Here is a 72,089-nt window from a genome sequence, read left to right as displayed (position 1 = left end):
TAATTGAATTATCTTTCCAACCATAGGTCGTGAGTCCACAGTCGACGTCGGTATAAGGAGATATGGACGTTTTAAGGCAGCAAGGTCAATGGGCTAGGCCCAATCCGGGCCCAACCGGGTTAGGCCCATGACCCATGTGTATTTAAGTGATATATCAGCCTTTTCTCCTAATTTTTCAGAACAAAACACCCAGAAAATTCTGGAGAAAAAGAGAGAAGAGAGCTTACAGAGAAAAGATCAATTTTGACCAAAATCTGAGCCCCGAATCCCGAAGCCCGTGAAGAGAAAAGTGTTCTATGTTGCGTTGCCTCCAATTTGAGCTAAAAATCAACCAAAACGAAGGGGGTGGACGTGGTGGCTGCACACTTGAGGTAAGATTAAGGTTCCTTTTCATTGCTAATAAGTTTATTTAGAGTTCTACCGAACTAGAGCGGAGAAAATAGTGTGATAAATTCGTTTGTTGGCGTTGTGAATTAGGGAATGAGATTTGAAGAGAATTTTGAATGAAAATAAATGTATTCAACTTGTAGAATGTGGAGTATGTCGTTATTGATGTTGTTAGTATTAATTTCGACTCCCTTACGGAAATAAAATTATTAAATAGTTATATCGCAAATTTGGTTGGTTGAGGAATTTAGAAAATTTGGTTGGTTTACGATTCTTATTCACTTCTTGATATGAGTATATTCCATATGATCGATCTTATTATAGGATTGAACAACGAGATGAGCATGAAGAGTTTTGTTCCTAAAAGAGTTTTGTATGTGTTAATGTCCGAAGTTCTGTTTGATATATTTCCCTATGGTATTCGAGAGATATTGGTATGACTAATGTATGGATTTTGATAGCACGTTTGATTATTTCGTTGAGTCTTTGAATTATTTTGATACGTACATATGGTTCCAAAAGCTTTATTTGATTCGATCCATAACGATATTCAAAAGGTACCTAATATGATTGTTGCTTTGATTTTCCAAAAATAGCTTCTGGAACGTTCAAAAAGGTTTTTGTAGTAAAATGTCCCTAACTTTCGTAAAAGATCTCGGATTTGCTTTGAAATGTTCGTAAAAGTTCTGTGGTAAAAATGTCTATAACTTTCATATACTAACTCCGATTGACTTGAAACGTGTTTATGATCCTTCGAACCTCAGTAAGTGTATGTATCTATCGAGTCTGGATTTGTGTGCATATGGTTTCGCACTACTCTGTTCGTGCAAGTCTCAGTATGTTATTCACTGCGTCCCGGGCCAGGTTCTGTTATCGTGCGCCTTCCTCTGCATTGTTCACCGCGTCCCTCTCCCTTGCGGGCCAGGTTCTGTTATATGTATATATGTATATGATGATATGGGGATGGCGGCCAGGATGGCACATGATGATTCTGTTCACCGCGTTCCGCAATAGAGGGTCGGGATCTGTTATCTGCACATATGGTATATGATTCTGACATGCATTGATAATTCTGTTCACCGCGTCCCTCACTAAAGGGTCGGGATCTGTTACATGCATATATGATATATGATTTTGGCATTTGATGATTCTGTTCACCACGTCCCTTACCAGAGGGTTGGGATCTGTTATATGATTCTGTTCACCGCGTCCCTCACGAGAGGGCCGGGATCTGTTATATGCACACATACGATATAAGATTCTGATATACATAATCTGTGTCTGGAAAACAAACATTCTGACACTCTGGATCCGTACTTCTTCTGACATATGACTTCGGCATATATGATCTGTGCTTGGGAAACAATCATTCTGATATTCTGGATCTGTACTTTTTCTGACATATGACATCTGCATACACGATTTGTGATTGGAAAATAAGCGCTTTGGTAATATGGATAATATACTCACTCTTGTACTGTTCGTTTCGATTATGGTTCTGTTTTCTGTATTTCATGCTTTACATGCTCAGTACATATTCCGTACTGACCCTCTTTCTTCGGGGGCTGCATTTCACGCCGCGTAGGTACACCCAGGTGAGTAGAAGTCAATATAGAAGATGTTCTAGCGGCGTTGGCAAACTCCACTTGCTCCTGGAGTGCTGCCGAGTCAGAGTATATGTGTTATGATTTCTGATAAATGTTAGAGACTTTGCAGACAGAGTCGTGGGTATTGGAAGTCAGTCTGTAAGCGGCTCCATCAGCCGGTGTGTCATTTTGTGTTATGTTATAAAGTCCATGTGGTTACAGATTTTATTTGATTAAAGAAAGATGAAAAGAATATTCTGAAAGCATTTACTATGAATTTCATTTGTATTTGATTTAAAAGTCCAAAGAGATCATGTGTGTAATAAGAGTCTGCGGGTTCGCTCGGCCCTAACTAAGGGTCGGGTGCCCATCGCACCCTGGTAAGGTTAGGTTGTGACAAAGTGGTATCAGAGCAGGTTGTCCTAGGGGTTGTCTGCAAAGTCGTGTCCAGCAGAGTCTTGCTTATGGGTGTGAAGCCGGCTACATTTATAAACAGGAGGCTGCAGGGCATCTAGGGATTGTTGACCTTCTTTCTGTCTCAGATCGTGCGATAGAGCCAAGTCGTAGGTAATGAGATTCCTTATATGTAAGCCTTACATACGACGGAAGAAGTTGAGTGATGATATGGAAGGTCATAAAGGTAAGTTGGAACATATTTGTTTTGTTACCTGAAATTGGGAGCCCTGGGTGGCAGGAATATGTCGTACACAAATATATGCCCTGTGAGGCATTGTTGGTATTTGCTGTGTGCAGATTCTAAATAGTAAGAATGGTAAAGAAGATTCTGTTAGAATTTTTCAAAATCAGGCTATTTAGTTAGGTACATCTAACAGGAAAGAAGCGTGGAAAGTAAATATTGTAAATGGACGATAAGTGGGGTGAGTTATAAGGAGGGTTTTCATTTAGTTAATTATTTAAAAACTATCAAATTTTTGCAAATATTTCATTCTCTTTTAATCTTTGAAAGTTTGAGTAATTTAAATAATTTAAATAATTAACCATTTAACCCTTTAAATTTCTGATTGTTATATAATCTGCAGGATTTATCAAAAATATGCATAATTGCCCATAAATGTTTCAATTAGGTTAATTAATTAATTAAGTGGTGATTACTACAAAATTGATCCTTTTTATAAATATATTTTGCCTTGGCCATAATTAAATTAGCCAGCTCATGATTTACAGAAATTAGAGTTATTTTGCAAAATAAGTCTATTAATGTTTTATTTCAAATAACTAGTTTAATTTAATTTCAAAATTTCTAATTATATAGCTTAATGTTTTAATTATGCTGGTTAATTAATTAAGGCCATTTTAGGCCCATAAGTAATTTGATCGACTTTTCTTTAATTGTTTTAATAAAATAATTACGGCCTAATTTTTCCATAATTAATACTTTTTTCAATTTTAATGTTTTCTCTAATTACTTGTTTTATGTATTGGATATGCATACGTATACACCAAGTGTACATATACATATACACAAGGTATATATATATATGTATACACTTGGTATAACATAAGGCCCCATTTAATATTAAGCTCAAATTTGGACCAAGTCCAACCCAAACCAGGTTGTGACCCGGCCCAAATCCCTTTTAATTCAAAATATCAAAACACCCCACCCCACCCCTCATTTTCATTTTTTCTTTTTCTACCCGCCCCTACCCCGCTTCTCTCTCTCTCTCTTCCTTTCTTACCACTTCCACGAAACCCTAGCCGCCGCCTCTAATCTCATCACCTCTCTCATGCCAAAAATGGCATGTTCGCAGACTTGGGCTGACATGCACAGTAGTTGCGTGCCTATGATGGTGAAAGTATTAAAGTTTGCTCCATTTTCAACTCAATGTTACCCGAATATGGTAAAATCTTCACTTTACTATATTGTTTTCAATGTTTTTTTGTCAAAATCGTCTTTATTTGTTGCTTTTAAGATTATTTCGCTGGTATTTTGCTATTGGTCCATTTTCATTAGGCCAGATCGACCCAAGAGGGCCAGATCTGACCATGTATTCGCTTATTTCTGATCTAGATCGTTGATTTGTTGGTTAATCTGTTAGACTGTCAGGAAAAGGATTTTGTCCCACACCGTTGGTTGTTGATTTCATTTTGAACTTTGGAGTTCTATAAATAGAACCCTATCCTTTGCACAAAAGAAGTCTTTTTTTTTTTTTTTGGAAGAAAAAATTCAAAAAACTGGAAAAATAGCAAGGACATATATATATAGAGAAGAATTTTAGAAAAGGAAGGGAAAAACTTAGATTTTTCAAAAAGATCAAAAAGACTTCCTAGTAAAAAAAAAGAATTTTGAAAACCTAAACCAAGGAGTTGGTTTTTTTTTTTAGTCGAAATATTTGGTTCTCATTGTTTGCTTTCTCCGTGTTTGGCTGAGTTTGCTGATTTGGAAGCACAGAGGCTCTCAAATCCATTCTTCTCTTGGCTGCGCATTTAAAAGGTAAATCTTGATTTTGTTTATTTCATTTTTTATTTTGTACTTAATATTCTACCTAGTTTGAATATGTTTGTAGGTTGATTATGCTTATATGTTCATGTCTTGTTGGGTTCTGTGCTTCATGTGTTATCTATTTGGTAAAAACATAATAAGAATAGATGAAAATGTCATGGTGAAGTTCATTTAAAAGGAAGGAAGACTGTTGAATTGTTTTATGGTCTTGTTTGTTCATGTTGGTCTTGAGACTGTGTGTCCATCATATAGAGTTGTAATTGCGGTTGTTACACCCCGTAGTTTTGTACGTGAAAATTCGTAGGTGTTGGTTATTTTAAGTATGGACATTGGAGTTACCTGTTATATCCCGTGTTTTCGCATAATCGGAAATCGTGAAAATAATTAAGACTTGCATGTTATAAGGAAATAATTGATTTTAGTTAAAATGTCTATGTTGTTTATGATAATATTGGTGTGGAAATGTGAAGGAAGTCCAAGGGCAAAATTGGAATTTCGGAAATTAGTTTCGGGAATTACAAAACGAGATTTCAACGAATTGGGCTCAAGAAATATTTGAGAAAAGTTTAGGCCCAAGACCAAGGGGTGGCCGGCCAAGAGGCCTTGGCCCAAGCCCCATATAATGGTCATGTGATTTCCATGTGCTCATTAAATCAAGCATGTTATAAGTCATCCTTAGCTATTAGAATGTTCAAGAAACAAAAATTAAAACCATTGAGCTCCAAAAATAAGCTCTCGGCCGAACCCTTGGAGAAAAAGAAAAATAATTTTCCTAGCCTTGATTTGATCCTAAAAATCTTGTTCTTTTTGTATTAGTAGTAAGTTCAAGACGCTCTCCGACGTGATACAATTAGTTTGGCGAAAGAGCGACGTTTGCGGCAAATCGGAATTTCAAGAAAAAGGTGAGAAATCTATGTTTTTATGTTATGAAATGGGTTTATATGTTATAGTGATTGATGTTGCATGAAGATTATGGAATGGTGTTGTGTTTGTGCATGGCGTGTGTGTGTGAGAAGGGTGTGTTTGGCCGTGAGCCATAATGTGGTGGAGGGGAGGTGAATTTAATTTTGTTTAGTTTGTTAGTTGTGTCGTTGTGGCACTTATGATGTAAATGAATGTTAAACGAGTTGAATTGGCATTGAAGTTGGTCTTATGTCGATATGGGAGATTATGTAAGTTTCATGTGATTTTTATATAATTATAGAAGTAAGATTTTAAATGTGAATTATGGTCGTTGTTAATGAATTTGGATGAAAACAATGCGAGTTGATAGTTTGTCGCATTTGTTGATGTTTTGGATAGAATATGGAAAGTGGCGGCATACTTGAATTCATGTATATCGCTTGGAATATTATTGGAATGTGTTTGAATAACTTTGAATGAGTAAATGAATATGATAATGTGGATGTTAGTTTGATGTTGTGAAGTTTGGATGAAAGTTGTTGAATTATGTAGAAAGAAAGAATATTGACGTTAGACTTATTTTGTTGCGACATATGATGTTTGTGATATTGTGGGCTGTTGTGTTGTTGTATATGGAGCCGAGCTAAGTCTCGGGGTGTTATATATATAGGGGAAATGCTGCCGAAATTTCGGTAGGCAAATATGGGATTAAGTGCATTCTTAAGTATTGAAATTCCTAATTAGGTAACTCTGACCATTTGCAGATTCTGAGCGAAACGAGACTTGAGTTTTGGGCGAGCGTAAGACGTATATAAGGTATGTAAGGCTACCCACTCCTTCTTTTGGCATGTCTTAGGTATGCTAGGTTGATATTGGAACCCCGGGAGCAATCCTGCTCCTCGAAATCCGAATTATAAAATGTCTATTATTCATTCAATTGAATTGAAGCTTAAAGACCTTATTTTGGCTAGAAAGGAACCAAATGTCTGAAACTTATGCAAACGTCGTCGGATCACTTCGAAACCTTTATGTATGATCCCATAGACCCCAAATGTCCGTAATTCATGTTCGCCACCTCGACTTGACCCGAGGTGGGCCCGCTAACCCCGAGCTGTCTTATTTGTTCTATTAGGCTCTCTTTTAGGAAAAGTTTTGATAAGGGATCTTCAGTTATGAAATTGTCTTCTATGAAAGAATGTTTTGATTACTATAAAATACTAAACTATATTTTGAGCCACAAGTACCACCTTGAGAACACTTCTGTGAAATGAACTTCCGTACTAATTGATTATTCGACTACTTTAATTAATGAATTGACTTATGAAGTAATTAAGTTTTGAAAAGCTATTTTGATATACAAATTGCATTGTTTGCTCACGACTCCGCTCGTGCCCTTATTATGATTCGTTCACCGGTTCCCGGGCCGGTTATGATTCGTGCGCATTATGATAAATTCGGCCATATGCTGTGTTACGGTTCCCGAGACCTCGCCATAGGGTCGGGTTCCGTTTGGTGTTATGCTGTGATATGGCTGGTGATATGATATGCTGATATGTGTGTGCTCGGGGATGTACGGAGATTTGAACCTTCTGGTGTTATGCTGTGTGTGGCACCAGCGTCGGAGTGGTGACCACGTTCCTGAGCTTTGCATGATTTCGTTTGCATTATGTATATATGATTTTGATACACATTTTGATATACTGTTCGGCATTTCTCTCTTTTGTATCCTGTTCGCTTTTAGTTGTGGCCTATATTTCTGTACTCCATGCTTTACATACTCAGTACATCTTTCGTACTGACCCCCTTTCTTCGGGGGCTGCGTTTCATGCCCGCAGGTACAGACGCCGGTGATCCACCTTTGTAGGCTCCACTTCTGCTATTTCGGAGTACTCCCTTTGATTCGGAGTCCACTTTTGGTATATATATCTTTTGCCATGTATATATTTCTGTACATCTGACTATTTGGGTACGGCAGGGCCCTGTCCCATCATATGGTTCTGTCGGTCAGTTTAGAGGTCTGTCGACATGTCTGTGGGTTAGGGTCTTTCTGTATGTTTATGTGTATTTATTGTTTGGGCGATCCCATACGCCGAGGCGGCCGGTCCGCATATGTTTATACGTTGCTTTGTTAGCCCTGTGTGGCCTTTGTTGGTGTTTGCTGTGTACAGGGTTATTCTGGATAGTCCGAAAAACAAAGGAGACTCTGCCGAATTGTTTTTCTGGAAATTATCTAAATTTTGAAAATAGCCTTGTCGGCTTCTGCTATTTACTTGAATGCATTTGATAGAGGGGTTTGGGTGCCCAGATCGGGCACTAGTCACGGCCTACGGGGTTGGGTCGTGACAAAAGTGGTATCAGAGCGGTTTGTCCTCGGAATGTCTACTGGCCGTGTCTCGTAGAGTCTTGTTTATCGGTGTGTTGTGCACCACATCTATAAACAGGAGGCTACAGGACATTTAGGGTGTTACTTTTCTTTAGAATCTTAGATCGTGTGTTAGAGCCGTGCTATTAGGATGATTTTGATCTGATTCGTTATTGTGTTTGCAGTGACGCCTCCGAAGAAGGCAACAGCGGCCCAGAAGGGCAAGGCAGGGATGGCAGGGACTAGTCAGGCACAGCGAGTTACCCGGGCTCGTGTTTATGATTTGCCCGAGGTTGTGCCCCATTCAGAGGGATCCGCTACACCACCACAGGCGGAGCCTGGAGCAGGTCCATCAGCAGCTCCAGGGGCCCGAGTACCTGCACCCGAGCCTCCAGCTCCTCACCCAGGGGCGGAGGACAGGACACTGAGAGAGGCTGTGCAGTTATTGACCACTCTGGTAGCGGGACAGGCTCGCAGACGCGGGCGGAGAGATGATGATGATGACGACAGGCGTGACAGCCTGAGGGTTCGAGAGTTTCTATTTTGTGGCCCTCCAGAGTTTTACGGGTCTAAGCCCGACGAGGACCCCCATGACTTTATTCGGGGGATGTGGCGCTCACTAGACTTGGTCAGGGCTTCAGAGACTGAGTCTGTTGAGTTGGCTTCGCATAGACTACGGGATGTTGCTGCTCACTGGCATGAGTCCTGGGAGCTATCCAGGGGTGAGGTGCTACCCCAGCTACTTGGGATGAGTTCGTGACTGCTTTCACTCACCACTTTTTGCCCCCAGAGTTACGGCGGGCGCGGGTTGACCGATTTTTGCATCTGCAGCAGAGGGGTCGGAGCGTCCGTGAGTATAATATGGAGTTTGATTCTTTGGCCCGGTATGCACCTGCCATAGTAGCTGATATGGCCGATCGGATGCACAGATACGTGATGGGGTTAGACCGCTATTTGATTGATGGCTGTATGGCGGTGGCATTGCAGGCAGACATGGATATTGCCCGACTACAGGCTTATGCCCTGGGTATGGAGGACCGACATAGAGCTGATTATTCTAGCAGAGATCAGGACAGGAGGTCGCCCAAGAGGGCCAGATCCGCAGGTTATTCTGGAGATTCTCGAGGCGGACAGCCTCAGTAGCAGCAGTCAGGCAGACATCCTCCTCCGTCAGGCCGGGGTACACAGCCGGCCGGTAGGAGATTTGACAGTGCAGGACCGTCTGGGTCCGGTCAGAGTTCCAGAGCGTCAGGTTCACACGCACCCGAGAGAGTGTTATCGACTTACTGGAGCCTGTTTTTCATGCGGCGGTCAGGGCCATATTATGCGAGATTGTCCGTTGGCGAGCGGTTCTGGTAGTGTAGCTCAGCCAATGGGGTCAGCCGCTGGTTCATCATCTGCTCCATCAGTTGCACGCCCTGCAGGGCGAGGTATGCCAGCACCGGCGGGACACGGTCGAGGCCGCGGCAGTGCTTCAGGTTCTAGCGGTCCCTCGAACCGCATATACGCATTTGCCAGCCGCCAGGATCAGGAGGCTTCGCCGAATGTCATCACAGGTACATTACTGGTTTTCTCCAGATCTGTATATGCACTGATTGATCCTGGTTCTACTTTGTCATATATTTCCCCGCTCGTTGCTAGTAAAATTGGGATAGTGTCTGAGCCTATAGAGCCATTTGAGGTAGCTACACCGGTTGGGGCCTATATTATAGCGAGGCAGATATATAGGGATTGTTCTATGACTATATGTGATCGTTGCACTAAAGCTGACTTGATAGAATTGGATATGCTGGAATTCGATGTCATTATGGGTATGGACTGGTTAGCTTCCTGTTATGCTAATGTTGACTGCCAGAAAAAGGTAGTCCGTTTTCAGTTTCCAGGGGAACCGGTTATAGAGTGGTTCGGGTCCACGGCATCGCCGAGGGGTAAGTTTATTTCGTACCTCAAGGCTAAGAAGATGATTCAGAAAGGCTATACCTATCACTTAGTTCGTGTGCACGACACTACAGCTGAGACACCTACTATTCAGTCTGTTCCGGTCGTAAATGAATTCCCAGATGTATTTCCTGATGAGCTTCCGGGTCTTCCGCCCGAGCGAGAGATAGATTTTACTATAGAGTTGTTGTCGGATACGCAGCCTATATCTATTCCTCCGTACAGAATGGCACCGGCTGAATTGAAGGAGTTGAAAGAGCAGCTGAAAGCTTTGTTGGATAAGGGTTTTTATCAGACCCAGCACATCACCCTGGGGAGTGCCGGTATTATTTGTAAGAAAGAAAGACGGGTCACTGCGCATGTGTATCGATTATCGGCAATTGAATAAGGTGACTATAAAGAATAAATATCCCCTCCCCCGGATTGATGATTTGTTTGATCAGTTGCAGGGTGCTAAATATTTTTCAAAGGTGGATCTGCGCTCAGGTTATCATCAGGTGCTAGTGCGAGAATCTGATATCCCAAAGACTGCTTTCAGGACCCGGTACGGGCATTATGAATTCAAAGTTATGTCTTTCGGGTTGACTAATGCTCCAGCAGTATTTATGGATCTGATGAATCGGGTATTTTGGACTTTCCTGGACATGTTCGTGATTGTGTTTATCGATGATATTTTGATTTATTCACGATCAGCAGAAGAGCATTCGGATCATTTGAGGACAGTACTGGGCACTCTCCGTCAACAAAAATTATATGCTAAATTTTCCAAATGTGAATTCTGGTTAACTTCTGTGGCATTCTTGGGGCATATTGTCGGAGCAGACGGTATTCGGGTCGATACACAGAAAATTGAAGTTGTACAGAATTGGCCCAGGCCTACTACACCGACAGAGGTGCGCAGTTTTCTGGGGTTAGCCGGATATTATCGGAGGTTCGTGGAAAATTTTTCTTCTATTGCAGCACCACTGACGAAGCTTACTCAGAAAGCAGCGAAATTTCAGTGGACCGATGCCTGCGAGCGCAGCTTCCAGATGTTGAAAGAAAAATTAATTACAGCACCAGTATTAGCTCTTCCAGAAGGATCAGACGGGTATGTTGTCTATTGTGATGCCTCTGGTATTAGGATAGGTTGCGTGTTGATGCAGCACGGTCGAGTCATAGCCTATGCTTCCCGGCAGCTCAGACCGCACGAGAAAAATTATCCCACTCATGATCTTGAGTTAGCCGCGGTGATTCATGCTTTGAAGATTTGGCGGCATTATTTATATGGGGTCCATGTTGATATTTATACGGACCATAAGAGTCTCCAGTATATTTTTAAGCAGAAGGAACTGAATTTGCGGCAGAGGAGATGGCTTGAGTTACTGAAAGATTATGACGTTGATATTCTGTACCATCCTGGGAAAGCCAATGTGGTAGCAGATGCACTTAGCCGCAAGTCCATGGGTAGTTTAGCTGATGTACCATCTGGTAAGAAAGACTTGGTTCGTGTGATTCATCAGTTGGCCAGCCTTGGAGTTCGTTTGGCAAATTCTGGAGATTCTGGGATTTCTGTTCGTGCAGTTGCTGAATCATCTATTATAGAAGAGGTAAAGCAGCGTCAGTTTGAAGATCCTATTCTGGTTCAGTACAGAGATGTGGTTGGGTTACCGCGCACTCCAAGCAGGTATGATTCTATCTGGGTTATTGTTGACAGATTGACGAAATCAGCGCATTTTCTCCCAGTCCGGACTACTTATTCGGCTGAGGACTATGCTAGATTGTACATCAGAGAGATAGTCAGACTTCACCGAGTCCCTGTATCTATTATTACCGACCGAGGTGCCCATTTTACGGCAAATTTCTGGAGGTCATTTCAGGAGGGACTAGGGACTCAGGTGAGCCTCAGTACAGCTTTTCATCCTCAGTCCGACGGGCAGGCCGAGCGCACTATTCAGACTCTGGAAGATATGTTGCGGGCTTGCGTTATTGATTTCAGAGGCAGCTGGGATGATCATTTGCCTCTTATTGAATTTGCCTATAATAACAGTTATCACTCCAGCATTCAGATGGCACCGTACGAAGCCCTCTATGGTAGGAAATGCAGATCTCCTATTGGTTGGTTCGACGTGGGCGAAACTAAATTAATTGGGCCAGATGTGATCCAGGAAGCAGTGGATAAGGTAAAACTTATCCGGGACCGATTATTGGCTGCACAGAGTCGACAGAAAGCATATGCAGACAAACGACGTCGACCGTTAGAATTCCAGATTGGCGACTGGGTATTTCTGAAGGTGTCGCCTATGAAGGGTGTCATGAGATTCGGTAGAAAGGGTAAGTTGAACCCGCGGTATATCGGGCCATATCAGATCGTGCGGAAGATAGGCGAGGTCGCCTACGAGCTAGACTTACCCTCCGATTTGGAGGTCGTACACCCGGTATTTCATGTGTCTATGCTACGAAAATGTATTGGTGATCCTTCCAGGATATTCCCAGTGGACGATATTCAGGTAACGGAGCACTTGTCTTATGAGGAGCAGCCTATAACCATTTTGGACCGACAGGTACGGAGACTACGCACTAAGGAAGTGCCTTCTGTTAAAGTCCTGTGGCGCAACAACAACCGGGAAGAAATGACCTGGGAGTCGGAGGATGAGATGAAGAAGAAATACCCCCACTTGTTCCCTGCGGGCACAGGTAATTTAAACCTTCAAACTTGTTGTATTGATTGCCGAATGAATTAGGTGTGCTAATTATAAAAGAGGCTTCCCCGTTATGTTATAAGACTAATTTAACATTCGGGGACGAATGTTCTTAAGGGGGGGAGAATGTTATATCCCGTGTTTTCGCATAATCGGAAATCGTGAAAATAATTAAGACTTGCATGTTATAAGGAAATAATTGATTTTAGTTAAAATGTCTATGTTGTTTATGATACTATTGGTGTGGAAATGTGAAGGAAGTCCAAGGGCAAAATTGGAATTTCAGAAATTAGTTTCGGGAATTACAAAACGAGATTTCAACGAATTGGGCTCAAGAAATATTTGAGAAAAGTTTAGGCCCAAGACCAAGGGGTGGCCGGCCAAGAGGCCTTGGCCCAAGCCCCATATAATGGTCATGTGATTTCCATGTGCTCATTAAATCAAGCATGTTATAAGTCATCCTTAGCTATTAGAATGTTCAAGAAACAAAAATTAAAACCATTGAGCTCCAAAAATAAGCTCTCGGCCGAACCCTTGGAGAAAAAGAAAAATAATTTTCCTAGCCTTGATTTGATCCTAAAAAACTTGTTCTTTTTGTATTAGTAGTAAGTTCAAGACGCTCTCCGACGTCATACAATTAGTTTGGCGAAAGAGCGACGTTTGCGGCAAATCGGAATTTCAAGAAAAAGGTGAGAAATCTATGTTTTTATGTTATGAAATGGGTTTATATGTTATAGTGATTGATGTTGCATGAAGATTATGGAATGGTGTTGTGTTTGTGCATGGCGTGTGTGTGTGAGAAGGGTGTGTTTGGCCGTGAGCCATAATGTGGTGGAGGGGAGGAGAATTTAATTTTGTTTAGTTTGTTAGTAGTGTCGTTGTGGCACTTATGATGTAAATGAATGTTAAACGAGTTGAATTGGCATTGAAGTTGGTCTTATGTCGATATGGGAGATTATGTAAGTTTCATGTGATTTTTATATAATTATAGAAGTAAGATTTTAAATGTGAATTATGGTCGTTGTTAATGAATTTGGATGAAAACAATGCGAGTTGATAGTTTGTCGCATTTGTTGATGTTTTGGATAGAATATGGAAAGTGGCGGCATACTTGAATTCATGTATATCGCTTGGAATATTATTGAAATGTGTTTGAATAACTTTGAATGAGTAAATGAATATGATAATGTGGATGTTAGTTTGATGTTGTGAAGTTTGGATGAAAGTTGTTGAATTATGTAGAAAGAAAGAATATTGACGTTAGACTTATTTTGTTGCGACATATGATGTTTGTGATATTGTGGGCTGTTGTGTTGTTGTATATGGAGCCGAGCTAAGTCTCGGGGTGTTATATATATAGGGGAAATGCTGCCGAAATTTCGGTAGGCAAATATGGGATTAAGTGCATTCTTAAGTATTGAAATTCCTAATTAGGTAACTCTGACCATTTGCAGATTCTGAGCGAAACGGGACTTGAGTTTTGGGCGAGCGTAAGACGTATATAAGGTATGTAAGGCTACCCACTCCTTCTTTTGGCATGTCTTCGGTATGCTAGGTTGATATTGGAACCCCGGGAGCAATCCTGCTCCTCGAAATCCGAATAATAAAATGTCTGCTATTCATTCAATTGAATTGAAGCTTAAAGACCTTATTTTGGCTAGAAAGGAACCAAATGTCTGAAACTTATGCAAACGTCGTCGGATCACTTCGAAACCTTTATGTATGATCCCATAGACCCCAAATGTCCGTAATTCATGTTCGCCACCTCGACTTGACCCGAGGTGGGCCCGCTAACCCTGAGCTTCCTTATTTGTTCTATTAGGCTCTCTTTTAGGAAAAGTTTTGATAAGGGATCTTCGGTTATGAAATTGTCTTCTATGAAAGAATGTTTTGATTACTATAAAATACTAAACTATATTTTGAGCCACACGTACCACCTTGAGAACACTTCTGTGAAATGAACTACCGTACTAATTGATTATTCGACTACTTTAATTAATGAATTGACTTATGAAGTAATTAAGTTTTGAAAAGCTATTTTGATATACAAATTGCATTGTTTGCTCACGACTCCGCTCGTGCCTTTATTATGATTCGTTCACCGGTTCCCGGGCCGGTTATGATTCGTACGCATTATGATAAATTCGGCCGTATGCTGTGTTACGGTTCCCGAGACCTCGCCATAGGGCCGGGTTCCGTTTGGTGTTATGCTGTGATATGGCTGGTGATATGATATGCTGATATGTGTGTGCTCGGGGATGTACGGAGATTTGAACCTTCTGGTGTTATGCTGTGTGTGGCACCAGCGTCGGAGTGGTGACCACGTTCCTGAGCTTTGCATGATTTCGTTTGCATTATGTATATATGATTTTGATACACATTTTGATATACTATTCGGCATTTCTCTCTTTTGTATCCTGTTCTCTTTTAGTTGTGGCCTATATTTCTGTACTCCATGCTTTACATACTCAGTACATCTTTCGTACTGACCCCCTTTCTTCGGAGGCTGCGTTTCATGCCCGCAGGTACAGACGCCGGTGATCCACCTTTGTAGGCTCCATTTCTGCTATTTCGGAGTACTCCCTTTGATTCGGAGTCCACTTTTGGTATATATATCTTTTGGCATGTATATATTTCTGTACATCTGACTATTTGGGTACGGCGGGGCTTTGTCCCGTCATATGGTTCTGTCGGTCAGTTTATAGGACTGTGTACATGTCTGTGGGTTAGGGTCTTTCTGTATGGTTATGTGTATTTGTTGTTTGGGCGATCCCATACGCCGAGGCGGCCGGTCCGCATATGTTTATACGTTGCTTTGTTAGCCCTGTGTGGCCTTTGTTGGTGTTTGCTGTGTACAGGGTTATTCTGAATAGTCCGGAAAACAAAAGAGACTCTGCCGAATTTTTTTCTGGAAATTATCTAAATTTGGAATATAGCCTTGTCGGCTTCTGCTATTTACTTGAATGCATTTGATAGAGGGGTTTGGGTGCCCAGATCGGGCACTAGTCACGGCCTACGGGGTTGGGTCGTGACATTACCTCCAAGGATACACGAGATTAGATGCACTTATCTTATGTTTATTAGGTTTTAAGTTCATATAATAAGTTATGAAAGGATTGAAGGGCAAGTGAATCAAATAAATTAAATTTGTTGGAATTTGGAAGAAAATATGAGGGGCAATTTTGGCCCAACTTGGAGGAAGAATATAATTTACTATATGAGGGGTTTTAAGGTAAAACAAAAGCCTAAAATAAAGTTCTTCGAGTCTAGTTTCCAACGCAACAAACCGTGCATCGATACGATGTCGGAGTAGAGAATTATGGACGTTACAAGTTAGGCGGGCAGAGTAGGGCACACTGCTATAGTGCTGCTACAGTACCACCGACTTTAGCACACTATATAAGGGGCAAAACCACATTTTTTCTTCACAAAAATTTCCCAAATGCTCTAGAAAGCTCATCAAACATATGAGAGCCTATATATCATATAAAAGTGAGGATTTTGAGTAATTTCAAGTTACGGAGTATTAATCGAGGTCCGGACAACGTGTAGTGTGATTATAGAATCGTTGTGCGGTGGATTTCGGCTTGGATTCAAGGTGGATATTGGAGATATTATTGTTATAACAAGGAAAAGGTATGAATCTCTCCTTATTGGTATTAATTTCAGCTTCTGTACGGAAATAAAGTTATTAAATAGTCGTATCACAAGTTGGTTAGTTGAGAAATTTGGAAAACATCGTGTGGGATGTTTTAGGAAATATATTGGTATGGATACTGGTGTTGATGATGTTGGTATTTTTGTTGTTGATTGGTTGTTGATATTATGATTTCGGGCTAGTCATATAAACAAGGAAGATGCTGCCCAAATTTCGGCAGATTTTAAATGAATTTAAATTAAGGGCTTAAGATGAGCATATGATGACGAGCCTAACAATAGTATGAATGGTTGTACATGTAGATTACGAGGCTACGAATGATCTTAAGTGAATTGCAAGACAGGAAGTAAGTTGGAAGTCGAGAAATTATCTTCGAGGTATGTAAAGGCCAGTCCCTTTCTTTCTAAAGGCATGATCATTTTGTTATAAACCTTTGTGTCATACCTATAATATCCTTCGTTTCACAACTTCTAGAAGTCCACTAATCTCATGATCCTTATGATGTTATTGAGCTTCTAAAGGCATGATTCTTTTCCTACCAACCCATGCATGAATTCTATAAAAATCCTCATTTCCAAGAATGTTAGAGATTCATGACTCTTAATTTTTTTATGGTGCTAAAGATGAATAATTTTTTTTATGATAACCATGACGATGATTATGAGGGATTTATTTATCAAAGCTCCAAGGCATACGGATTTCATGTTATTATGAGATGATTTTATTCATAGAGATTTCCAAGTACATGAGCTTTATATTATTATGAGATGATTGAGCCTACTTTACAATTTCTTAATTACCTTCATTGTTGGTAATCTCACCTTATGACCCTTGTTCCTTCAAGGCGGGATGAACGATGATGATTGATCCATAATATAATCGGAGGCTACCGACCTTACGTCACTCCGATATAGTTGTGGCTTTTGATTGGGCTCTCATACATGCTTTATATATGTGTATGTATTTTCTCACACCGCGCCTCGCTATAGTCGATAGGGCATGGCACATTGATGTGCACACTACTGCAGTGGGCATGTTATGATATCGCCCCGGACGCAAGAGACCCGGACGCGGGCTAATGATGATAACACCGAGCCTTAATGGCCGGGCATGATACTATATATATAACACCGGGCCTTAATGGCCGGGCATGGTACTATATATATGTATAAAAATATATTTTTTAAAAAGTTAAGCATGCACGACATCCGCTTCAAAAGGCATCCATATGTACAGGCTATCTCTCTCTTATTCCATGTTACCATTCATATCTATATTATGTTGTTATTCATGCCTTACATACTCAGTACATTATTCGTACTGGTGTCCCTTCTTGTGGATGCTGCGCTCATGCCCGCAGGTAGGCAGGGAGGCGGATCAGACCCGTCGGTGTCTATCAGCAGATTCTCAGGAGCACTCCACTTACTTCAGAGCTGCAGCTATTTGGTATAGTCCTTATGATCATTTGTATTCTATGTAGAGGCTCGTAGATATGTGTGTACAGTTAGATGTTTTATAGTTCCACCGGTTCATATTATTGTATAATGTATTGGTAGCCTTGTCGGCTGGTGATGATGGGTATAATTGTTGATGATCATATAGAGATGCACCGTTATGTTGTGATATATGTCCCTACAGGTTATGACAATCATGAGTTACCTTTAGGGTCCGCCCAGAAATGATTATGAGACGTATGCTTAGAGGTACTCGGTAGGTTAGCTCTGGTGCCTGTCATGGCCCTCTGGTTGGGTCGTGACAGCGGTGTTGTCCAAATCCATTTCCCCTTTCCCTTGCCTTTTCTCTTGAATATTGTTGGTTGGCTAAGCATAATCTTAAGTGGATTAAATGTGATATGAAGAGGATGTTTAGGGGAAGGTTTGTTTCTCTTGTTTGTGACTCCTTTTGCTGACACTGCTTTGTTAGTTGGTCTTACCTTAGAAATGAAGTAATCTGTCATGAAAAGTAAAGGAATAATATATCTTGCTCTTGTATCTGTGATTGTCTTCACCTATATATGATTCTTAATTTGGTAAAGGATCATGAATGTTCAAATTTATGAGTCTAAGTATTGAAAGAAGAATGAAAAGAAGCAACTTGACTTTGATTTGCTCAAGTCCTGAACAATTTAGAATAAGGCTTTACTTTGGAACATGACTATTCTCTTTGTTCTCCTGTGTGTGTAAAACAACTGATGGAGTAGTTATAATCCATTGTTTGCAAACTGCCTAGGCTTAAAAAAGTAGGTACAGATAGAAAGAAAGCCTCATGATAATAATTTAAGTGAAAGGAGTATGAAGAAATGGCATAGAGGAAAGCAGTATTTAAGAATGAAAAAGGAAAAAATAATTTGACTGCTGATTTGCAAACTTCCAAATGGCATTTAGGAAGTTTGGGATGTTGAGTTTGAAGACATGGAACACATATGCTTCACATGGTCTCTTGAGTAAATATGATATACTGTGTATATATGTTGTATACTCATACATAGAATAGGATTTGTAAAACAGTGGTATACTTTGTATATTATGTGTGCATATCATATGTATGATAGGGACATAAAAATACAAACTAACCGGAGTCTTTTGTTTTTTCCCCTCTCTACTGCATGGACATTCGGGTCGAAGTCTAGCCACCTTATTGGGCCAGAAGCCCAATAAGGAAAATTTCCTTCAAACGTCTTTGAGTCAAAAAGGAAGAAAGGGAAGCTAATATATTGAAGGCCCAATCATGGGTAAAAATGATATGAAGGCCCAGCCATGGGTGAAAATGGTTGGGGTTTGGTACACCCCATTTTATTTTGTTCAATTCTTCATATTTTTCTCATATTTAGCTTGCCTGTATTGTGTTTGTTATTTGTAAACCCACAAATTTATTGGAACCTTTATTATGAATTAGGAATCTTAGGAAAATGGTACATATGCCGTTTAGTTTGACTCTAGCACCTGAAATTTTTTAAAACTTTGAGAACGCGTACTGCTTTTGAAAAAAAAAATGGGAGGCAACTGCTACAATTTGAATAAGTAACAAACTGGAAAAGATTTTAGAAATGCAAAAAAATAGTATAGATAACTTGTGTAAATATTTAGAGAGTTAATAGATTAGGCAAAAGACTTTCCTTCTTAAAACAATTTGAAAGCATCTCTTTTCTGGTTTTGGGTTTTGGTAAGAAGCTTTGATATTTTGGGTCGTAGCCCACTTGACCTTTCTCAAGAGAAACGAGTATTCATTAAATTGTTTTGGGTTAGAACCCACTCGGCCTGGTATTTGAAAAAATAAAATAGTGAAAGGGTCTCTTTTGGACTAAAAACCCCGTCTGATTTTGTAAAAACTTGTGGTCAAATAAATTGGCCAAGGCCTACGTTTTAAAATAGTTAGAAATAGAGAGTGTTTGGGCCAGTAAGTCCAATATAGCTTGACTATTTTTAAAGAGAACCCAAGTAAAGTCACTTCTTTGTATTAAGACCCACTGGGCCATTTTCCTAAAAAACCGGTTAAAATTTTCTGGGCTAAGGCCCACAATTTCAATAAACAAACAAGGCATTTTGATAAAACAAAATTGGTTTTGAAATAAAGCTATTATCTCTTAAGTCAAATTAGGACTTTGTTATAAAATAGACGCATGTAAGCCAGCATGTTTTAAATTAAGCATATACGAGACTCTTTGACCATAGGTACAATCCATCTTTTTCCTAAAAAGCGAATCGCGCGAAACATACAAAGAGTTCTTTTCCTTAAAAATGAAAACAATCTGAATTACGCTTAAATTATAAAAATTTAGGTAAGGATATTCTGAAAGCATACTAGACGGATTAAGTCGGTCCACGTGTGAGTAAAGCATGGATACAATTTGGTTACCCAAATCCAATGAATAAATGAACTTTCTATCTTTTCCTATAAGAAAAACTACCAACCTTATATATAAAAGGAATTAGTTATATACGGATGTCATAAATCCGAACCTAAATACCCTGTATATAAAGGGAATATATTCAACTCTTTTCAAAATGATATGCAACATGACAAATTTTCTACGGGAAATAAACACTAAATAAACAGTTCATGCAAATACTCACACATTGGAACTCGAAGATCAACCATATAGTACGGATCCTTAATACTAGGGTGCCTAACACCTTCCATAAGGGATCGCAGAACCTTTACCTAGAACTTTGGACTAAGAAGGATTTTTCACGGTTTATGAATAAACCCTTCGAAAATTGGTTTTCCTAATTTCCTAAAATTTAGGTGGCGACTCTTTTAAAACAAAGTCCAAAAGAGCACCAACGAGTTCAAAGTAGCTTTTTCGAGCGCTAACCCCACCCACAAAAATGCGAACTGTTACAGACATCATGTCAGAGACAGAGATTTTAGAGCTCAAGAGACTGAAATATGGAGTAATAACAGGGAAAAGAGTTAGGGAGCACGAGTAAAGGCCTTTAGAAAGTTGTTTAAATGTTCATCAGCAGCTCGTTGATCTCGATCAACTTATCATGAAGCTCATTCTCTTCTTCTTTAAGCGAGTATTTTCAGCTTGGAGCTCAGTATTTGCACGGACAAGCTTACTGCTAGGACCAGGTTCGTGTGTCTACCAATTCAGCTTTCAGACTATCAAGCCTGCTGATTTTAATGGTTGCTTGCTGCTGTGTTTTGATTAAGTCGAAGATGACATAGCTGCTCCCCATACCTTCCTTTTTGAGTATGCATTTGCATTCTTCCAAGATCCCTAGAGTAATCATCTACTTCCTTATTCCCACTTCTGAACTTTGACAATCTCCAGAAGCTCTTTCTCTTCTTCTTGGAGGAAAAGGGTTACTCGCTTGCTTTGCATCCTTTACCTTTTAGGAGATCAACCCCCTACCTTTCCCTTGACTGGTTGTTCACTCTGTACATCCTCATCAGAATCTATTTCAATAGCGGAGTTGTTAGACTCACTTGCCTTGTCAGAGAAAGATTCTTTTAAGAGCACAGGCACAGGGATGCTATCTTTTGTCACCCTAGAGGGGTCTGGAATTTCAATTGAGGTAGGAGTGGTTCAACAAATGAATGATTCGAACGCTCCTGGAGTTTTGAGACCAGGTTCCTCTAGCACATTTCCTATTTTACTTCCTTCCCTCTCAGCCTTTTTATCATCCCTCGCAGCTTGCAGGGCATTAACACATCCAGCCATTGCTTCCACTTCACTCTCTAAGATATTTGACAGTCACTCATTTTCAGCCAAGTTACCATCTACATTTTAAGACAGAGTCCTCTGCGTCTTTAAACTAACCGAAGTAGAAGGAGTTATCTAAAAATCCCCTTGCAACTTCATTTTTCTCAATTGTACCGGCATTTTTAGAGTCACCCATGCCTTCACAGCTCGACTTTTCAGCAACAAAGCTTTGGACCTTAGTAGTTACACTTTCAGAATCCCTTATTTTGCTAGATAGCTCTGCTTCATCATCCTTTGCATTGATTATCTCAATGGTTTGGAGAAATTTGGAAGCAGAGAGTGTTTGACCGCTCTCGTCAGAATCAGGTTTATCAGATAAACAGGATTTAAGGGTCGGTACACTGATATTTCATGAGTTTGGTCATTTTGAGTTGTAGAGGGACCAGTCGTGAGGGAATCTAAGCGTGCAAAGGACAAATTTTGGTCTTTCAAGGCTGGAGATGGTGTGGAGGATTTGGGTGACTGTGGTTCCAAGGGAATGCGTTCTTAAAGAGTGAGGAAGAACTATTCATGTCTGGGATATCTTGGGAGGCGGATTCGTTTGATGGACATGATTGATAAGGGCAAGACTTAGTGAGAGAAGGAGGGATCACCAAGGTTTTCTTGCAAACCGTTTCGGTTCAGGATAAGATATAACGTTTGGTCTTAAGTTTTGAAAAGAGGGCAAGAGGAGTTTTAATGACATGGAATTTTAGCAATTTAGCACATATAAGCATTAGAAATACTACTAACCTGAGTCACGGGGACCAGGTCCCTTTGTGCTTGCTTCACCAAGCAATCATGAAGAAATAACTTCACCCTGAGTTTTCTAAATCTTGTAACATTTTCTTCAGCAGCAAGCAGAATTAATATAGCGGGAGAGTGTTTTTCAAAAGCGCACACTCCCCTCAGATTTCCGTAAGTGAAATGACATTCTTCAAAATTTTCAAAAGGATTTTGAGCAACATCACTTCATATGCTACCTTTTGACTGTCCTTTTCTCACTCAGGTCTCCAAATTGAACTACTGGCTCCATTTGGGAACGCGTATTAGATCGGGTCCCTTAAGATGAGACCAGTAAAGCTTGATCTTCCTCCTTCTAAACCAGGTACGTCTTTCTTATTTCGGTGCTGACCAGGTTCCTCATCTCTTGACCTTTGTTTGGCAGTATCTTCATTTCATGGATGATTGAGACTGTTGATCTTTTGGGGTTCACATTCTTGACTACCTTTATGCCACACCTGATCTCTTTTTGCTATCTCCTTCCTTCCATAAATCGTATTCATCACCTCTTTGATCTAGCTGTTTAGTAGACAATTTTCCTTGGTAACTTCTTCCACTTGTTCTCATAGATCTATGATGCTGACGACCATATCATAACTCTCTTATTCAGCGCTGTCAAGCTTCTCAGATAACTTCTTCTTTTCTTTAGCGATTCCATGAAGCTCACTTATCAATCCTTTTACCACTGAGATCAACCTTTTGTGAGAGTAACCTTCCAATTCTGCCTGATCTTTAAGAGGATTTGCTTCCTTTTCGTTGGCTTCATCATAGGTCCCATATTATTTTAGGAGACATGGATTAAAGTTACTCGTTGAGGCTTCATGATTGACTCCACCCTTAGGTGTATTACTTGAGTCAACTTCATCTTCGGATTCCCTCATTGAATCTCTCCATGCAGTTAGGGCCTTCCTTATCAATTTCTCAGCTGCCTTTCTCAATGTAACCTTTTTGACAGATGTCTGACTTGCTGTAGCTGTCTCATCGGAGTTATCCTTCATATATTTACTATTTCTCCTTCTCTTCAAGGATTCAGCATTTTTCCGAACGATTCTATTACATCCCATACTTTTGTACATTAGATTTGTCGTAAGTTAATCGACATAAGTTCAAGGACAAGATTATTTTTGAGGTTATAAGTATTTATGCTATGTTGAACAAGTGATAAGTACATCTCGTGAAGGTTAGAGGTTAAGCGAATCGAAAAGAATAAGTTTTGTCAACGTAATACTCTGTGCTTTCGGGCTATGGTTTGAACCGCTCGACGAATGAAAGTAGACCGAGTCGCGGGGAATTTTTGGTCACATTAATTATGCATATCAAGAGCTCAATGCATATAAGGATGAAGTCCCGAAATGATTTACGACTTAAAAGTGTGTAACGGTGATTGGAAATAATATTTTGTGTGTGCCAAAAGAGGCTACGGACTAGTACCATATTACATGATCATGACAATGAGTGTATGAAGTGAGTTAAAAATGATTTATTATTTAAGTAATAGTTATCAAGTAATTAACTATTTGAGTAATATTGGATTGTAGCGGAGATAAAGAAATTAAATAAATTTAATGGAAAAGTGATGAGTGGCATCACTTTTATCCACGCAGCATCATAAGAAATGGAAACTAGTGACTATGCACTACAATGGATACTTGGTGGCATTTTGTGGTGAAGTGCAGTTAATGAAATGTGATGGTGGTGTGGGACTCACGTGTAAATAGAGAAAAGGGGCATCTTTCATTTCATTTACATTATGAAGGGATTTGGAAACAAAAATGTATTCGGCATCTACTTACAAAGAAGCAACGTAATTTTCCTTTTTGGGAAATGGTGGCAGCCTTATTTCCACTTCAAGGAAGAAAAAAAAATTAATTCTTCTCAATAACAACTTACGGGTTCTACGTATGCTTTGATCTTGTTTTGTTTTGTCGCGTTGTTGCAATCGGGCATTTCTTCAGAGTGAAGTAAGGTGGAAGAAGAGTAGTTCTTAACATATAAGGTAATAATTCTCCTCTCCTTGATATATTTAAGTTCATCCAGGTCATAGCTAAATTGCAGGTTGAAAAATATGGAATTGATAGTGGGAAATCGTATTTTGATGTTGTTGGTGGTGTATCGACTGTTTGGTAATTTTCTAACTTGTGTTGTGGCTGAAAATTGTTGGAGTAACTTGAGTATATTATTATTGTTGTCATTGATATGTTTTTTGAAGGAAAGAAAAGATTGGAGGAGTGTGTTTTATAGTCATAGCGGGGCTTGCCGCTCGTTGTATCGTTGTTTGGGTTCTAAAACTTGTTATTGAAGTTGTCGGTTGTTTCGAGTTATTGTTGTGCGTATTGTGGACTTGTAGAAAGTGAAAGAAATAGGGGAAATGCTGCCCATTTAGTTATAGAATAAGTTTAACTTTCGATATATGAAAATGGACTCGTTCGTAGTTTAACGATAGCGTCGTTATTATTTTTGTAGATTAAAGTTCTGCTCATGTTGAGCTCCTTGAGTTGTCGAGCAAGTGACAGGTATGTAATGGCTATCCTTTCTTTTCTTATCATGATCCGTAGACAGTAAGTGCTTATCGAATCTTGAAGAAAGAGAACTATTGTTTAGAGCTATCATAGAGGTGTAACGTTTCTAGATGTGGTATTGTATCTTTTGAGGAATTCCTATCCCCTTCTTAGTTCATTGTTGATAGATGAGATAGAGAAAGACATGTTGACATCTTCATATATTTCAGTCTACACATGATATACAGCATGATATATACATATGTTTTCTTCAGCCTGGCCACTTGGTGAGTGAGACATTTTATTTAGCCTGGCCTCTTGGTCAGTGAGACAGTATTGCCTGGCCGACGGGTCAGTGAGGCAGATTTGCACGGCCGACGGGACAGTGAGATTTTACAATTGCCTGGCCACTTGGTCAGTAAGATATATTATAGTACTATATTGCATTTCATATGAGACAGAGGTGAGACATTCAGGGCATTCTTTGGCCTCCAGATTATTACGTTTTCAGTTCAGTTTCAGTTTTAATTATCTATTGCCTTACATACTCGATACATTATTTCGTACTGACATTCCTTTTGCTGGGAGGCGCTGCATTCATGCCTGCAAGTACAGATAGGCAGACCAATAGACTTCCCCAGCAGGCAGGACCTGATATTAGTTGATTGGTGAGCTTCCTTTGTTCGGAGTTGCCAGGTCTTTTGGAGTTTTTCTTTTATGACTATAGATTGGATAGGTAGGCCGGGGCCGGGGCCGGGGTCCTGTCCCGAACATGATACAGTTATGCTTTCCTTAGAGGCTTGTAGACGAGTCCTGTATATAGTGTGTCAGTGTGATAGCCTTGCCGGCTTATATATGTCTATTTTGGTACTGTTGGCTTTGTACGATCGTAGTAGCCTCGTTGGCTAGACAGGTTTGGGGCGTGACAGATTCTTTGAAATCTGTGAGTGACATATGCAATTTCTAAGTCATCATCACTTGACTCACTACTGCTCTCATCATCAAGACTATTTCTTCTTTCTGGATCTTGAGTGGCCTCATCATCCTTCATTTTAAGAGATCCAAGCTTTGTGCTGATTTTGTCTATTCCAACACATGTACTTTCAAGAGCTTCCCAGATTTTCTTTGTTGTTTTACAGGAAGAAACCAGATTGTGCTCTTTTGATCCAAGGCTTCGAAGAAGAATATGCTTAGCTCTCTGGTCTTGTCACAAAGTATGGCTTTGGTGAGAAAAAACACAAGGACCATCACAAATAATGTCCCACAGTTCTAGATCCTCAGCAGTGATGAAGTCTTCCATTCTAGCCTTCCACCAGTCATAGTGTTCAGCACTGAATCTTGGAGGACTTATGATGCATTCTCCCTTCATTTGGTATAGTTAAATGGCCATGATGATGATCCTTTCTCGGTGTTAACCTTTTAGAAAGAACCCGCTCTGATACCAATTATTGCAGGCTATGCGTCCACCAAACAATATGTGGAGGGACCTGGTTGTGTACCCGTTCTCTTATGCAGTGCAATAAGAGAATCAACACAGGATTTTTACATGGAAAACTCCTTGCTCAAGGGATTAAAAATCACGACCTACCCCAGTAGGATTTCAACTCCACTATCCAAGCAACTTCAAGTTACAACTCTATCGTAAGCTAGGAACTAACTCCCATAATTCCTCACCCTTACAATAACGCTTTTGCAACCTAGGAACTAACCCCCGTAGTCCCTCCACACTTGTAATACTCCGATTGCAAGAAACTCTACTTAGCTAACACTAGCTAAGGACACTAATACACTTAGACTAATCCTAGCCTAATGTACCACTCAATAGCTTGAGGAAACACACTTTCAACAAGCACACTTTGAGACTTTTGATCTACCTACAAACAGCTTCCTTAAAGAAAAGAGTAGGTTTACAATTTAAGCACAAACAAACAAAGACTCACACAGTATAAAGAACTTAGACTAAAACTTGTGTCTGTATTAGGTTCTTCAACTTGTAGGTGACTTTGTCCTTGAGAGATCTTGAGAACTTGTGTCGGCAGCTTTGCACGATTTAGATTAGGTTTTCAAGTCTGCCCAATATGTTGTCATCATGTTGTATATATATTAGGAGCATGTGGGATAGATAAAGACCACTCATTCATTTTGACCTAAAGCATGGGCCAACTCACAGCTGTACATATGCAGCAAGTGGCTCGACTTTACAGTTGTTCTCTACTAACGGTGCTAGGTGCACACAGAGCAGATTACAAACCAGGTCTCTATCTGGTTCTGAAATAGTTTGACAATCATCAATACATTAATGCACTTGGAACTATCACTTTTTCACCATGTTCCAAAAGAAAGGGATATTGCTGCCCGTAGTTTCGGATGAATGGGCAGCTAAGGCTTTCACTATGGGTCTCAACCCTCTGAGTTCAGATGCTTCACGAAAAGTCAAGAAAAATTTGCTAAAGTTCCAAGAAATAACGTGGGAAGATGTTCACAATCGTTATACGTCCAAAATGATCAAGTAAATATACCGACATCTTTTGCGGCCCGCAATCAAGGTCACTTGAATTTTAATCGAAGGCATTCCAGAAGCCGATTTGAACCATACCCGTCGGGATCACGAACTCACATGAAGAAGGAGCGTTTCCAGAGTGAGTCGCCAGAAAACGATTTAAATGAAGAAGAGTGATGTCTATGAATACTCTGGAAGAGCGGAGCACGGTCATGTGTACCCGCCTGGTACCGGAGGAAGGAAGTTTGAAGGTCAAGTTTCAGTGTCCAAGTCCTCACACTCAAGCACAAGGAAAACTACTCTAATGGTGTAAATGAAGGGTTGTGGAACTGGGATTGTCGCATCAAAGCAGCGGAAACGCAATAATAAGTACCGGAAGCATCTGAAGATGGCTCCGGACGTTGACAAAAAAAAAATCACTGTAGGCACCAATTCAGCATAAGATACCGGAGATAGCCCGAACTAGCTCCAGAATAAAGAAAAGGAATAGGGGCTACCAGATCAGTCCCCAAAAAAATAGAAGGAATCAAGAATCGGCTAGGTCCAATAGATGTCTGCAAGGCCGCAATTCTCTTGCAATGTGTTTTTGTTCATTTCCTGTAAATTGTCGTATATGCAAAGTAAAGTATTAAACACTTGTATACGATCAAGGAATGGAATGAAGAAAAACTTGCACCTTCTAAACATTCCCGCATATGTCCAAATAAACAAAATCATTCTTAGATTTGCTCCTACTTAAAAGCAAACAAGGATTACAAATCCAAACAATTGTGCCCAAATGAACAGGAGACATCCGCTTCACAAGCATAGAAACATAAGGGCCCTCTCTTATAAAGCGGTCCAGTTAAATGGCTAAACGACCAATGCTTTGTTTTTCGGTCGTAAAGTTAACCGGACACGTTATATTTTTGGACTTTACTAGAACTAGAAGATGGAAATTTCTGGTCATTAACATCCCTGGCCTCAGAGGCTGCGAGGTTATAAAAGTTTCGGGTATAACTAAAAATCCTAGAGTCAAAACTCTAAGACTAAACAGTATCGGATATAGCGACAAACCCTAGAATCAAAACTCTAAAATTAAAAGTTTTGGGGAAAACTAAAAACCCAAGAATCAAGATTCAAGGTTTAAAAGTTTTGGGGAGAACTAAAGAGTTAAAATCGAAAGGTTAAAAGCTTGGGAGGAACACTAAAAAACCCGAGATCAAGCTTTTTATGGTGGTGGTACTTTTTTAGCACCAACCGCCCGTTGACGATAGAAAAACCAGTGGCGGAGTTATCATTTGAATCCCTAAGTCCTGCACTGTTTTTCCCGTCGACCGGTTTTTGTCCCAATTGCGTTTTTCAGGAAAGGTTTTTAATGAGGCAGTCACAAGGGTGATTACATGACTTTCCGGCAAGAAAGGGGAGATCTCCCACTTTCCGGTCACATCTCAGCGAGTAACCAGAAAGTGCGGGGACTATATGTATAGGCCAAAATCTGTAGACACCAAGTGGACGTATCAAAAGATAACACGTAACGATGGTGACAGTTCAGATTTGAGTCAGCAGGAGAGGGACTCCGGGAAAACATACGACATTCCGAAGAAGTAATTTGGTAACCGCTACGGGAGACAGAAACTATAAAGGGCTTGAAGAAACATGCCAATTCACTGGTCAAACGACATTTAATGCATAGTCGTACAAGAAACCCCAAGTCTTCTTCCAGACTTAAATGTGCATTAATACCCTTTATTACCATTCATTTCCATAGCATTAATATTGCTAGTAAAGAGGGCACGATTCATGGAACGTGTACCCCATATCTCAAGTATAAATAGAGCTTCTCATTTCATTGTAAAGGGCATCTGAAAATATATATATACAAGAAATACCTTGCTCTTATTTTTCTCTTAGTTCCTAATTGCTTTTGTTCAATTAATCAAAGTTCTGATTGTTCGCTTACCCGGATACTCTAGATTAAAAGCTTCCCAAGGCTCAGGCTATTCTAACTCCTTATTTTCAATTACATGTCATTCATATTAAGTTCTATTGCTATTTATATCATTATTTTGGTCAAATTGATCCACGTGTCCTTGATCACATATACAAATTCAACTGTACCGATTTTACGGGTAAACATAGGCCTAGACCCTCTTATTTGTACTCTTTCAAATGATATTTCCAAGTCGATCTTGAAGTGGGTATTGATACTCAGTATCACACTGGTCTAGTCTCATTTTTACAAAACAATGAGGGTGAAGAATATTTTATTCCTCATCACTTCTCATTGTAGGGTGAGAAGTTGCTTGGAAATATTGGAGGGAAAATTATACTGTGTCAGATCAAACAAAATTATTACTGTATCAAATTTGGCCCAATTATTAATTATTTACCTAATTTAGCCATATTCTATTTTTATACAGTAGTTATAGAGGCAAAATTCTATCCTACGGTTAGTTTTAGAATGAGGCCTATAGAGATGTACAGAAAGTAAGGATGAACAGTAAATAAAAGGCAGATGACGATAAAATAGAGAGATAAAGTAGAGAGTTCTTATTGACATCCTTCGAGGCTGCAAAGTATGATATAGTGCCCCTAGATAGAGAGCTAGAATCGAGTGTTATTTATCAATTCAGGGGAGAACACATGGGGGGGGGGGGGGGGAGGGGCACAAGCTATCTCTTCTAATGGGAGCTACTAAAGAATGAAAACCTGAGCTTTTACAACTAAGGTAGTACAATCTGAAGAGAAAAATAAACTTTTAGAAGACTAAGTATGTACTAGCCTTGGATCAAATTAAATGCCCTTGATGATTGTCCTGCGTCTCTTATTTACAGTTTTTGGGGTGCTTGGACTCCAATATTGACTTGGAGGTCTTTGGTTAATCTTCTAAACTGATCCGACCGTTTGGGATCGATATCGACCCCAACGGCTAATTCAGTCGAACGGACTAACCAAACACCTATAAGCCAATCGTGGACTCCAAGCCTGAACGACTATAATATAAGATAAAAGATTAGTTGTGGGGAATCAAAACACTTCTATATAATACATCAAACAACATACTTGACTACGTTTTACCTTTTTTATCTTACATTTATACGCTAATTGAAAATGATTATGCTTCCTTTATAAGGTTCCATGGAAGCCCCTAATTTTCTTACCCCTATATCGTCCATATACATAAAACTTGAGCTTAATTAGTCTTACAGCTCAAGCAGGATGTACTATACCACATGGAGTTGGTCATCAATAATATGAATACACTCCTTTCTTATCTAACTTTAGTTTCACTTATCAATAATGCTCTTTTCAATTTCTGCATCGTTATAGGCCGTATTCCGTAAATCAATTGTGGAGTAATTTTTAGGCTCTACAGTTTGGCCTCGACCACGGTACTTTATACATTATCTTGCTAATCAATTACATTCATATTTTTTATGTTTCAACTTTCAAAAGGCGGATTATATCAAGATCCACCATCAATATCAACACTCCTAGAGCATGTTGAACTCGATGCTGACAGCTAGAGGCACAACTAAAGGACCTTCAAAGTTATCTCAATCTTCTGTAACATTCTGTAAATTTGGGTTAAGTGTGAAATTGTGAATACGTTAAGAGAGTAATAATGTGACATTTTAGCCATATAAAGTCCTATCGAAATGAGTTTGGGTGGAAATAGTTGCTTCAAGATAGTGGAGTGCATAAGATTTGATAGAATCAACTAAGTTTACGAAAGGACTGACTTCTAGCTAGTATATGTGAAAATCCGTTCGAAAACGTAAAAGATGAAAGTTATAGCTCTTTGAAATACCTTTCCAACCATATAAGGAGCAAGTCAGTCGAAGATCTATTCTAAGATTTCTGTTTGTTTTACTAACGCTAGTGGGAACAGAATTTTCAAATTTTGGGCTACTTTTTTTAGCCTTTTCCTACCCGAATTGGGACCTCTTATAATCTGAAATAATCAAGTCCCTAACACTATTATAAACCCTAAGAGAATATTTATACTCTCTATCTCCATATCTGAAGAACCTAGCACTCCAATCCCTCAAGAACCGCAAGAACATCATTCTTGCAATCAAGAAAAATCAAGAAACTGCCAAGAGTTTAGTTTGGCAATCTAGTTTCCTGAGGTTTTCTCTAAGGTAAGACTTTCAATTAAGAACCTTTGAATTCTACAAGATTATATCGTTTCTAAACACAATAATAAATCCATCCACCCCAGAACCCTATAAAATCAAGAGCGGTGAAAAGTAAGAGAAAACCCTAGTATTTTTTGTAGACTTTCACTCCGACCAGCTATATTCAATTGGTGTTGCACGATAATTCAACTGTTGGATCGAACCCAATTTTAACTGAGTATTCATAACATATAGGTCTTGAAGTAGAATGGTGGAGATCTGATTTGGCTGTCCGGAAGTGTCTTTGGAGCTACGAACAGTAGCTACGAAAATTGGAAAAAGAAAACTTGTAAATATTAATTGTGCAATCTTCAAATTGGATGTAGAGTGATTCTTTGAAGCGCAGAGCTTACGTTTGGAATATTTTAACGGGATTTGAGGTATGTCTACATTTTCAAAAGGTATATATATATATATATATATATATATATATATGCTTTGAAAACATCGTTTGAAACATGTCTATTTTTAAGAATGTTTTGAAAACATGATTGTTTTTTTAGAAACCTCTTTTGATTGTTTATACACGTTGAAACCCGAGTTTTCTAGATGATCTTTTTTGAACTTATTTTCAAATTGTAGGTGATATTTTAACAAGGTCATGCGCGTGTAGGGTCAAGCCCACATCAAATCTTATATGAATTATACAATTGTGATTAACGTGTTTTGCCCTAATATGGATGATTGAACTTATTTTCTAAATGTTGAAGCTTTAAACATGTTTTGTCGCTGAATGGATTTCTTGAACTTGAATGAATGATTTGAACAAGATTTCTAAATTGATTATGATTTGAAATGCCTCTATTGTGAGAAAATGGCATGAGAAGTGACTTCGACTATAAGCCATGATTGATCATTCGGTTAATATGCCGTGACATGTATTTATTTGTGTTTGGGCCTGTATGGGCAAGCTGTGCTAGTCCAGAGGACGATTAGCCATTATGGATCCTAATGTATCGCTTTTAAGCATTGTTGTGTCAGTCCAGAGGATGATTGGCCTCCGTGATGGGTAGCCTGGTGTATCTACTGATGTGTCAGTCCAGACAATGATTGAACTTCGAGTCGTGTAGCCCACTGCATCTGTTGTTGTGCTAGTCTAGAGGACGATTAACCTTCGTGGGATAATAGCCCCGGTGTTGAATGATTGTTCACCCGTGAGTTGGCAGGTATTGATCATTGGTTGTCTGTGAGTGGTTGTGGTGATCTTGAGCTCGTAAGTGAAAGACTTAATGGGATGAACGGTATAACAAGTTGAAATTGATATATTCCTGTGTCTTGGCTTTTATTGGTGATTTTACTAAGTTTACTGGCTTACTCTATCTTTGGATTTTGAACTGTGTTCATTGATATTGTTTTACTGATTTTACTATATTATTTTGACATGTTAACTATTGCCCCTTAGACACTCACTGAGACCCAGTACTCAGGCATGCCATTATTATTTTTTATGATATGTTAGGTAACGAAGAAGAGCAAGTTCGTGACACGCCTACGCAGTAGGAGAACTTATAGCTTTCCAGACTTATTGATGATCCCACGTGCTTGTTCGTGAGACAACCACTATCTCAGTTTATTGTTTTTAGTTTCCGGGCTGCATCCCGATGTTAGTCCATTCATTTATTTATCTTAGAAGCTCCATAGATAGTTGTCAGAGTTGTGGGTAGATTGTTGAAGTCTCGTATGACTTGTTGGGTTGTTTGCCACGATTTACGACATCTTATTTCTATTAAACTTCCGCTGATTTTTATAAGTATGAATATGCTTTCGGCTAGCTATAAATGAATGTTTTAAATAAATATCGAAAGATTATCAAAAGAGAGTTGACGTTTATTGATTTTATAAGGTGCTTCCGGTGTTGTTCATAGCAGAGGATGCCTGTTGCGTCCAGGGTAGATTTTGGGGTGTGACATCTCTAGACCGGGGAAACATGGAAGCAGAGCTTTGCTTAGGTGGAGCAGATAAAATGGCGTTCGAAGAGTTTCATACTCTAAAACAATGAAACTGTGAACTACAAGAACGGGTCCAGACCCTAACGAAACTCCGATCCAATCATGCTGCAATGAGTGATAACAGATAAAGACCATAACTTCGTCTCAATGCTAGCAATAGCCAATCGGGTGCAAGGCATGTTGGAGACTGAATCAAACTATGGGAATGACAGAGTAAATGGCGTTGTCCGGGCATCACTCTTATGGATATTGACAATATCTTTCACGCTAAGATCCTTGACAAATTTGAAGAGTTGGAGGCGCAACTAGAACGTTTACTAGGAGTTCAACCTTTGAAGAAGAAGACACCTATAGCTATCTAGACAAAAGAATTATTAAAAGATCCAATCACTACTATGGAACTACTGCTAAAGTTTGTTCCACAAAAGAGGAAGCAATACAATGGAGCAATTGATCTGGGCGATCCCATGGCCTGGTATCGACAACAGATGATCAGCCTAGTCGTTCCCATGTACGGCTAGAGCAGCTATGTGCAAGGGATTTGATTCAAGCCTCTAAGGCCCGACTTTGGATTGGAACATAAGCCTTACTCCAAAATCCATCGGATCTTTGGCTAAATTGGTAGATGCGTTCCTAGCACTGTTTGCCGGCTGCAAGAAAACAAATCTAAACCATATTATAGGTGTCTCAACGAGTCGGTCACGGAGTATATGCAAATATTTACCCGTAAGAAAATCTCTATTCCTGACTGCAGTGACGAACAAACCAATGAATCCTTCAAAAACAGATGTATCGATGACATCCTATGTAAGGAACTGACAATGACAAGATGATATTGCTTCAAAGATGTCATATCCAAAGTTGAAGAAGTAACCACATTAAAAGAAAACCCCATAGCTAGGGAACGACTGAGCAGAATATGGCAAAGGGCAAGCTGACCAAACTTCGTCAAGAAACCATCGTATCGAAGGAAGAATGAATCCTAACCAACTAGGAGTCAATCCCCTGGATGCTCACATAACTACAGGCCACCAAGGATAAAATAATACAACTTTAGTGTCGATAAATGTGAATTAATCACACACTCGGGCACATGGGGAGTTGTTAGACCCCCAAGTTCGGACTTTGACGCATGCGGGCGAGGGCAGGGTCAAGGGCTTGTATATTTCCCCTTGACATGGGCCTATGTGGTTGTTGGAAGCAATGTGTGGGGTTGCATGCCGATGGCATGGTGTGCAGCTAAGTCAAGGTGTTTGGGTGTTGGCAAAGCAGCTTGAAGAATATCAGTGGCACGGACAGGCGCATGGCACCAGACGGGCATGCGTGCAGGCAGTAGGTTGGCACAGGCAGACATGGGCATTGACATGGGCTAGCTGGGGCAAAGACAGATGGGAAAGGTAAAGGGTTGGCATGGTGTTGGCATGGCATTGGCATGAAGATGGGCGAAAAATATTCTAAGTGTTGGGCGAAGCTATGAGACGAAAATCAGGCTAAGGCACGCGCGAGGCACATGAGTGAGGTAGGTGCACGGCACATGAGCAAGGCATGCCCGCGGCACATGCAGAAGGGCCATGCACGCGGCACATGCGTCGGTTACACAGTGTGCGCGGCATATGCGATGGTTAAGGTCGGTTTTTGAAGGCTTTGCCCACATGGGCAAAATACTAGGCCTAGAATTTGTATGCCATTATCCCAATGTAACTGCTGGCACATGTCATGCACGCCCCTCCCCTTGTAACTGCCCCTGGCAGGTTTGTAAAGTAGACAGAATTTGGCTAAGGCATGATTCAGTTTTGTAAGCCTCCAAATTCGTGAGTCCTTTTGTATATTTGAGAGATAATAAAAAGGTTGGGCATTGCCTGTAAACATTGTGTGTTCCTTTCATTGTCTTTGACCCGAAATTAAATCTAAGTGTCAAAAATGAGTGCGTGTGCGAAGCCTGAAGTTGACTGTGACGCTGACTGCCGAGCAGTGGTGACGCTGAAAAAAATCACCCCTGTTTCAACTGGTATCAGAGCGTGGTTACGTTCGTGGCCCGATGGCTGGCGGAAGTAGTACGCACAATGAACTGAGGGATAGAGTGGCTGAAAATGCTGATGATGTGACGTCTATAATCAGTCGCATTCATGGCTTGAACACGGAACTCACTCAGTTTCGTGAGATTATGATAATAAGAACAACGAGATATGATGAATTTCGTGAAGAAGCATTGGTTCAGATCGAGGATTTGAAAAAGGCAAACGAAACTCTGAACTTGGAAGTGGTAGTGCTGCGGAGAGCAATGGCTGGGTCTAACACAGGCCATGAGGAAGAACGTTCCAAGGTGAAGATCCTTGAACCTAAAGCCTTTACTGGTTCAAGATCTGCAAAGGAATTGGAAAATTTTCTGTGGGATATGGAACAGTACTTCACAACTGCCCGTATTTCTGAGAACGACAAGTTAAGTATCACCACTATGTACTTGACTGGTGATGCGAAATTATGGTGGCGGACCAGGGATGCGGATGATATGAGTGCTGGCAGGCCAAGGATCGATACTTGGGCCAAATTGAAGAAGGAAATGCGTGACCAGTTCCTTCCTAGCAATGCATCTTAGATTGCTAGGGATCGCTTGAAAAGATTGAGGCAAACAGGTTCTGTTCGTGACTATATCAAGGAATTTAATTATTTGATGTTAGACATCCAAAATATGTTGGATGAGGATAAGTTGCACAACTTCATATCTGGAATGCAAGCATGGGCCCAAAACGAACTTAGGAGACAGAACGTGAAAGATCTCCCAAGTGCAATTGCAGCGGCAGATTCGTTGGTAGATTTTTGCTCAACAAATTTTCCATCTGAAATTCCCACTTCTTCTAAGTCCAAGAAAAAGACTGAAAAGAAGGGGGAGTGGAAGAAGGAAGGGCAGAAAGAAGGTGCTGACAAAGGAAAGGCTGTTGCGGACGTTGGAAATTCAAAGAACGAGAAAAATTCAGCGAGTGACAAAGGTTGCTGGACTTGTGAAGGGTCTCACTTGTCCAATAATTGTCCAAATCGTGAAAGGGTGAATGCTATGCTTGCGGGGAATGTAAATGCAAACGAGGAAGGTGATATAGTTGCTGCTTTGGCAAACCCACTTGGTTTACTCTTGAACAATCAAATTTCATTAGTGAACACGGTGGGGGAGTCATCTACAAATCCTCATTCTTCGTTGCTGCACATTGAGATGAAGGTTGATGATAGAGTGTTAGTGGCGATGGTGGATACTGGAGCTACTCACACTTTTATTGATGTCAAACTTGCTGCAAGATTCGGACTCAAATTGACAAAGAGCCCGAATTACATGAAAACTGTAAAACAGGTGGCCCAACTGATTGAAGGTATGGCGTATGACGTAAGGGTACTTGCGGGACCTTGGGCTGGAAAACACAGTTTGATGGTGATTCCATTGGGAGATTTCGATATGATACTTGGAATCGATTTCTTGAGGAAGAACTGCTTCGTTCCAATGCCCCACTTGGACGGAGTTATGGTGATGCAAGAAAAGATGGCGGGGTTCATAAAGGTTGTTCATCCATATGGCGAGGCAGAAAAATTGAGTAAGTACAAGAGCCCCATTATTTCTGCTATTTCGGTTGAGAAAGGCTTAAAGAAAGGTGAAGAAACTTTCCTTGCTGCTTTGGTTGAGATAAAACCTAATGTAAAGGTAGAGGTGCCTGATTGCGTGGCACACTTTTTGGGGGAATTTAAAGATGTTATGCCACCTGAACTCCCTAAAACGTTACCACCAAGGAGGGATATTGATCATAAGATTGAGTTGCTGCCGGGTTCTGTTGCTCCTGCACAAGCTCCTTATCGTATGGCTCCTAAGGAGTTAGCTGAATTGCGGAAACAATTGAATGAGTTGCTAGATGCGGGTCTGATTCAGCCCTCAAAGGCTCCGTATGGTGCACCTGTTTTATTCCAATGGAAGCAAGATGGGTCAATGAGAATGTGTGTGGACTATCGGGCGCTGAACAAGGTGACTGTGAAGAACAAATATCATGTTCCATTGGTGCAGGACCTCATGGACAGATTGTGCAAGGCAAGCTGGTTCACCAAGCTAGACCTCAGGCCTGGGTATTGGCAAGTAAGAATAGCAAAGGGTGATGAGTCAAAAACAACGTGTGTAACTAGATATGGCTAATATGAATTTCTTGTAATGCCATTTGGGCTGACTAACGCCTCGGCTACTTTCTGTAATTTGATGAACAATGTTCTGTTTGAGTACCTAGATGATTTTGTTGTGGTGTACTTAGATGACATTGTAATCTATTGCTGCTCGTTGGAAGAACATGTAAACCACTTGAAAATGGTACTATCTCAGTTGCGGGAGTACAAGCTTTATGTAAAGATGGAGAAATGTGAGTTTGCTCAACAAGAAATCAAGTTTCTTAGGCACTTAGTCAGCCAGAACCAAGTGAGAATGGACCCAAAGAAGGTGCAGGCTATTGTTGATTAGCAGGCGCTGCAGAGTGTGAAGGACTTAAGATCATTCCTTGGGTTGGCAAACTATTATCGCAAGTTCATTGCAGGGTATTCAAAGAAGGCTGCTGTTTTGACTGATTTGTTGAAAAAGAACGTGGTGTGGGCGTGGACTGAAAAATGTGATGGTGCATTCAACTTGTTAAAGGAGGCCATTGCTTCAGAACCCATACTAAGGCTGCCTGATTTCGAATTGCCCTTCGAAGTGCATACTGATGCTTCGGACAAGGCTATGGGAGGCGTGTTGGTGCAAGAAGGTCACCCCGTGGCCTTTGAAAGCAGAAAGTTGAATGAAGCTGAACAACGATACTCTACTCATGAAAAGGAGATGGTTGTTGTGGTATATTGCTTGCAGACTTGGCGTGTATATCTGCTAAGGACAAAGTTTGTGGTGCGGACGGACAACGTTGCTAATACTTACTTTAAAACGCAACGCAAGCTGAGTCCCAAGAAAGCCCGTTGGCAAGAGTTCTTGGCTGAATATGACTTCATGTGGGAGCATAAGCCGGGGAAACACAACCAGGTTGCTGATGCTTTGAGTAGAAAAGAGGTATTCGCTGCTATATATTCAATTTCTCGATTGGAGTCTGATTTTATTGATAAGATTAGACTGTGTACTGCAAATGATTCATTATACACTAAGTTAATGAGTCAAGTTAAAGAGGGGACAGTGCGGAGGTATTGGATCGAGGACGATCTGCTCTATTTCAAAAGGGGGAGAATCGTGGTACCTCAAGGTGGTGGATTGCGTAAAGAACTAACGAAAGAGGGGCATGACACTACTTGGGCTGGACATCCGGGTGTTGAACGGATGTTGGCATTGCTGTCTAGGGTGTATTTCTGGCCAAAGATGGAAGATGATGTTGAAGCTTATGTGAAAACTTGTCTGGTTTGTCAACTAGATAAAACTGAGCGCAAGAAGGAAGCGGGTTTGCTGCAGCCTCTTTCTATTCCTGAAAGGCCTTGGATGTCTGTTTCAATGGACTTTATTAGTGGGTTTCCAAAGGTAAACGGTATGGCATCAGTCATGGTGGTGGTGGACAGGTTCTCAAAGTATGCTGTTTTTATTGCTGCCCCAGTTGTGTGTTCGTCGGACGTTGCTGCAGATTTGTTTTACAAAAATGTGGTTAAGTTCTTTGGTGTACCAGCTGATATCATCAGCGATAGGGATACTCGGTTCACGGGTCGGTTCTGGACTGCTTTGTTTAACATGATGGGAACTGATTTGAAATTTTCTACGGCGAACCATCCTCAAACTGATGGGCAAACCGAAAGAATTAATCATTTGTTGGAAGAATATCTGAGGCACTTTGTGACAGCAAGTCAGCGGAACTGGGTGGACTTATTGGACAGTGCACAATTTTGCTATAATTTGCATAACTCGTCGGCAACGGAGATGAGCCCGTTTGAGTTAGTCCTAAGCAGACAGCCTATGACTCCACTTGATGTTGCTAAGCAGAAGACTCAAGGGAAATGCCTTGCTGCCTATCGTTATGTCAGGGACAAGCAAGAAGTGCTTGTAGAAGCGCAAGACAGTTTGCGCAAGGCCCAGAAATGGATGAAAAAGTATGCAGACCAGTGTAGAAGAGCGTTGGAATTTAATGTTGGTGATAAGGTACTGCTCAAGCTTACTCCCCAAATCTGGAAACAGATTACAAGTAATTTTAGGCACCGCGGTTTAATCCCAAAATATGATGGACCATTTGAAGTAGTCCAGAAGGTTAGTGAAGTTGATTATAGGTTGAAACTACCTGAAAGGTTGAAATTACACCCAACCTTCCATGTAAGTTTTTTGAAGCCTTATTATGAAGATGCTGATGATCCGAACAGGAACTAGTCAAAGAGAGCACCGGCTGTGGTGCGCACACAGTTCGACGTTGAGATTGAAAAGATATTGGATCACCGAGTACTTGGTGTCAAGAAGAATAGGCGGACAGAATTTCTGATAAAGTGGAAGGGTAAGCAAGAAGCTGATGCTACTTGGGAAAAGACTAAGTCACTTTGGCAGTTCGACAAGCAATTGGAGGACTACTTGAAAACAGCCTCGACGAGGACGTCGAGTTCAACTGGTGGGGGTGGTTTGTTAGACCCCCAAGTTCGGACTTAGACGCATGCGGACGAGGGCAGGGTCAAGGGCTTGTACATTTCCCCTTGACATGGGCCTATGTGGTTGTTGGAAGCAATGTACAGGGTTGCATGCCGATGGCATGGTGTGCAGCTAAGTCAATGTGTTTGGGTGTTGGCAAAGCAGCTTGACAAATGTCAGTGGCACGGATAGGCGCATGGCACCAGACGGGCATGCGTGCAGGCAGTAGGTTGGCACAGCAGACATGGGCATTGACATGGGCTGGCTGGGGCCAAGACAGATGGGAAAGGTAAAGGGTTGGCATGGTGTTGGCATGGCATTGGCATGAAGATGGGCGAAAAATATTCTAAGTGTTGGGCGAAGCTATGAGGCGAAAATCCGGCTAAGGCACACGCGAGGCACATGAGCGAGGTAGGTGCACGACACATGATCGAGGCATGCGCACGGCACATGCAGAAGGGCCATGCGCGCGCATGCGTCGGTTACACAGTGTGCGCAGCATGTGCGACGGTTAAGGTCGGTTTTTGAAGGCTTTGCCCACATGGGCGAAATACTAGGCCTAGAATCTGTATGTCATTATCCCAATGTAACTGCTGGCACATGCCATGCACGCCCCTCCCCTTGTAACTACTTGTAACTGCCCCTGGCAGGTGTTTGTAAAGTAGACAGAATTTGGCTAAGGCATGATTCAGTTTTGTAAGCCTCCAAATTCGTGAGTCCTTTTGTATATCTGAGAGATAATAAAAAGGTTGGGCATTGCCTGTAAACATTGTGTGTTCCTTTCATTGTGTTTGACCCGAAATTAAATCTAAGTGTCAAAAGTGAGTGTGTATGCGAAGGCTGAAGTTGGCTGTGACGCTGACTGCCGAGCAGTGGTGACGCTGAAAAAAATCACCCCTGTTTCAGGAGCTTAGTCAAATGGACCGAGAAATCGAAGAAGCTATCGGACAGTAGGGGAAAAAATCTACTCTACGGTCGATTAAAGAACGAGTCAATGGCAATGCACGGAATGTAAAGGTGAAGAATATCAAAATAACAGATACAGTAAAGTAGAGAAAAAACAAATAGTGCTTTGAGCAGTGTATACAAGTGTTTTGATAAAGAAAATAAAGTTCCAAAACTAAGTGTTAAATATCCTTGAGTGACGTTGAATATAATTGAATGCCCCTTGAAACTTGTCCCTCATCTGATAATTATAGTGGATTGGGTGCTTGGAGTTCACGACTAACTTGTACGTCTTCATTTAGTCTGTCGAATTATTCCAATCGCTGGGGGCGATATCCTCTCACTAATCTTCGTGAAGGTTGTTGTGTGTTGAAGAATGAAAAATATCCCACATCAATATTTAATGAGATGGGTGGTCTCCTTATATGGACTTGGGCAATCCTTCCCTCATGAACTAGCTTTTGGGTTGAGTTAGGCCCATGATCCATTCTTTACATCGTATCAGAACAGGACCCATCTCACCGATGTTACGCCCCCAAATTAAAGTTGCCCAGGCACCAGATTTTCAGCCCTGGACCTGAGGTGGGGTGTTGAAAAATGAAAAATATCCCACATCGATAGTTAATGAGATGGGTGGTCTCCTTATATGGACTTGGCAACCCTCCCCTCATGAACTAGCTTTTGAGGTTGAGTTAGGCCCATGATCTATTTTTTATATTGTGGAAGTTGTTAGACATGCACCCTATCCTTTTAGACTCAATCAAAGGGAGTTGGAGTGGGTCGTGGCGAGGGTATCAAGGAGAAAACACGGCCTGTGTGAGGTTTGGATGCGGGGCCATAGCCTGTGTGCCACATGAATTTGGGTCGTAGGTCATGACTCATATCGGGAGCAAGTTAAGTTGTAGGCGGGGGCGGAGCTAGGTTGGACCGAGGGGTTCATCCAAACCTTATTCGGCGGAAATTTTCACTATATATAAAAGGTTAAAATAAGTTTTATGGTATATGGTAGATGTTGAATACTCTTAAATTTCTTCATGTGTTTGCTTCGTTATATTTTTGAACGCCCTAATAAAAATCTTCACTCAGCCACCGGTTGTAGGCAGGGTCTTAAGCTTGGAAATCGTCCTGCTTGGGTCGGTTGTGTTAGGCAATGAACCGTTCTTTGAATTAGATCCAAGAACCGCGTGTCCAGGTCACACTTCGGATGTGTAGAATTTTTTAGCACTACAGTTAGTTCGTTCACTTGCTAAGGCCAAATCGCTTTTGCCTTAGCAAGTGGGTGGATTAACTGTTTATGTATCCATCATAATTTAATTATTTTAAATTATTAAAATAATTTTTTAATAATTTATTGAATTCAAATTTTAAAATAATCCTTGCAGATTCAATTTTTTATTGAATTCATCATAATTTAATTATTTTTACACTGCAATACGTGTCGTTTATTCAGAACTGAATTGGCATTGTGAAACTCACATAGGTCGAATTCTCATAATGAACTAACATACCAAACAAATCAAAAGGCTAGAGAAACCCTATACCACAATTGTGAGTCATATATGGATGGTGTTTGTTAATCTTTTTTAGTATGAATGATTTACCTTCAGGAACCACTTAAGAATTGGAATAAAGAGGGCCCAAATGGGGAAGACGTATGTTTTGTTTAACACTAAATAAATATGGATAAAAAAATTTGTTCAATTTTAACCTTGAGATCATTCTTAAGACTCTTAGGAGAAGGCTTGAAGAAATACATCTTTGTCAGTTTATTGTTTTATCTCATAATTAATACTATCATACTCCCTCTATTTCCATTTATGTTAACTAATTTAACTGGGCATGGAGTTTAAGAAGAAAAGAAGACTTTTAGAGCCTGTTTGGAAAGCCACCTGGTAATTGGAATTGGTGTAATTACTACCCTAGTAATTACACAGCCTAGTAATTACATAGTATTATAATTACAATGACCTGTTTGTTTGTCATAATGTAATTATAGTGTAATTACAAGCGTGTTGTTTGGTTGTACAAGTGTAATTACACAGTTAGTTTAAATTTAAAAATAACATTTGATTATGAAAAAATTAAAATTAATATTTAAAAATGCGTGCCTTTATAAATGATATTAAATTAGTTATTTAATAATTCATTGTTTCTTGAAAATATGTTAATTAATAATCATATATTTGTAACTAATATTGTAAAAAACAATTGATATATAATTTCAAATTAATAATATTTTAATTTTAATTGATTATAAAATGTAAAAGCATACCTTTTTTTGTGAGAACATCATGGGATTGAATGTTTGACAAAAAAAGAATATTTATAAATATAATGCCATAACATTATTCAAATGTTTGACAATAATTCTATCAACTGTAAGTGAAAAATGAACAGCATGCAATGTGAAATAACAAGTCAACAGTACTAAAGCAAATATTTTTAAAATGGAAAATGTAACCCAAATTCAAAATCCAAAAGAAAAAAATTTAACATAATACTCTTATATCAAATTCCAACATTACATAACTAAGTTTCAACGTAACATAAGTAAATACTCCTATAATTCAAAATAAAGGGAAAATATAAGTCTATAACCTCATTCACAACGAAATTCTATTTTAATAACGTCACTCATTATATGTCAAGTTTGTTAATGACTTATTCTTTCTAATATTAAGAGATATAGTTTCAAAAATTAGAATATTTACACGGTTATGCTAAATGAATAAAATAAAAAAAATACGAGCAATTACATGAAACCACAAAAAGTAAGGTTGAGAATGAGAAGAAATGAAATGAAATATAAATACTTAAAAAGAAAAATATATTTTAAAAAATAAAAATAAATTAAATAATAGAAATAAAAAATAAATTAGAAAAGGAAAAAAATTAAAATAAAATAAAATAAATAAAATAATAGAAATAAAAAATAAATTAAAAAAGAAAAGAAATTAAAATAAAATTAAAAAGAAATAAACGAAAAGGTAACCCCGTAATTACAGGGTGTAATTACACCCAATTCTCAGCTCCCCCCCCCCCCCCCCCCCTTAAGAATTGGAGAGTGTAATTACACCCTCTCAATTACACCCAATTCTCACCTAACTGTGTAATTACCTGGCCAAACAAACAGGCCAAACTGTGTAATTACACCAAATTCCAATTACCTGGCTGGCTTTCCAAACAGGCCCTTAAACTTGTGATGTTAAATGAGTCACATATATTTTATGTGGTTATAAATCATTGTGTGAAGGTGAATTGTTTTCAAATATAGAAAGACGCCATTTTTTTTAGCACGGATTAATAAGGAAATATGTTCATATAAATTGAAACGAAGGGGGTAATTGTTATCCTACATTGAGTGTGGTATAAAAATAATACTGTACCACAAATCCACAACTATGGTGTAGATAATCTAGTAGTAATTGCTTATCCGAAAAAAATAATATTATTATTCAAACAAAGGCGAGATAAATCAGTCTCAGTTGTAACCAAACCATTCTTTTTTAGATTTAAGAGTAAAGCATAAAGGCCATAGACGCCAAGAAAGAAGAATTATACTGCAGAGTCGTTATAGAACTGACACAATTAGCCCAACTAATACAAAGCATCCAGTTAGCAGGGTCCGGGGAAGGGCTGCAACCTAACGGGTGTGATGTAGACAATCTACCCTAATGCAAGTATTAGTGGTTGCTTCCAGGATTTGAACCCGTGACCCAGTGTTCAGGAAAGCGCTCGCTGCATCACTTTAAGCGACGGAGAGAAGCGAAGCGAGCCTTTGTCGCCTCAGGTATGCGAAGTGATGGATGCCTAGTGAAGTGTACGCTTCTAGGGTTGAAGCGGTGAAGCAGATGAAGCGACAGAAGCATACACTTTTATTTAAAAAGATTTAAACTCCCACACAGTCCTCACATATCAAACTTCATACTTAGGGTTTTCACGACTTCAGAGTATAGTTCAGTCTTTAGATAAGTGTCTTCTTCTCCTCCCCCTCCTCCTCCTCCTCCTCCTCCTCCTCCTCCTCCTTCTTCTTCTTCTTCTTCTTCTTCTTCTTCTTCTTCTGTTTCTCCATCGACTTCACAGACTAGGTTTGTTTTCTTTTCTTTTTGTGCTCTCTTCTTTCCTCTGTTTTCTGCTCTGCTTTTCTTCTTCTTTCTTCTTCTGCTCTGTTTTGCTAATTTTTTCTACTCTGTTTTGCTGATTTTCTTGCTCTGTTGTGCTACTCTATTTGCTCTGTTTTGCTCTTCTCTACTGATTTTGTATATTGCAGAAGCGAAAAAATTATTTGTTCCTGATTATATTTTTTTAAATCTTAACAACGATTAAAACTGTCCGACCCGACTTGGAAATATGGGAGAAAAGCTAGTGAGACCAATCGGACCGCAGTTGTATGTTGTTTTGTAATAAGATAACTAAAGGAGGAATCTTTCGCCACAAACAACATCTTATTGCTATTTATAGCAACGTCGTACGCTGTCTAAAATGCCCGGAGAATGTGAGGGAAGAAATAAAAAAATATGTCGAGGGATAAAAGGATCTAAAACATCAAATGTTACATTAAGCAAATGTGACTAATCTTGATGGTGATGATGATGATGATGAAATGTAAGAAGGTGAAACTGTTGATTTATCACTTCCTTCACTATCACAAAAATGGGCAAAAAATGTAACAATCTCTTCAACTTATGGATCAACCGGTACGAAAGGTCCTTTAGATTGTTACTTTCAGCAGAAGCCAGGAGATAATCCAGGGACGAGCGGTAAGAAAATTTTGCAAGCCCATGTCGAGTCTATCTTGAGGGATTGTGCAGTTGCGGCTTTTGCACGATGGATGTACGATGCAGGGCTCCCCTTCAATTGTGTCAACTACACTAACACATTTGGAGCCTTCATTGAGGTCGTAGGCCAGTATGGTGCAGGAATGAAGCCGCCCACTTATCATGAAGTTAGTAACTCATATCTAGCTAAAGAAGTGGAAGAGACAAAAAGTGGAGGATCATCGGGTAGAATGGAAGCATTTCGGATGTTCCATTATGATGGATAAGTGGACGGCAAGAACTGGAAAAATGATCATCAATGTGTTAGTGAATTCTCCAAAAAGAAGCTTATTTCTTGAATCTGTTGATGCGAGCGACTCGTCTACTGATTCCATCAAGATGTTCTCCTTGTTTCAGAGCACCATAGAGAAGATTAGAGCAGAAAATGTTGTTCAAGTTGCTACAGATAATGTAGCTGAAAATGTTAAAGGAGGTGCTATGATGAAGGGAGTGTTCCCGAACATATGTTGGACTCCATGTGCGGCTCATTGTATAAATTTGATGTTCGGGGATATTTTCAAGGAAAGACCCTTCACAGGAGTTTTAACTAAGGCAGTTAAGGCACATTCCTACATTGTTCAAAGGCCTTTATTGTTGAACATGATGAGGAGATTCACAAAACAAAAAAAACTTGATGAAACCTGGCAAGACTAGATTTTCTACTGCTTTCTTGACCTTGCAACGTATGCACATGCAAAAGGTCAATGTGAGAAGCTTGTTCATTTTAGATGAATGGAACAATAGTAAATTTGCAAAAGAAGTTATGGGGAATGAAGTTGCACGCATAATGATGTCTTATACTTTTTAGAATAGTGTTGCTCATGCTCTTTAAGTTGGTAGGCCGTTGATTAAGTACTTCGTTTGGTGGATGGGGAACAAAAACCACCCACGGGCTACCTTTTTGAAGCTATGGATAAGGTTAAGGAGTCTATTCGAAAATCATTCAGTGACCCGCATAAGTATGCAAAGGTTTTTTACATCATTGATAAAAGGTGGACGGATCAACTTTATCAATCTTTGCATGCCGCTGGGAATATGTTGAACCCATTAACCTTTTATGATAACAATGAGATGCGATTACTAAATGTAAAAGTGATGAAGGGATTTTATGAGAGTGTTGCTAAGTTGGTTCCCGAGGAAGATGAGCAAGATCAGATAGGGTTACAACTAAGTGCTTATACTAATTCTGAAGGAACCTTTGGATTTTCAATGGCTATAAGACAAAGAAAGAAGAAGTCACCAGGTGAGCCAATTCATCACTCTTTCTTTATAGTTTAACTTTTAAGTAATTTCTTTATACTTATTGATTATTGAATATATGTTATACTTTAATAGTTGAATGACAGAGGCTTTATGGTGGAGACACTCTAGAATTACAAAAGTTTGTCATCAAAGTTCTAGGTCTAACTTGTAGCTCATCCGGATGTGAGAGAAACTGGAGCGTGTTTGAACATATAAGAACTAAGAAAAAAGATTTACTATATTGAGATAACTAATTTTATTTGAATTGTCTTAACTCCTACTAATTATTTGCCACAACTTATTTGCAGTTCATAGCAAGAAGAGGAATAGACTAACCCTAAATCACCTCAATGACCTAGTGTTCATAAAATACAATAGAACATTGAGGCGTCGTTACAATGCTGGCAATGTAATTGATCCAATTGCTTTGGACAATATTGATGATGCCAATGAATGGCTAACCGGAGTTGAGAATGTTGAAGATGATGCAATTTTTGAGGGAGATTCCGAATTAACTTTCGGTGTTGTTGCCGAGGCAATGGGAGTCGAGGAGAGCCGCTATGGTTTAAGGGGGAATATTTCAAGCCAACATAGGAGGGGAAAAGAAGTAGCCACAAGTCATTCCCTAGTTGATGAAGTTGAAGAAGATGATAAGCAATATAATGATGATGGAGTACAAGATTTTGACAATCTTGTGGAAGAGTAGAATTAGATGTTGAACCATTAATAACTTTGATTTTGTTTGTCCTATGGTCTATGGGGGATATCTACTTTAGGGCTTGTTTGGAAAGCCAGCCAGGTAATTGGAATTAGGTGTAATTACACAGTTTGGCCTGTTTGAATAATAATAATTTTTTTCGGATAAGCAATTACTACTAGATTATCTACACCATAGTTGTGGATTTGTGGTACAATATTATTTTTATACCACACTCAATGTAGGATAACAATTACCCCCTTCGTTTCAATTTATATGAACCTATTTCCTTATTAATCCGTGCTAAAAAAAAATGGCGTCTTTCTATATTTGAAAACAATTCACCTTCACACAATGATTTATAACCACATAAAATATATGTGACTCATTTAACATCACAAGTTTAAGGGCCTGTTTGGAAAGCCAGCCAGGTAACTGTAATTACGGGGTTACCTTTTCGTTTATTTCTTTTTAATTTTATTTTAATTTCTTTTATTTTTTAATTTATTTTTTATTTCTATTATTTAATTTATTTTATTTTATTTTAATTTTTTTCCTTTTCTAATTTATTTTTTATTTCTATTATTTAATTTCTTTTTTATTTTTATTTTTTAAAATATATTTTTCTTTTTAAGTATTTATATTTCATTTCCTTTCTTCTCATTCCCAACCTTACTTTTTGTGGTTTCATTTAATTGCTCGTATTTTTTTTATTTTTTTTATTTTATTCATTTAGCATAACCGTGTTAATATTCTAATTTTTGAAACTATATCTCTTAATATTAGAAAGAATAAGTCATTAACAAACTTGACATATAATGAGTGACGTTATTAAAATAGAATTTCGTTGTGAATGAGGTTATAGACTTATATTTTCCCTTTCTTTTGAATTATAGGAGTATTTACTTATGTTACGTTGAAACTTAGTTATGTAATGTTGGAATTTGACATAAGAGTATTATGTTAAATTTTTTTCTTTTGGATTTTGAATTTGGGTTACATTTTCCATTTTAAAAATATTTGTTTTAGTACTGTTGACTTGTTATTTCACATTGCATGCTGTTCATTTTTCACTTACAGTTGATAGAATTATTGTCAAACATTTGAATAATGTTATGGCATTATATTTATAAATATTCTTTTTTTTGTCAAACATTCAATCTCACGATGTTCTCACAAAAAAGGTATGCTTTTACATTTTATAATCAATTAAAATTAAAATATTATTAATTTGAAATTATATATCAATTATTTTTTACAATATTAGTTACAAATATATGATTATTAATTAACATATTTTCAAGAAACAATGAATTATTAAATAACTAATTTAATATCATTTATAAAGGCACGTATTTTTAAATATTAATTTTAATTTTTTCATAATCAAATGTTATTTTTAAATTTAAACTAACTGTCTAATTACACTTGTGCAACCAAACAACACGCTTGTAATTACACTATAATTACATTATGACAAACAAACAAGTGATTGTAATTATAATACTATGTAATTACTAGGCTGTGTAATTACTAGGGTAGTAATTACACCAATTCCAATTACCAGGTGGCTTTCCAAACAGGCTCTTAGTTTTTAATTTGAACTTTTGCTTATATATATGTTCTCTATTTATTTTGATCTTTTTACAAAGTTGCGCTTCACGTCAATGAAGCGAGCGCTTCGCTTAAAGCGTGATGTAGGGCCTTGTCGTTTTTTTTCCGCTTCACGCTTTACTGAACACTGCCATGACCTATAGATCACACGGATACAACTTCCGTCGTTCCAAGCTCCCCCTCAATTTGACAATTATACATTGTAATATAACCGACCAAGTATCATGCAATTTCTGCCAACAATATTTTATATTAAACTTGAAAAACTATAGTCAATAGACTATTGGCTATAGCTTTTTTTTTATTATTTATTTTTTTGAAAACTATAGTCAATCACTGGTGCGTCGTTAACCATGTATATGTACAAAGTAAATAAATTACTTCTGGTGCGTCGTTAACCATGCATAAGCACAAAGTAAATAAATTACTCCCTCTGTCCCAAAAAGATTGTCTTAGTTTGACTTGACATGGACTTTAAGAAATAAATAAAGACTTTTGAAATGTATAGTCCAAAATAAGCCTTAGATATTTGTGTAACTGTAAATCATCTCATAAAGTTAAATTATTTCTAAATATGAAAATGCGTCAACCTTTTTGGGATAAACTAATAAGGAAAGTAAGACAATCTTTTTGGAACGGAGGGAGTACTTCATATATCATCAAAGAACAATGACAGAAATAGGGAAATGAAGGGTCAGTTACATTAGAAGAAGCTACATACACCACGATCAAACGTTGAATGATGATTTACAGTTGAGTCATCAGTCTATACATGTGATAAGTACTAGTACTTCCTCCATTCGTGGGAAACACATTCAACCATGGTTAGTCCAGAAGTTCATTTATTTACAGAAAGCTACAACTAAAATTAAGATAAAGCCTCTACAAATGTAAGATAAGATCTCACCAACTCACAAAAGCAAGAAGGGATAGACGGTAGAAGCATAATAATATATACTGCAGATATTACTGCCATGGATAGCGGACACAAAGCAAAGGTACCGCTATTTGTTAGCGTTAAGGGCATATACGATGGGTCAGTTGAGTCATTTGCGGAGTGTCTTCAATCTTTTGGCGGCCTGCACAAAACCCACAATAACCTGCAACTCGTCCAATTGCTTCACCCCACAAATAAGTTCATACAGTCAGTAGTGCATGATTTGAAAGGGGAAGAATTTATTAAAACATGAAAGAACAATTATACATACAAGCAAAGCCTAATCTGTTGTTCTCCGGTAAATATTGATATTGATATCTAAAATGCAAATACCAAGGTACCATAGTGCATTATAATACTAAGTTAAACCAACCATTGGATTTGAATTTGCAAAAGTTTGTTAACAGTAGGGCATAACAATAAGGATGAACTAACTACTACTTATCAACAGCGAGGTAAAGATAGATAAGACAATACCTGTGATGTGAAATGCCTCTTGACAACATCAATTAGTTGCTCTTTAGAGGGGTTAGGTATGGCATCCATCTAACAAGAAGGGTAGCCAACGCAGTTAACGAAATAAATAACACACATGATAAGAACAACATCAATCTTTTCTCAAATATTATTTATCTACTTACAAGGTTAAAGTGTTGCCAATATCTCCATAGTGCAGCCATCTCAAGTTTGCTAAGGTCAACGTTCTGTACATTAGTTAGTTTTGAAAAATAATTTCTCCATATAATTTGAAAGAGCCCACAAGCAACTATGAGTAAAATGTTTTGTAAAGTTTAAAGTTGGTCTTGAAAAATAATTACTCGAAATAACTGAGAGTGGGTGGGAAGTAGCAGAATAATACTGTAAAACAATAACACAATTGAAAACTTTCGTACCATGGTTCCCTGAGGGGTAGAAATAGATCCCTTCAACTGTGAGTTACACGAGAAGGAGCGGATCAAGGTCTTGTGAGAATATCCAGATGATTTATGCATGTGATTCCTTGATCTATGAAACTTTTGAGTATCATCAGATGCTGAAGAAATAGCACGAACACGTTGTTGTAGGTAGTGAGCCAAAAGGGAATAACCAGACAAGGAAAAATATACCTAATAGAATTTAGCCATATAACAACCTTTAACAAATTTTCGATAAAAAGCATGCAGGTGGTAGAACAAGAACCATACTAGTAACTTTTAAACTTCCAGGACGAGAAATATACAGCAAATTTTAAATGTATAGCTAAATGAAAGACTATTTTTATGATTCATCTAAAATGGGTGACTTACCATTCCACTGTACAGTTTCAAATTCAAGGTCACCACCATCCTCATTACCAGTAGGAGCTTCAATCACACTTAATGCATTCCTCTGTAGTTTCACCTCTATTCCATTTGTAAGAACCTTCAAAGTTTTTGACAACCACAAATATTAGATTTCGAGAACAGGTTATGTTTCAACTTATGCAACACCCTAGATTTTTTTGTTTCTGTACATATATAGTAAGAAAACAAAAATTTATATAAGAGTCATTAACAAAGTAGCAGTCATCTTATGTGATTCTACAAGACAACCAAATAGCGGGGTAAAAGAAGAAATAAAGAAAGAAAAAACCAAGTTGTTATTATCTGGATACAATATATATGGATCTCGTAAGTTGTGATTCGTAAAGTAAAAAACTAAATTATGACGAGGTTAACAAAGAGTACCGAAATTCTTTGCAATGTGAAACAGCCCATACACTAAAGCTCAGATGTCATAGACAATCAGGACAAAGTTTCTTAATCCAAAACAAAAGTTTTTTTTTAAGAAAAAAGGAGAGAATAAAAACTATCGGGAACAAATGCTTCATGTTGTCGATGAACAAGATCTTCTTTTTTATAAGGTGTTGTTAACGAACAGAACAACATAAGTAGCTGATGCCTACTGCTTTTAATCTGAGACCGTTATAATCTGAATTTGGATAGTGTTTTAAATAGCTGGCTGATTCGTCTAAACAGCAAGAACAAGAGAGTAATAAGTCAGAGGCGAATCTAAGATTTCTAGAGCATGGGTTCACCACTAAAAAAAAAAAGGAAAAATGTATTAAGTGGTAATTAATCCCCAGACGTCTAGGTAAATAACTCAACATTCAACCAAGTGCACCATTTAGCCTTCTTATAGCATGTGTTCCTGCCGTTAATATTATACCAATTTTTTTAAATATATACATAAAATACCTAATTTTACGGAGAGACCATGTATTCACGTGACCCAAAATTAGTACATAAAATCGCCCCTGTAATAAGTAAACATATTCTGTGGGAAATGGGGTATCTTCTCCTACTTCTAAGTAAGAAAAAAAATGTTTAACAGTATTCAGTTGTCACAATTTATGTTCAACAATAATCTTGTGCACAAATCATGAGAATGCAACATAACTGGTGATAAAATATCTGTCAGAATACAACGGCTTCCAAAACCTTAAATTCTAAATTTACTTAATCAGTTAAAGTTCTATGCTAACTGCCTGATCATATATAATGGAACATCTTAAAACACCAGATCTATCAATAAAAAGAACTAACTCAACATTGACAAATTAAAATTTCTGATAAATTTGCTTGAAAACCCCACACAAGAATTTCAAGTACTGCGAGAAAACAAAAGAATTTGATGGACACTACATTTGTTGTAAAAAAATAAAAGATTAAGACTTTCTGAGTTGAGATATAAAAATATCAAATTCCCCTAACAATGAGACAACATAAAATAAACAAAGCAAAACCCAAAATTACTTAATTAATGCACATTGCATTAAGGTAATCAACACACAATGAAATTTAATCAAAACCCAAATGCAGAACCAACTCATTGATATGTAAGACCAAAACAAACCACCAAATTTACCATATCAAAATCAAAAAGTACAACGGCCACAATCAACACAAATGTAGCCACTGAAACCATTCTTAAAAAAGGAAACATTTTAGCACTACTTAGGAAAAATGTTATTTACACCTAACATTCGTGAAGAAAATAACAAAAAGACCGAACTTTTTCTTTTTTATTTATGAGAGAAGAAAAGATGAAACTTTAAGAGAAGAAAAAACAAAATTCCAATTTATTTAACACTATTTCCTCTTTAATCAGTCTAAAAAAGAAATAACAAATTTCTAGATTTAATAATAATAATCTAACTTTTAAATATTCATATCTAGCTATACAAATATCTATAATTTATTTTAAAACACAAGTTTCAAAAACCTTTATTTATTTCTTAAATTTCTGCCCAGCAAACACATTCGCATAAATTAGGAAGAAGTACCCAATTACCCAAATAATGGTATACCATAGAACAAAGCACAACCCAGAATTTCTGAATTAATCCTCATTGCTTCAAACAATGAAATTCAACCAAAACCCAAATTCTCATTTGTAAAAAAAAAAAAAAAAGGCAAAATTAATGAGAAGGAAAGAATTCCGAGCCAATGCCATCCACCAAGTCCAACAGCTTGCTTGACAACACCTTGACGACCGACAAATATAGACTTAGTCCTATTATTACCAGTCACAACCACTTTCGTATGTCTTGGAAGTACATCGTCACTGCTCTCCACTCCTTCAACCATACTTCTTTTTACTAATTTACTCAATCAAAATTAGAAGATCACAATTCTACAATCTCCAAAATGGAATTTTCATTGAAAATTTGGGTTTTAGAGGGAAGGAAAGAAACACAAATTTCCTATTGAGAGATGATTAGAGTAACCGGTGTTTTCTTGGTTTTAAGTGCAGTTAAGACTGTGAATCCTGAGGAGGGAAAATAAACCAATGGAAAGAAGACACGTATGTGTGAGGTCACGTCAATCATGGGCATTATGGGGCTTGCTTTACGGCATGATGTAATACCAGTTTCCAGTTAGACTCGGGAACTAAAATGACCCCAAAAAAGTGTTTTAAACCAAAATATTTCAACAAAAAAAATGTTACAAAATTGTCTTTTATTGCGCTAAAGGATCCTTGTTTTTTTTTTTTTGGTTAACCCCTCTTTCATTACACTTTTTAATGTACTTTGACCATAGATTAATCATGTTTCGGGATCCCAAAACTTTAATATTTTATATACAACTCTACTTATTTTTGTACGATTAATAACGTAGGCTCAATACATCAAGGATAAGAAAATCTCCGGATTGCCGTTTTACTGGTTGAAAAGTGCTCGAACGCCATTTTTATTTAAAGGCTTGATGTCATTAGCTTTAAGTTCTTTATGATTTAGGGTAACTTGTTCATTAATAATAAACCAAAACTAGTAAAAATACAATCATAAAAAAAAATAAAAAAAAAATAAAAAAACCTGAAAATACATTCATCAATTCATGCCCTTACACTATAAATCCTCTTAAATGGGAGGGGAAAAAAAATTCATGCCCTTGAGTTAATGAAAAACTAAACATACTAATATTCTTCAAAATAAAAACATCATCATAAATTATACTTAAAACTAAAATCACAACATTCTTAATCATGATCAGAATAGAAGTCCTCAATATCATCCATCCTCAGAAAAATATTGGCGGTTTCTTAAGACACATCTTTTTTTCAGTAGATGTTAGTTCTCTACCGGTTGATGATGTTTGTTTTTCGGCCAACTTTAGCATGTAAAATCTACATCATCTTGCCAGCATTCTGTTGTTTTCTTTTCTAATCCTTTGTACGGTAAGCTCGCAAGTTTCTGGACCTACTCGAAACATGGTTATACAGTACCTTGTTGGGATTGGAGCGTTGAGATTTTTCAAGTCACGAACAAGACGTTCTGCTTCGGAAAGCCGATGTGACCATTCTCGGCGTAAACCGCAATAATATTCTCGCGGATCTGAATATTTCACACTGTAGAAATCATCATTATGCTCTATAAGAAGGTGGGGATTTAGCTCGTCTAGTTTGAAATCACTAGTGTCACTTAAAAAACTGCTATGATTTGAACTCTCATCATCACTGCTATTTGGTTCTTTTGGAAGGAGAAAAGACCAAGTTGAGTTTCTACTACTTGACATTGAATACGTTGTAGTCTAATAACAAAAGAAAGTGCTACTTATATAGTTGCAAACCCCTACGTACCCCTAGTTGGGGGGGGGGGGGGGGTTCTTTATGACCCTACCTACTTACTTTATATAAAAAAATATTAATCTTCATCAGACATCTCATAGTCCGAATCCCACTTGGATCTAAATCTTGTGCTACCATGTATACCATATTCTACCCTAAGGTAACGTATTTACATCCGATTGTTCTCTTTGCGAAAACGGTTAAGAGCAAAATTAAACTTTTGCGGAGTTCCACGAGGCATTAACATAGCATGTTTTTTTGGGCGTTTAAGCCCTACTGACGCTAACTTTTGCTCCAGTGCTGCAATCTCCCTAACACGCCAATTCCACTCCTCTGTCATCATATTGTTGTAATGTTGGTTGTATCTCTCGTTCGGGTTGTTCGAGTATTCAAAATCTTCACCCAATTCCCATGTCCTACCCATTGCGTCGAATATGTTTTCTGGAGAGAACGATAAAACACGACTAATATCTCTAAATTGGTCAAAAAATGACATAGTAACTCAATTTTTTGTGGTTGGTAACTATTCGTCTAATTACGTTATATAGCACTTGCTGCATGAAACCCAAAGTTTGATTCGAATTATGACATTTTTCTGTATGACAGCTGAGGTGACAACATAGTGCAGTGGTATAGCAGCAGTGGTATAGCACAGTAAAATACCGCGTTATGTCAGAATAACGCAGTAATTTACTGCCTTATTATGACATAACGCGGTATTTCACTGCGCTATACTGCCAGCCACTGACATAGCGCGATTAATTCATGCATGATGTAACACTCCGTACTTAATTTGATTTGACGTAACACTGCAAGACACACTAATTGCATGCATGCGTTGGTTGAATATTCAAGCTTCAAATCTTATTAATACAGATTTCGAATGAGAGAAAAAATTCTAAGTTTCATCCAATTTTTAACATAAATTCTAAGTTTCATCCAGCTTTTCCATTTTGTATTTCTTCTAAATTAGTCAAAAAATGGAAGATGTTCCAAAAATTAGAGTTCCTTTATTCTGGGACGGACAAATTATATTCGAGGAAAATAATTTGCGCTATGATTCTCCCCCAAAATACCATGTTAAGTTTCCACTTGACTTAAAATTCTCAAAACTACTCCAAGCCTTGTATAATATACTACAAGTTAGTAGGAGTGATTTTGATTTAGATATAATTGGAAGATATCCAATGTCATTTACGCCGCAAGGTGTAACTAGTTATCGACAGTGGTACATTCAAGACGATGGTTCTTTGACGGATTATTTGAAGGCGCCTTATGATTATAGGGAATTCATAACTTTAAACGTCCTTGAAATGTACATAGAGAAGGTCCCCATTAATCGACTTGAATTCATGGCTAGGGCTCCTCGGGAAGCCCGAAATAGACCTCGTCGGGAAGCCCCGTCTAGAATTCAGGCCGAAGTCACTCAAGCGAAACCTACTTATGAACACAATTACCCTGACATGAGTACTTATGAAGGCATTTTGACGAGCCAAATGCCTTTGGATAGTTTAAGTCAGTAATTTGATGGGCAATGGTAAATATTCATTTTTTACATTATTATTATTGTGTAGTGGCACTTGAATGCTACTAATGATGTCGATTATATTATTTAGGGGTTATACACCTGATATGGATCATATCAGACAGTCCTCTCAATCGGGATGGATAAATCAGGTTGGAACATCCTCAGCCTATCCAGCTACTCAAAACGATGATCCTTCCTTAAGTTTCGGTGCAGTTGATTACTATCAGTGCGTCTATTGTTTTTAACATTAATTGTATTATTTGATGTGTAGTAGTTAAAATACTCTACTTTATTATGTAGAGAGAATGTCGTAGTTGCACCAAATTATAGGCAAAGACCTGCTATGGATGGTCCAAATTATCCAAATTATATAGTGACATCATCGAGCGATAGTGAGGAAATACCTAATGCGGAGGAAAGTGACGATGAAGAAAGTGAGGATGAGGTTGAGGTTGGAACTAATCCTCAATATCAAGTAGAAATGTTGCAAGACATGATGAACAGTCCAGCACACCAGAAGGAACTGAATTCACAGCAACCATTTGAACAGCAAGAGTCGACCCCGGTTCAGCCGCAAAGCCAATTTCAACAGCAAGAGTTGACCCCGATTCAGTAGCATTCCGATGAGATCCCCTATCTTGATCATCTTCAAGATCACCCAGTTGCCTTTGTCTTTACTAGGGATGATGATCATATTTGGCGAAGTTTGTGAAAAGAGCTAGTGGATCTTTTAAAACAAAAGACTCATATTGAAAAAGACATGATTTTCAACTCGAAAAAATCATTGCAAAGGGCAGTTAAGATTTATTGCATCCAGGGGATGAGGGAGTTTAAAGTTGACGATTCCACACGAAAACTTTGGCGATTGGTCTGCAAGCAAAAATATCAAGGCTGCGAATGGATGCTCCGTGGTAAGGAAACTGCTGAAAAGATGTGGACTATTTCAAAGTTCTACACAAAGCACACTTGTGATATGGGTGACCTCCTAGATGATCATTGAAATCTAGATACCAATATGATTGCTCGTGTGTTAGTTGGAAACATTGGAAAAAATCCAAGGTATCCCCTTCACCTAAGTTTATTTTATTTTTGATGTTAATATGATGTTCCTCGTTACTATATGTTGATATTTCAACTTATTCAGGTTCCCTATTAAAGATTGTATTACAACCGTCCCGAAAGTATATAGCAAAACTGTTAGTAAGAGGAAGGCGTATCTTAAACGTAGGCGTGCACATGAGATAGTGTACGACAATTGGGAGGGCTCTTTCAAGAATTTACCGAGATACATGACGGCTCTACAACACTTCAATCATGGTACTGTTATTGAATGGAAGCTCAAATCGAAGCCTGGTGTGCTCGGTAATATTTTTGAGTTTGTGTTTTGGGCATTCGAACCATGCATTGATGGTTTTGCTCATTGCTGGCCTGTAATGTCAATAGATGGAACACATGTGTACGGGGTATACGACATAAAGCTGCTAATTGCAGTTGGAATGGATGCAAATGGAGCTATATTCCCTCTAGCTTTTGCAATTGCAGCTAGTGAGAGCATTAGTATGTGGGGTATGTTTTTGGACTACTTAAGGCAACACGTTATTAAGGATCGCATGGGAATATGTGTGACATCAGACAGACATATTGCACAATACGTTTAATTTGCAGGGGTGGCAGCCACCCTTTGCCTACCATCGTTATTGTTTAAGGCATTTGAAGACAAACTTCTAAAAGGCATATCGAAACCCAGCACTTTGCAATTGGATGTGGGCGGCTGCAACAGCGCATCAGGAGAAGAAGTTTGACCTGCAGATGGACATTATTAGACGGGTGAATTAGGAAGCCTTCCACTGGTTGAGTACAATTGATAAAGACAAATGGACATTACTCCAGGATGAAGGTCGGCGATGGGGTATGCTGACAACAAATAGCTCTGAGTCATTCAATGGCTTGTTGAAATCTGCACCGGGACTACCCGTGTTACACCTCGGAAATTTTATGTCGTTGAGTCATAAATAGACTAGCACAAGCTTAAGACGAGCATGAAGCTCTCCTGACTATAAAAGGGTATTCGGCGACCTTAAAGTATATACGGTAAGATTTTTAAGTTATATGACTTGGTGAAGCTAGGTTCGTCAAAGGGAGCGAAGTATAAGTTGCGTTTGGGGGGAAGATTTCATGGTTATCGAGCTAGCGGATATTTAGCAAGATCTTGAGAATGAGTTATAAGGTTCTTTAGATCGTTAATGGAGCGTTAAACAAGTGCCAAGAAGGTTCAACGGGGATTGGAGGTTAAACGAAGCAAATAGAACAAATCCGGAAAATTATGGATTGTACGGTCATATATACGGACCGTATAATTTATACGGCCCGTATAATAGTCCATAGATTTCAGGTCGGGTCAGAATTTCATTTTTATATATGCACGACTCTTTTTTTTTTCTCATTTTCCACATTCCCACACTCCAAAAGAGCCTAGAACCTTCCTCCAAATATATCAACACAACTTTAAGGAGAAATCAAGGATCAAAAGGTTAATACCAAGAGAATCAAGTGTGGAATAACTCACCAGGGTTCGTAGAAGTCAAGAACCCCATTGGTATAGAAGTTGGGGTTCCTCTCAAGTGAAGAATATCTATTTAAGGTTATCCTTATATGGTTAAAGGTCAGTTTTACAATTGTTTCATATTATTGATGGTGTTGAATAGTTGAAGAATTTGAATTAGGAACAAATATGGAATATGAACTCAAATTTGCAAATAAGGGTATGTTGAGTTGAAAGGTAGTTTGAGTTATGATTCAAGGAGTAATATTGGTATAATCTTGTTACGAATGACGCTAATGATGTTGAGGAAGTATTATGCGAATGGTGAACATGATGTTGTAGTATAGTTAGGGTTATGGAGGATTTTAGAAGTACATTTGGAAGTCGAATAATGTCTAACTCGAAGGAATTTACGTATTATGATATTATGGGTGTTGTTATGAAGTTTGGGAGTTGTTTTATTATACGGGGAAAAGTTGTCGAAACAAAGGAAATGCTGCCCAATTTTCATTAGTACTTAGCCGCTTTAGTTTAAGCTTAAGTATACTTTCGATTTCTGATTCTAGTACGAACCCTTTTGTATGTAGAATTGTGAGCTCGGAAGGAGAGGGCCTAGCCGATATCGTTAAGGAGACAGAAAGGTATGTAAGGCTAGTCCCCTTCTTTCAAAGACATGACTTCTATGTTATAATCTCTTTCCTATACCCCATGACTTTCTTACATCCCTAAAGGTGAAAGTTAAAGATCCTTAAGAGCTTCCTACGAGATATGTTTTATGATAGTGATGATGATAATTATGCTTTCATGAGCCTGATGTTTCTATGCTTATGATTTCGTTGATGTTATTTCTTGTTGTTGCCTCACCTCATGATACTTGTTCTTTCAAGGCGAGGCATGACGAATGATGATGCTCCATAATATAATCGGAGGTTCTCGACCTTACGTCACTCCGATAGAGCTATAGCTTTTGCTTGAGCTCGTATACATGCTTGATGTTATATACATAATGATAATACACCGTGCCTAGTTGGCCGGGCATGACACCACTTCGGTGGGTGGCTTACGGATAAGGATAACACCGTGTCTTTATAGCACGGGCATGACACCACTAGTTGGCGGCGTGAGATGATTACCCCGGACGCGGGAGGCCTGGACGCGCGCTAATGATGTTATTGACTCAAATAGTTCATATATGCATGTATGTATGTTTTAAACGGTAAAAGTGAGCATGCATGGTTCTGCCTTAAGAGGCACTTAGTTCCAGTTATCCCTCTTATTATGCTTTCTGTACTTTCTTATTATGTTCCTATACATGCTTTACATACTCAGTACATTGTTCGTACTGATGTGGTTTTTCTTTTATGGACGCTGTGTTCATGCCCACAGGTAGACAGGGAGATGACCCAGATTCTTAGGAGCCGGATCAGCTTGCACAGGAGCATTTCCCTATTCCGGATGTGCAGTTTTGATATGTTCTTTTGTGTACATACTTGGGTATGGCGGGGTCCTGTCCCATCTTCATGATTTCAGTGTCTCCGTTAGAGGCTCGTAGATACATATGTGTGGGTAGCAGATGTTATGTTACCCTCTAGTGTATATTTTGTATATTATTCCTTTGTTGCCTTGAGGGCTTATATATACATGCATGTCTTGCGGAATGGTTTATGATGAGTGGTGCTCGGTAATTAGCCCCGGGTACCCGTCATGGCCCTCTAGTCGGGTCGTGACAACCCGTCACCGCAATGGTGAGAATGCTTTTAAGCAGGTTATGGAGCGGTTCGTCAATAGATCAAAAGAGGCCAAAGCACATGCAACAGAAGGTCTAAGATGGATGCCAAAACCGTCAAAACCGTTCGAGTACCACAAATTTAAGGCTCAGCAACATGACCAGATGGAGTACAACTCTACAGAGCGCATATTTGAACTCACAACAAGTATGCACCAAGGTAAAGGAGGTAATGTCCACACAATTTGTGAGATTCCAAGAACAAGCACATGCAGCTAGTGGCAATGATATCACATGCCATGTTCTCATGCCTTCAAGTGTTTTATCGCAACGGAAAAAAACGCCTCCCCGTACATGGCTGAGGAATATACAGTTGAAAATTATGCAAAAACATATGCTGGAAGGTTCTACCCACTTGATAGTGAGAGTTATTGGCCACCAGATCCATTTTCAATTGTTGCAAATAAAGCATTTATCCGTAAATTTAAAATGAAAGAATACTCCCGTATTCATAATGAAATGGATGTTCCACCGGGGAGATACACTTGAAAATGCTCATTTTGCAATGATGTTGGTCATGATAAGCGCAAGTGTCCCTTACGGCATGGTGGTCAAACTACATCTCGCGGTGGAAGTACCTCTCATGGTGGAGGAAACTTTCGTGGTAGTAGATCGAGGGGTGGTGGAACATCTCGTGGTGGTGGCACATCTAGCGGTGGTGGCAGAAGATCAACTCAAGGGCATTAATTGATGAATGTTTTTTAAGTTTTTTTCTTTCTTTGATGATTGTATTTTAAAAAGTTTGGGTTTCTTATTAATGAACAAGTTTAAGTATTTTCATATTGTTATGAATGATGCAATTTAATTATTTTGAGATTGGCGTTCATAAAGAACTTAAAGCTAATGACACCAAGCCTTCAAATAAAAATGGCGTTCGAGCACTTTTTAACTACTAAAACGACAATCCGAAGATTTTCTTATCCTTGATGTATTGAGCCTACCTTATTAATCGCACAAAAATAAGTAGGGTTCTATTTAAAATATTGAAGTTTTGGGGTCTCGAAGCATGATTAATCTATGGTCAAAGTACGATAAAAAGTGTAATGAAAGAGCAGTTAACCAAAAGAAAAAAAAACAAGGACCATTTAGCGCAGTATTTTACTGCACTAAAGCACTTAACGGTGCCGTCATAGTTAAGTACTTTAGCGCATTAATTTACTGCGGTAAAGGCAGTTTTGTAACCTTTTTTTTTAGTTAGAGTATTTTGGTTCAAAAATATTTTTTTGGGGTCATTTTGGTTCCGGACTCTTTCCAGTTACCACTTAAATATAAGGGGCTGCTGTGGGCCATGGGACATAAGGCAGTGGGACCCAGTTTGATCGGTATGGAAATAGATACAGTGGAAGGAGGATCTTCAATGACCAATATGTCCTCCATTTTATCCTTCTAGTTTTATCGCCTTTTTGTGTCACCAGCATCACATTTTAGGCCAAACTCATCGGCGGCCCTTTTGATCGTCAAAATTTTTCATTGAGACATTTTAATTAAGTATTATTTTATTTAGACACCTGTGATAGAGCCTAACTGTGTCATTTAGACACAAAAAGCTCAATTAAAAAACAAAGTATGTGCGTGCAGTTCAAACTCCTTAAGTGCCAATGTGTATCCAATGAAAAAGAGCCAGGTCAATAATTCTTTTTAAACAAAGGAAAACTAAATTGGGTATTTTAATATTTCCAGAATCAGAGCCCCACCTCTCAAGATGATGTTGTCTCTCTGACCACCACCATTCCTAGAATCTGCGCGCACACACTCCCTATTTTTCCAATTAATTCATAGCTTTGATTTTTTCCCATTAATTTATTGCTTCCATTTTCCCCTCGAGATATAGTCTTCTTTATTTATAAAATGGCAAGGCTCCAATTTCAATTGGGGATTCCTATCATTCTGCAATTTTAATTTAGAAAGTTGGCAGTGAGGTTTTCCGGCGAAATTCAGCAAACAATCCGGCAAATCGAAGCATATGTGCCTCCAGCAGTCTTGGTTAATCATTTCTGTAATTTCATTTTTTTCAAGCTATCAATTTACTTTTCGAGGGAAAAAAATGGAGATCTACCACCCCACTCACCCCCTCTCTTTCTCTTGCTCTCTTGTTGCCTCTCTTCTGCAGGAAAATTTTAGATATAAAACTAAAATAATAAAATTTAGAATAGAAAATAACAAATTTGTAATAAAAAAAAAAACATTTGGGGATAGGGGACTGCCGACGGGAGTTCTAATGCTAGCAGAAGGAGGGGGAAGGGAGGGTTTGGGTGGAGGGTTTAGAAGATGAGTTTTGTATTTTCTTATTTTTGTTTTAAAATAATTTTTTCTCATAATTCTTTTAATTATTAAAAGGACACAGAAAAAGTCATGTTTTCAAGCATTCACGAGCTAAACTTCAAGTGAAACTCACGGTATCAGTCAAAGTCAGTGAAAAGTGGCTAAATGGCACAATCGGGCATTATCACAGGTGTCTAAATGAAACAATATTAGTTGAGATGTCTAAGTGAAAAATTTTGACGATGACAAAGGCCGCTGATGGGTCTGGCCCACATTATATATGTGACATGTGACACTTGCGATACAAACACTTTTTCTATTTTAATTCATCCTAATACAAATTGATACATATTTGAAAAATATTTATCTCTATTCTCTAATATCACGATATATTAAGGGGTTATTTGGACCCATTTGGTAATTAGAATTATTCTTTAAAAAAAAATAATCAAAATCAGTAATTATAAAATTTCAATTCCAACTCCATCTTCATAAATTTCAAATAAAACGTTATATTCAACTTTAACTTCATAAATCTCAAATAAAAAGTGAAAAATATTTGAAATCTATAACCAAACGCATTTGCAATTTAGTTATGAAGGGATTCTAGAATGTCCGATCTTCCCATTAGAATGATAGAATCTATCACTAAAATATTCTTAAAGGGTGATAAGGCTGAGCGAAGCGAAAATGATTTTTCAGAAGATGGAATATGAACTATCGGGAACCAAACCGATTAAATAAACCAATAGTTGTTTGGGTTTGTTTTGGTTTGGTTTTACATTTCAAAACACAGATAATCTTTGGTTTGGTTTAGTTCCCGATAGTTCATATTCCCTCTTATGAAAAATCATTTGAAATCTACCGGGTTCATAAGATGGAATAGGAACTATCGGGAATCAAACCAATTACCCAAAGTTCACTATAGAGGCCACTTACTCAAAATTGAGTGACTATAGAGGCCACTTATCCATAGTTGAGTGACTTTTGGAAGACAAAACAAAGTTGAGTGACTATAGAGATTGCTTACCCAAAGTTGAGTGACTATACTGGCCAATTACCCAAAGTTGAGTGATCATATAAGCTTCTAACTCGATTACTGCGTTGGGAGCATCCAAGTTTGAGTAAAAGTGAATTTTTTTATCATACACTCCTGATTTAACCTTGTGTAACTATTCATATATTTCTATGTTGTATCTATTCATTTACTATTATGTTGTTTCTGTGCATTTTAATATTGTTCAGACTGTCTTATTATTATACAGGTGGTTTAAGTAAATATTTTCTAATCAACCTCGCCCCTTTATTGGGGACAGTGATCATATATTGGGTACATGTTTCTTATTGTATTTTTGCCACACTTTTATGCAAATACTAAGTGGAGCTAGAGAGCGGGCCGCGAGGCAGATCTAGGATCAGGGAGGGTGTTCACCCGAACACATTTGACAAAAAATTACTCCATATATATAAGGTATTTTTATATATTTTTATGTACATATATAAATTTTGAATACCCTGAACACAAGAGTAGTGGTGGGTTCAGTGGTTTAGGGGGTTCAATATTTACCTTGAGGTTCCTTGTTCAAATTCCAAGCACTACACACTTATTTTTCAAACCCCTTCAGTGAAAATTTGAATTTGCCATTGACCAGGCCTAGTAGCTATCGAAAATACTCAGGGTGAGTTGCTTAGATTGATTAGCAACACCGGACATCCTCTTCTGTCTTTTCATTATTGCCTTCTTTCTAGACAATATTTATTTTGAGACTATTGTATTGACTCTATATAAGCAGTTTTTAGAAGGCGTGAGTATGAGGTGAGGTGTAAGCCCTGAGGCTTGGGACGTAAGCCCCTTCTATATTTAATTTTTAATATTTTATAAATTTAAAAATTAATATGTAAATACTAATAAAATGAAAATCACATTAAAATTGTGGAAAATTCAAGAAAATTATAAAATGAGTAGAAAAGTCTATATAAACATGCTAACATCTACAAGAATACTACAAAAAAAAAAATCTTATTTGAAAAAGTAAAAACGTAAAGATACATTAACCTATAACCTTACTATGATAAAACATACTTAAATTTGTAAAAGTGATTAAAACAAAATTGACAAAAATAAGGCATAAAGAAGGAATCTGCAAGCGTGGAAGTAGAGCTCTTGGTTTTTAGTTTGCGCTTTACACTAGCTAAAGGCTACGAATATTGGTTACTCAGTAAACAAACGAATTATGAGATTAGGATATAAACAATTAGAAGAGGCTTGTTTACCCGTAAATTGGTACAGTTGAATTTGTACACGTGAATCAAAGTGACCAAATAACAAGATAATCTGTCACGACCCGGCTAGGGCCATGACGGGTACCCAGGGCTAATCACCGAGCACCACTCGTTCTATTACTCATTCTGCGTACAATCGTATTTCTTATGCTCATAATCATAGGAAAATCATTTTTCATTAGAAACATATTTACCTTTATATACATAAGCCCTTTGGCTATCCACATAATACATATATACATGTGGAAAATCGTGAGATCATACTATCCACATATACGTATCTACGAGCCTCTACTAGAGTACTAGACATATGGACGGGACAAGACCCCGTCGTGCCCAAAACATATATGTACATAGAACAGTAAATCAATAGCACCTCCGGAATAATGGAGTGCTCTCAAAAGTCTGCTTATCGGCTTCTATAAATCTGGGTCCCCTCCCTGTCTACCTGTGGGCATGAACACAGCGTCCAAAGAAAACGGACGTCAGTACGAATATTGTACTGAGTATGTAAGGCATGAATGAAATGAACATATTAGAGAATTCATGAGGCACAAGATGAAGATATAACCTGCGTAACCTTTAAGGCTGGATACCTTTCATGCCTATCTCATATATAATCATAATACATGTATCATCATAGCGTATGCATCATCATATCATATGTATATCATAGTACCGTATCTGCGCATACACATTAAACATTATCCGTATTCGGCCACATAGTGGCTCGACAATATCACATACATGCCTCCCGGGCTTTTCATACATTTGAATACATAGTAGTATCGTACCCGACTATATAGGGTCGGTGTCTTACGTACCCAGCAATAATAATGCTTGGTGTTATACGTGCCTGGCCTTACCAAGGCTCAGTGTTGTCCGTACCTGGCCCTACCAAGGCTCAATGATTTCTGTACCCGGCCCTACCAAGGCTCAGTGGTATCCGTACCCAACTGCAGTGTTGCGAGCGCATTATACATACATACATATATATATATATATATATATATATATATATATATATATATATATATATATATATATATATATATATATATATATATATATATATATATATATATATATATATATATATATATATATATATATACATTCTACGCGGCCATATAAGCTCGGGGTTTCATAATAGCAAGACATAAGCACATATACATAAAAGCCCATAAACATCTTTAGCGTCATCACTATTATCATCGTCATCATTATCATCATCACTATCAACATCGTCATCGTTATCATCACATATATTTCACAAGCCTATCATAACTTTTCATAGAGCATGCATTTGAATTTAAAGACAATCTATAAAAATCATATCATATTCGTAGCATGAACTTCGTAAAAATATCGCATGATAGACTTTATAATCTCAAAACCTAGGCTCATCATTACCATCATCGTATCTATGGCATATCTCTTACCTTTATCTCATACGGAATCCCCTATGAACATAGACTCGTAACTTTTCGGAACATTGGTCATAGGACATGCATTAGAGCTTATAGACAATCTATAACAATGTCGGGGTGACATAAGGTCGAGACCCCCGATTACATTATGGAGTGATCATATTCATCATATCTCACCTTGAAGGAACTAACATTTTAAGGTGAGTGTACACCATGAACAACATCAAGGGATCGTAAATAGGATCATTAACTTTATAGACATCATATCTTGCTTTAGAATCTCTAGGCTTAAACTTATCATCATCATTATCGTATTCATAATATATTTCTCATCTTTATATCATAAGAAGATCTCTATCAATGTTGACTCATAGTTCCCGGAATGTAAGAAGGTCATGGAGAGGTAGGGAAAATAATATCACAGGAATCATATAAGGATCATTAGCTTCGTAGGAATATCGTATCATGAGCTTTAGGACTGCTAGACTTAGATGCATCATCGGTATTGTCATGCTCGTAACATATCTCTTTTCTTTATCTTGTATGAAGCTCTTTATAATCGTAGACTCATAATTTCCGATATGTAGGAAAATCATGGAAAGATAGGAGGATTCATGCCATAAGAGTCATGCCTTAGAAATAAAGGACTAGCCTTACATACCTCTTTCGTTTAACAATTTCCATCGCTTGATTGTTCTCCTTTAATGCTCACATTTCTACCTTTAAGAGAATTCACATTCATATTGGCTAATAGATTATATGAACATGCTTACTAAAGCTAGAAAAGATTGGGCAGCATTTCCTTTGTTTATACAACCTTCCCCATATGGTATATCAACTCCCAAACATTTATAATAACGTTCACAATATCATAACCAACTATCTTCATTCATCTACATTACCCTCATTTCACAATTCCACTTCAATTAATCCATAATCATGGTCATAGTATACTAGTACGTTTTCTCACATATAATTCTTATCCCATGTCCTTAATATCATTTATAACATAACCATATCACAACACATCAAGAATCATGACTCAATTCAAGCTATTACTCAAAATGACACTATTCCCACATTCATGACCCATTTTTCTATATTCTTCTACAACCCAAGTGTTTCAACTTTCAAATACCTTAAACAACATGGAAATACCATAAATCTTACCTTAGATGGTGTAGGAGCAAGTTTTTGGATGATAATCTTTCACTTGAAGAAAACCCTAGCTTCAATCCAATGGGGTTTCTTGCCTTGGATGAACTCTAATGAGTTTCTTACACTTGTTTCCCTTGGATTTATGATATTGATCTTTGATTTCCATAGAATTCTTGTGGATGAAGGGTGTAGAATGTTCTAGAGACTTGGAGAGAAGTGGAGTGAGAAAAAAATGAAAATAATAACGTGGGTCTTGTATTTATAATTGGAAAATCTGACCCGTCGTGCATTCTACGGACACTTATACGGTCCGTATAAGTGACCGTGAAATCCTCCCAATAACATATCGTTTCTGTACCATTATACGACACATTATACGGGCCGTATAATTTTATACGGTCCGTATAAGTGACCGTAAAATCACCTCTTCAACATGTTGCCTCTGTGACCGTTATACGGCACATTATACGAGCCGTATAATTTTATACGGTCCGTATAAGTGACCGTAAAATCACCTCTTCAACATCTTGCCTCTGTGACCGTTATACGACACATTATACGGGCCATATAAATTTATACGGTCCGTATAAGTGACCGTATGATCTCACCAATCAGGAACTTCACTGTGACCATTCTGCGGACCATTATACGGACCGTATAACATTATACGGACTGTATAATCGACCGTATAACTCATCTTTTCACTGATCTTGTTCTCGTCACTTGGTGTGATCTCCAATCCTTATGGAACCTTCTTGACACTTGTTTATCACCTCATTAACAATCTAAGGGACGTTATAAATCTTCGCCAAGATGCTATTTAATCATCATTAACTTGCTGCTCGTAAATCCTTTCCGATACACATCGCATGCCTTGCCCTCTCTTGGCAAACTTTCTCCTCTTACTACGAATGTATTTGAAATCTTAATTAGGGTCATCAAATGTTATTTATTACTCATCAAAACATCGTATACGTCATGCACTTCGTCAGTCTATTCACTGTGCATGAACAGAAATTTTTTTGAGGTGTAACATAATCAGTAATAGAAATTAATATAAATGAAATGTAATCGAAATTAAAGAGTTAGAATAGCCTGAGCCTTGAAGAAGCTTTGAGCTAGAGCCTCCGAGCAAGCTAACAGTTGCAATCTCGACAAGCTGAATTGAAATAAGAAACTAGATATAGCGTAAGTATCAAGTGTGTCTCGTATGTATTTCTTAGATGATGTTACAATGAAAGCTCTATTTATACTTGGACTCAGGGGGTACACATTCCACGAATTATGTCCCCATTAATAACACAAGTTAATCCTATTGAAATGATGGACAATAAAGATGACAATAATTCCTATTAATATCTCGTGGGAGGCACAAATCTTCATGTAATGGTTAACCGTTGGCCTCTTCAACCAGTGCTTTCTCATATCACGAATTCCCTGGGGACATGAATCCTAATGAGCTTCTGGTTCCATCCGAATACCTCTGGGAGCATCGAGTGCTGACTCGGATCCGATTCATCCCTATTGACACGTGTCACCATGGCATACGTCAAGTTGTATTCTACGAATTTTCCCCAATACAGATAGTCCCCCTACTTTCTGGGGACTCGAACAGGTGTAATGGGGAAGTGGAAAGGTTCACAACCATTTCTTTTGGCGGGAAACGAATCCCTTTCCTTCGTTTAACAAGACAGTTATTAGAGCTGGCACTGCATGCTTTCCCTGATAGCGGCGACGATTGACGTTTAATAATGATAGGCGACTCCTCATTTTGCGAACATAAATGATTTTCTTCCATATATAAACACAAGATCCTCTCAATATCTTCTATTCTTCTCCAAATTATTTCTTACCTTCTACGCTTTCACTCCTTTGTGGAAAATATTAAACACATTCTTCCTTTTGTAAGAAATCCCTACTTTGACCATGGCTTCCCCGAACCCATCCTCTATGTCGTCCTCCACCTCTCGTCCCTCTGAGGGACAAGGCGAGGATAATTCTGATACACCCTCGCACAGGCAAGGGAAATCCATCGTGCCTTCAATCACCTAAGAAATCGATTTGGGTTCCTATGCTGCTGACATCCTTTCTCTCGACTGGGCATACCAAGGGGATTTTTGAATTGATAATTGTCATGAATCTGTGGGCGAAGTCAGTTCTCTAATCAGCAGTGGAAGTCTTTCGCAAGTCTACATGGATTGCAACTGGGGTGCTGAAGTCGTGGCTTTACCAGTGGGTGAAGAGGGTTTTATGACAAATCACGTTGACGGATTTACCATGACCATAATTATTATTTTACTATAGGATTCAAGCTTCCTATCCCACAAATCGTGGAGAAAGTTTCCATCGATACTAAGTTTTCCTCGGTCAACTTGCCCCACAATTATGGAGAATGATTTACTGCGTTCAGCATTTGGCCTATCTCGCTGGAATGGCCTTCACTATTGACCACCTGATGCAACTCTACTCTCCTCGATTGTTTCGAGGAGGAGTGATCCATCTGTACTCTTAAAGTTCTCGTGGACTGATTACCAGTGACAAGGAAGACTTCGACCGCATTGGTGTGATCGTTTCATGATCCGTATTTATTTCCTTCACCATGCCTCCTTAAAGCCTTTTTCGGAAGCTTGTAATAACGCGCGTAAGCCCCAGCACTCTATTATTATTGTTTTACCCCCCTCCCCCCCCCCCCCCCCCCCCACAGACATATATATATATATACATGCATCCTTAAAGCCTTTTTCGGAAGCTTGTAATAACGCGCGTAAGCCCCAGCACTCTATTATTATTATTTTACCCCCCCCCCCCCCATATATATATATATATATATATATATATGCATACATACATACACCTGATTCCTCCATTTTCACTACTTTGTCAATCCTCACAGAAGCTCCCGTGGTGCTTTGTTTTGTGCACGAAATTTTCAATTGGGTAATGGACCTGCTAAGAGCATCTCCTAATGTCGTTAGGACTTGGAAGAGTCTGACCTCCGACTGGTCGAAAGGGAAAAGCCATGGAATCCTGCCCCTCACATGTTTTCATCTAGATTTTCCATACTCACAGCTTCTCTTCTCTCCCATTATCTGTTAGGCATTCCTACGAAAAGGTCGACTGCCCGGAGGATTCCTTCGCGCGAAACTGCTTTGTCCAACATCATTCATCTTGGGCCTCGAGTAGCCAGAAACATAGAGCCCGTAGTCCTACACAACCTGTCGGGATACCCATTGAGGAATTGGGCCCCGGTGAGAACACGTCGATGGCTCAGTAAGGCTTGGAGGGAAGTGGTAGCATCTAACCGTGGCGTTGTGAACATCGAGGCTGTTATATCCCGCATTTTGTACATTCGGATAATTCAAGATAATTGCGGGAAGTTAAGAGCAAGGCTATATTTTTGATCTTGTTTAACACAAAAGTTGTTTATGAAATTTTTTGATGCGGAAATATTAAGAAAGGCTAGGGGCAAAAAGGGAAATTCACAAGATGGCTCATGAAAATATTGAGGAAGGCTAAGGGCAAATTCGGAATTAGGAAAATAATTTTTCATGAATCACACAACAAAAGAAAATGGGCTTGAGACAAAAAGGGCCAAGTGTGGCCGTCCAAGGTGGAATGGGACAAGGCCCATATGAAAGCTTAATAAGTATTAAAAGATGACCCAATTGATCATTTGTCATCTTCAACTCAAGAAAATTCAAGAAACTTTGAGAGAAAAAAAGAAAGAGGCCATATTCGGCCAAGGTGAGCAAAAATTGAAGCCCTCAAATCTTGATCAAAAAAATTATTTCTTCTAGCTATTCAACCAATTGGAAGGCCCTCTTTAACGTGGGATAATTGTTGGAGCAAGTAAAACATTTATTCTTGCAAGCTACAAATTCTAGCCAAGTGAGAAGTTAAGGGGAAAAGGTAAGATTTAATCTTCTTTTTATATGTTATGGATGGTTGTATATGTTGTAGTATGTAGAAATGGGTGAAATTCATGAAAATATGGATGTTGTGTTGTGGTCGTGTATATGTAGTGTGTGGCCGTGTATATGTAGTGTGTGGCCGTGTATGTGTTGTATTGTGTAGGGATGATGAACCAATTTTATCTAGTATTTTGGTTGTT

General features: G+C 38.4%; 2 protein-coding genes across 2 annotated transcripts; one reads left to right on the top strand and one right to left on the bottom strand.

The window, feature by feature from the left end:
- The first annotated feature begins 46,320 nt into the window (after positions 1-46,320).
- On the top strand, positions 46,321-47,359 carry LOC132619807 (uncharacterized). Its single transcript, XM_060334594.1, has 2 exons — positions 46,321-46,654; positions 46,962-47,359. The coding sequence occupies exons 1-2, from the start codon at positions 46,321-46,323 to the stop codon at positions 47,357-47,359; spliced, it is 732 nt and encodes a 243-aa protein (XP_060190577.1).
- Positions 47,360-49,662: 2,303 nt separating this feature from the next.
- LOC132617798 (uncharacterized) lies at positions 49,663-53,777 on the bottom strand. The gene is made up of 6 exons (XM_060332876.1): positions 53,363-53,777; positions 51,188-51,302; positions 50,795-50,934; positions 50,543-50,605; positions 50,379-50,447; positions 49,663-50,082 (listed from the first exon to the last, which is right to left on the bottom strand). Exons 1-6 carry the CDS (start codon positions 53,507-53,509, stop codon positions 50,011-50,013), a joined length of 606 nt encoding a protein of 201 aa, XP_060188859.1. The 5' UTR covers positions 53,510-53,777; the 3' UTR covers positions 49,663-50,010.
- Between the last annotated feature and the right edge of the window lie 18,312 nt (positions 53,778-72,089).

Source organism: Lycium barbarum, chromosome 11 (genome assembly GCF_019175385.1).
Source record: "Lycium barbarum isolate Lr01 chromosome 11, ASM1917538v2, whole genome shotgun sequence".
Lineage (NCBI taxonomy): Eukaryota > Viridiplantae > Streptophyta > Magnoliopsida > Solanales > Solanaceae > Lycium > Lycium barbarum.
Note: the sequence above shows the minus strand (reverse complement) of the source record. Positions and strands in the feature narration are given on the sequence as shown.

Excerpts from the sequence above, each read along its gene's own strand:
- LOC132619807 (XM_060334594.1), top strand. The coding sequence starts at position 46,321 with ATGGATAAGGTTAAGGAGTCTATTCGAAAATCATTCAGTGACCCGCAT. Across the intron at positions 46,655-46,961 it reads AAGAAAGAAGAAGTCACCAG|TTCATAGCAAGAAGAGGAAT; the intron begins GTGAGCCAATTC and ends ACTTATTTGCAG.
- LOC132617798 (XM_060332876.1), bottom strand. The coding sequence starts at position 53,509 with ATGGTTGAAGGAGTGGAGAGCAGTGACGATGTACTTCCAAGACATACG. Across the intron at positions 51,303-53,362 it reads TTGGTGGATGGCATTGGCTC|GTTCTTACAAATGGAATAGA; the intron begins GGAATTCTTTCC and ends AAAACTTTGAAG. Across the intron at positions 50,935-51,187 it reads TGAAACTGTACAGTGGAATG|CATCTGATGATACTCAAAAG; the intron begins GTAAGTCACCCA and ends CTATTTCTTCAG.